We start from the raw sequence: 72,089 nt of genomic DNA, 5'->3' as shown, positions 1-72,089 counted from the left end.
GGGCACGTACTTCACGGCAACGCGCCTGTTGCCATTTGCTATGCGAACCGCTATGGAGTAGTCGATCAACCAATCTTCCGGCTTCACGGAGCCGTTGTACTTGGGCGTGTCTCTTGGGAGCGAGAACCCTTTGGGGAAAGGCTCGTCGCAGATGCGGGGACCGAAGCAAGGCGGGCCGACATCATCATCTTCTTCTAGCGCCAGGGATCGCGCTAGCCGGTCGATCCGATGGTGGGCGTCGTTCTCGCCGACTCCTTCGCGGCGACCTAGTCGGCCGCTGAGAGTCGGGTGCGCGACAGGCGGCGGGGTGGGATACCTCTCCCCACGAGGCGGAGGCGGAGGTGGGCTGCCCCGCCGCTCCACGGCTCGGGGACGGCCTTCTGCGTCTCGCTCGATGGAGACCCAGGTTTGGCTTCGGCTGGCGGCCTGCTCTTTCTCGTGTCGCGCGCGGGTTTTGCCCGCAGACGGCGTCCGGGACGTTGCGCCGTGCTCTCGGCGCGGGGGAGGGCTTTTCGCGCGGACGTCGACTTCATGCCACTGCGCGGCTGCATCGATTAGCTGCTGGATGCGTCTGGTCATGTGGGGGAGTTCTTTGGCCCCCAGTCCGTCTAGCTCGTCTACGGCCGCCTGGGCAGCGCGCAGGTTCTCGAGTGGAGTGGCGTAGACCGGGCGGTCGACTCCTAGCATGTCAGCGACGGCGGCGCCGCGCTGTCTGACAACACCGGCTTGGCTTGGTCCGCCTGGGGGCGGCGTGCCAAAGGCGGCACGGTCGACTTCGTGCTGGTGGGCCTCGGTGAGGCGTCTCATGGAGGCCAACTTCCGGCTCTCCGCGAGGAGGGCAAGGCAGCGAACCTCCAGCGCTTCGGCGTCGGCATCGGCCGGGTGGGGGATGGACAAGTCGTGGATCGCCGCATGCGGGGCGCTGGGGGCGTTTTCGCCAGAAGCGCCGCCGTGGCTGATGACCATCACCTCGATGGTGGCACCATCACAGCCATCGGCTCGGGGAAGCGGGTCGTCGTAGATCATGACGTCGATGGGGAAAGTGTCGAGCGAGGCCGTGTCGGAGTCGACATGCATCGGATCGGTGGAGCCGACAGACTCCAAGTCCACAGCAGGCTCGCTGGAGACGTGGAGCTAGCCGAGGAAGTTGACGAGGTGGTCGGTGCCCGCGTCAGAGGTGAGCTCGTCGGAGATGAAGGTCTTGCCAAGGAGATCGGCGAGGCCGCTTGCTGCGCAGATGTTGGCGACGCCTTGCAGCGCGTCGCGGCAAGCGCCATCGGGCGTGCCGGGCTGGCTACGTTCGCTGGGGAGAAAGAGGGTTCCCGTCCAGAACAGGTCTTCGGACGATGGTGCACCTGGCCCCACGGTGGGTGCCAAATGTCGGGTTGTAGGTGCGACATATGCCAACGGGTGGCTTATCATTGTGGGAGCCAGTAAGACGTCGCCGGTGCCTGGAAGCGGGATGAGGCGAAGACATGCACGCCGGCGAATCTTACCTAGCTTCGGGGCTCTCCGTGGAGATAACACCCCTACTGATGCTCTGCGGGGTCTCCGCATGATCACTAGATGAACGAGTGGCTACAAGATGCTCCTTGAGCTGTTTGGCGAGAGGAGGAAGAAGGGCACGGCCCACTCTCTTCTCCTCCCTATGTGGTGGCTAAAACTAGCACAGATCAACCCTTTGCATGGGTGCCCCGGGGGGATTATATAGGCCCACCCCCCGGGGGTACAATGGTAATCCGGCTGGGCGCGGGCCCTAGCCGTCTGTGACTACGCTCGCCGGCTTCTGCACCGACTGCTGGGGCCCGCCGGCTGTTGGGTCCCGCCGGCTGCCAACTCCTTGGTCAATAGGCAGGCCCCACTGCCAAGGGTCTTGTCGGTGGCTGGTTACTATTGCCTCAACCTGATGACGAGGGCTTCGTCGTGGTGGGCGTGGCTACAGTGCCGCCGTCCGGCGGACGATCGCTGTAGCCTTATCGCGTCTTGTCTCTTTAATGGGGCGTCTCCTTCGAGGGGGGAAGCGAGCTGGCTGTGGGGAGCCGGCCCAGTCTCGGGCCGACTGGGGGAGGCCTGGCCGCCTTCGAGCGTCTCTCTGCCCGAAGGGGCCCACCGCCCGTGGACCGCGCTGGCGGCCCGTCGTGGGTGACATTAGGGTCAACATGGCAACAGTGCCACGTCGGACGGGTCATGGCCACTCCGTACGGCGCACTGTGCCAGGCATGCTCGGGGATTTGGGGGTGGCAGGCTTTACTGTAGCCACGCCCCGTCACATCGTCGTTATGTGAATGCAGACTTCAAGGGTACGATCTTGACCGCTTGGTGGGAGCCGGCCTCTAGGAGTCGGCCTTCCCGCAGCTTTCTTCATGATGGCCAAAGTCGGACCGCCTTCCGATAGTCGGCCTGGGAGTCAGCCGGCCAAGGAAGGTGGCCCCTCGTCTTGGATTGTTGAGGGCCGAATCGACTCGTAATTTTTTCAGAAGGGCCAGGGGGAGCCGGCTAGGCTACCCGTGGTCATTTACTCCGACAAAGCCCATGATGGAATTTACTCACACACGGCGGTGAGCATCATGAAATTGGTGATGGAGGAAGGTTGATGATGACGATGGCGACAGATTCCCCTCTCCAGAGCCCTGAACGGACTCCAGATCAGCCCTCCCGAGAGAGTTTAGGGCTTGGCGGCGGCTCCATATCGTAAAACACGATGAACACTTCTCTTTGGTTTTTTCTCCCCAAAAGTTAATATATAGAGTCAGGGTTGAGGTCGGTGGATCGTCAGGGGGCCCACGAGGTAGGGGGCGTGCCCAGGGGGTAGGGCGCGCCCCTATCCTCGTGGATAGGTGGTGGGCCCCCTGACATGGATCTTTCTTCCAGTATTTTTTATATATTCCAAAATAATTCTCCGTTAATTTTCAGGTCATTTCGAGAACTTTTATTTCTGCACAAAAATAACACCATCGCAATTCTGCTGAAAATAGTGTCAGTCCGGGTTAGTTCCATTCAAATCATGCAAGTTACAGTCCAAAACAGGGGCAAAAGTGTTTGGAAAAGTAGATACGACGGAGACGTATCACTTCATCACACAAAATATTCAAATCATGCATAACCCTGATGACAAGTCAAGAAATTGTTTCATACTTCTGAAATTCTCAAACTTTTTCAATTTTCACGCAATACATGAGCGTGAGCCATGGGCATAACACTATAGGTGGAATGGAATATGGTGGTTGTGGAGAAGACAGAAAAGAAGAAGGAGATAGTCTCACATCAACTAGGCGTATCAGCGGACTATGGAGATGCCCATCAATAGATATCAATGTGAGTGAGTAGGGATTGCCATGCAACAGATGCACTAGAGCTATAAGTTTATGAAAACTCAAAAATAAACTAAGTGGGTGTGCATCCAACTCGCTTGCTCACGAAGTCCTAGGGCAATTTGAGGAAGCCCATCATTGGAATATACAAGCCAAGTTCTATAATGAAAAATTCCCACTAGTATATGAAAGTGACAACATAGGAGACTCTCTATCATGAAGATCGTGGTGCTACTTTAAAGCACAAGTGTGGAAAAAGGATAGTAACATTGCCCCTTCTCTCTTTTCTCCCATTTTTGGGCTTCTCTGGCCTCGTTTTTTTTCCTTTTTATTTATTTTTTGTCCGGAGTCTCATCCCGACTGGTGGGGGAATCATAGTCTCCATCATCCTTTCCTCACGTGGGACAATTCTCTAATAATGATGATCATCACACTTTTATTTACTTACAACTCAAAAATTACAACTTGATACTTAGAACAAAATAAGACTCTATATGAATGCCTCTGGCGGTGTACTGGGATGTGCAATGACTCAAGAGTGACATGTATGAAAGAATTATGAAAGGTGGCTTTGCTACAAATATGATGTCAACTACATGATCATGCAAAGCAATATGACAATGATGGTATGTGTCATAATAAACGGAACGATGGAAGTTGCATGACAATATATCTCGGAATGGCTATGGAAATGCCATAATAGGTAGGTATGGTGGTTGTTTCGAGGAAGGTAATAGGTGGGTGTATGGCACCGGCGAAAGTTGCGCGGTACTAGAGAGGCTAGCAATGGTGGAAGGGTGAGAGTGCGTATAATCCATGGACTCAACATTAGTCATAAAGAACTCACATACTTATTGCAAAAATCTATTAGTCATTGAAACAAAGTACTACACGCATGCTCCTAGGGGGATAGATTGGTAGGAAAAGACCATCGCTCGTCCCCGACCGCCACTCATAAGGAAGACATCAATAAATAAATCATGCTCCGACTTCATCACACAACGGTTCATCCTGCGTGCATGCTACGGGGATCACAGACCTTAACAGAAGTGTTTCTCCAATTCATAATTACTTACTAGCATGACTATAATATCACCATCTCTATATCTCAAAACAATCATAAAGAGTCAAACTTCTCACAGTATTCAATGCACTTTATATGAAAGTTTTTATTATATCCCTCTTGGATGCCTATCATATTAGGACTAAATTCATAACCAAAGCAAATTACCATGCTGGTTAGAGACTCTCAAAATAATATAAGTGAAGCATGAGAGTTCAATAATTTCGATAAAATAAAACCACCACCGTGCTCTAAAAATATATAAGTGAAGCACCAGAGCAAAATTGCTTTGCTCAACAGATATAAGTGAAGCACATAGAGTATTCTAATAAATCACGATTCATGCGTGTCTCTCTCAAAAGGTTTGTGATGTCTACTATGCAACTTTATCCTTATAGACGTTGTTGGGCCTCCAAGTGCAGAGTTTTATAGGATAGTAGCAAATTTCCCTCAAGTGGATGACCTAAGGTTTATCAATCTGTGGGAGGTGTAAGATGAAGATGGTCTCTCTCAGACAACCCTGCAACCAAATAACAAAGAGTCTCTTGTGTCCCCAACACACCCAATACAATGGTAAATTGTACAGGTGCACTAGTTCGGCGAAGAGATCGTAATACAAGTGCAATATGGATGGTAGATATAGGTTTTTGTAATCTGAAAATATAAAAACAGCAAGGTAACTAGTGATAAAAGTGAGCAAAAACGGTATTGCAATGCTTAGAAACAAGGCCTGGGGTTCATACTTTCACTAGTGCAAGTTCTCTAAACAATGATAACATAATTAGATCATATAACAATCCCTCAACGTGCAACAAAGAGTCACTCCAAAGTCACTAATAGCGGAGAACAAACAAAGAGATTATTGTAGGGTATAAACCACCTCAAAGTTATTCTTTCTGATCAATCTATTGGGCTATTCCCATAAGTGTCACAACCAGCCCTAGAGTTCGTACTAAAATAACACCTTAAGACACACATCAACCAAAACCCTAATGTCACCCTGATACTCCAATGTCACCACAAGTATCTGCGGGTTTGATTATACGATATGCATCACACAATCTCTGATTCATCTATTCAAACCAACACAAAGAACTTCAAAGAATGCTCCAAAGTTTCTATCAGAGAGTCAAGACGAAACCGTGTGCCAAACCCTATGCATAAGTTCGCAAGGTCACAAAACACGCAAGTTGATCACCAAAGCATACATCAAGTAGATCACGTGAATATCCCATTGTCACCACAGATAAGCACATGCAAGACATACATCAAGTGTTCTCAAATCCTTAAAGACTCAATCCGATAATATAACTTCAAAGGGAAAACTCAATCCATTACAAGAAGGTAGAGGGGGAGAAACATCATAAGATCCAACTATAATAGCAAAACTCGCGGTACATCAAGATCATGCCAAATCAAGAACACGAGAGAGAGAGAGAGAGAGAGAGAGAGAGAGATCAAACCATAGCTATTGGTACATACCCTCAGCCCTGAGGGTGAACTACTCCCTCCTCGTCATGGAGAGCACCGGGATGATGAAGATTGCTGATGACCCACAAGTATAGGTGCTCAATTGTATCTCTTTTCGATATGTAAGAGTGTCGAACCCATCGAGGAGCAGAAGGAAATGGCAAGTGGTTTTCAGCAAGGTAATGTATGCAAGTGCTGAAATTGTAAGTAGCAGAGTAGTTTGATAGCCAGATAATTTGTAACGAGCAAGTAATGATAGTAGTAGCAAAAGTGCAGCAAGGTAGCCCAATCCTTTTTAGGCAAAGGACAGGCCAAAATGGTCTCTTATGATCAGCAAAGTGTTCTTAAGGGTACACGGGAATTTCATCTAGTCATTTTCATCATGTTGGTTCGATTTATGTTCGCTACTTTGATAATTTGATATGTGGGTGGACCGGTGCTTAGGTGTTGTTCTTACTTGAACAAACCTCCTACTTATGATTAACCCTCCCGCAAGCATCCGCAACTATGAGAAAAGTATTAAGAATAAATTCTAACCATAGCATTAAACTTCTGGATCCAATCGGTCCCTTACGGAATAGCGCATAAACTGGGGTTTAACCTTCTATCACTCTCGCAACCCATAATCTAATTGCTACTCCACAATGCATTCCCTTAGACCCAAATATGGTGAAGTGTCATGTAGTCGATGTTCACATGACACCACTAAGGGAATCACAACATACATACTATCAAAATATCGAACACATATCAAGTTCACATGATTACTTGCAACATGATTTCTCCCATGACCTCAAGAACAAAAGTAGCTACTCACAAATGATAAACATGCTCATGATCAGAGGAGTATTAAATAGCATATTGGATCTGAACATATAATCTTCCATAAAATAAACCATATAGTAATCAACTACAAATGTAATCAACACTACTAGTCACCCACAAGCACCAATCTATTGTTCCGGTAACAAGAATGAACACAAGAGATGAACTAGGGTTTGAGATGAGATGGTGTTGTTGAAGATGTTGATGGAGATTGCCCTCCCAAAGATGGGAGAGTTGTTGGTGATGACGACGACGATGATTTCCCCCTACGGGAGGGAAGTTCCCCTGGCGGAATCGCTTCGCCAGAGGGCAAAAGTGCTCCTGCCGAAGTTCCGCCTCGAGGCGGCGGTGCTTTGTCCCGAAAGTCCTCTCCTTATTTTTTTTCTAGGTCAAAATGACCTATATACCAGAAGATGGGCACCGGAGGTGGGCCTGGGTGAGCACAACCCACAAGGGCGCGCCTGGGCTCCCTGGCACGCCCAGGTGGGTTATGCCCACCTGGTGAGCCCCCTCTGGTAGTTATTTTCTCCAATAATTCTTAAATATTCCATAAAAAATCCTCTGGAAGTTTCAGCTCATTTGGAGTTGTGTAGAATAGGTAGCCTGATGTAGCTTTTTCAGGTCCAGATTTCCAGCTGCCCGAATTCTCCCTCTTTGTGTATACCTTGCATATTATGAGAGAAAAGGCATTAGAATTACTCCAAAAAGCATTATTATGTATAAAACATTATAAATAACAGTAAAAAAACATGATGCAAAATGAACGTATCAATGGCCACCGGTGATGATTCCCCCCTCCGACGGGGTGCCGGAATAGGGTCCCGATTAGTTTTTGGTGGCTACAGAGGCTTGCGGCGGCGGAACTCCTGATCTAGGTTCTGTTCTGTGTTTTTTGGGATTTATAAGAGGCGTTGGCGTCAGGAACAAGTCAGGGTGGCCCACGAGGAGCTCACAAGGACGGAGGGCGCGCCCTAGGGGTGGGGGCGGCCTCCACCCTTGTGAATGCCTCGGGACTCTTCTCCGATATCTTTTCGTTCCAGTATTTTTTATATTTTCCAAAAATAATCTCCGTAAATTTTCAAGTCAATTGGACTCCCTTAGATATTCCTTTTCTGTGAAACTCAAAAACAAGGAAAAAACAAAAACCGGCACTGGGCTCTAGGTTAATAGGTTAGTCCCAAAAATCATATAAAATAGCATATAAATGCATATAAAACATCCAAGATATAATATAATAGCATGGAACAATAAAAAATTATAGATACGTTGGAGACATATCAAGCATCCCCAAGCTTAATTCCTGCTCGTCCTTCAGTAGGTAAATGATAAACATATTTTTTATGTGGAATGCTACCTAACATATTTATCCATGTAATTTTCTTTATTGTGGCAAGAATATTCAGATCCATAAGATTCAAAACAAAAGTTTAATATTGACATAAAACAATAATACTTCAAGCATACTAACAAGGCAATCATGTCTCCTCAAAATAACATGGCCAAAGAAAGCTTATCCCTACAAAATCATATAGTATGGCTATGCTCCATCTTCATCACACAAAATATTCAAATCATGCACAACCCCAATGACAAGCCAAGCAATTGTTTCATACTTTGATGTTCTCAAACTTTTTCAACTTTCACGCAATACATGAGCATGAGCCATGGACATAACACTATAGGTGGAACAGAATATGATGGTTGTGGAGAAGACAAAAAGAGGGAGATAGTCTCACATGAACTAGGCGTATCAACGGGCTATGGAGATGCCCACCAATAGATATCATTATGAGTGAGTAGGGATTGCCATGCAACGGATGCACTAGAGTTATAAGTGTATGAAAGCTCAAAAAGAAACTAAGTGGGTGTGCATCCAACTTGCTTGCTCATGAAGACCTAGGGCAATTTGAGGAAGCCCATCGTTGGAATATACAAGCCAAGTTCTATAATGAAAAATTCCCACTAGTATATGAAAGTGACAACATAGGAGACTATCTATCATGAAGATCATGGTGCTACTTTGAAGCACAAGTGTGGTAAAAGGATAGTAGCATTGCCCCTTCTCTCTTTTTCTCTCATTTTTTTGTTTTTCGTTGTTTTTTGGGCCTTCTTTTTTTTGGCTTCTCTCTTTTTTTCCTCACGTGGGACAATGTTCTAATAATGAAGATCATCACACTTTTATTTACTTTACAACTCAAGAATTATAACTCGATACTAGAAAAAATACGACTCTATATGAATGCTTCCGGCGGTGTATCGGGATGTGCAATAAATCAAGAGTGACATGTATGAAATAAATATGAACGGCGGCTTTGCCGCAAATACGATGTCAACTATATGATCATACAAAGCAATATGACAATGATTAAGCGTGTCATAATAAACGGAACAGTGGAAAGTTGCATGGCAATATATCTCGGAATGGCTATGGAAATGCCATAATAGGTAGGTATGGTGGCTGTTTTGCGGAAGATATAAGGATGCCTATGTGTGATAGAGTGTATCATATCACGGGGTTTGGATGCACCGGCGAAGTTTGCACCAACTCTCGAGGTGAGAAAGGGCAATGCATGGTACCGAAGAGGCTAGCAATGATCGAAGGGTGAGAGTGCGTATAATCCATGGAATCAACATTAGTCATAAAGAACTCACACACTTATTGCAAACATCTATTAGTCATCGAAACAAAGTACGACGTGCATTCTCCTAGGGGGATAGATTGGTAGGAAAAGACCATCGCTCGTCCCCGACCGCCACTCATAAGGAAGACAATCAAAAAATATTGCATGCTCCAACTTTGTTACATAACGGTTCACCATACGTGCATGCTATGGGACTCACAAACCTTAACACAAGTATTTCTCAAATTCACAATTACTCACTAGAATGACTCTACTATCACCATCTTCATATCTCAAAACAATCATAAAGAATCAAACTTCTCATAGTATTCAACGCACTTTATATGAAAGTTTTTATTATATCCCTCTTGGATGCCCATCATATTAGGACTAAATTTATAACCTAAGAAAATGACCGTGTTGTTAAGAGACTCTCAGAATAATAAAATTGAAGCATGAGAGTTCATCAATTTCTTCAAAATAAAACTACCGCCGTGCTCTAAAAAGATATAAGTGAAGCACTAGAGCAAATGACAAACTACTCCAAAAGATGTAGGTGAAGATCAATGACTAGGCGAATAATTATGTAACTATGTGAAGACTCCTTATCATAAATAAAATTTCAGATCTTAAATACTTTATTCAAATAGCAAGCAAAACAAAAAAATGACATTGCAAGGATAGCACATATCATGTGAAGAAGCAGAAACTTAGACTCAACCAAAACTGACTGATAGTTGTTGAAGAAAGGTGGGATGCCAACCGGGGCATCCCCAAGCTTAGATGCTTGAGACTTCTTGAAATATTGACTAGGGATGCCTTGGACATCTCCAAGCTTGAGCTTTTGTGTCTCCTTAATTCCTTTCATATCGCGGTTTCCCTAAATCTCAAAAACTTCATCCACACAAAACTCAACAAGAACTCGTGAGATAAGTTAGTATAAATCCGTGCCAAACCTAATCATTCTCTACTGTAGAAAATCACTAAGATTATTATTTAACATTGCATACTAAATGCCTCTGCATATTTAAGAGTCCTATCCTTAAATAGAATCATTAAACAAGCAAACATATGCAAACAATGCAAACATAACAACAATCTGCCTAAACATAACAGTCTGTAAATAATGCAAGAGGAATCATACTTCCCTAACTCCAAAATTTCTGAAAAATTACCACACTGTAGATAATTTGTTTTTACTCATCGTGTAAAAATTTCAAGATTTTATCATGCTTTTACTATTCACAAATATTCAAAACATAACAGCAAACTTTCTGTTTTTAAAACAGCAACATATGGGCTTGCAAAATAAGCATGGTAAAGGCTACACTTGACTTTTTATTGAAATAAAAGATGCAAAACATTACTATAAATAACAGCAAGAAAACCCAAATAAAATAAAATGTCGCTCCAAGCAAAACTCATATCATGTGGTGAATAAAAATATAGCTCCAAGTAAGGTTACCGATGAACGAATACGATAGAGGGGATGCCATCCGGGGCATCCACAAGCTTAGGCCCTTGGTTGTCCTTGAATATTACCTTGGGGTGCCTTGGGCATCCCAAGCTTAGGCTCTTGCCACTCCTTATTCCGTAGTCCATCAAAACTTTACCCAAAACTTGAAAACTTCACAACACAAAACTTAACAGAAAACAGCTCCGTTAGTATAAGAAAGCAAATCACCACTTAGGTACTGTCAAGACAAGATTCATAATTTTTCTCACATGATGCCTATTGTACCCTATCATTTCTACAATTTATATTAAACAATATAAGCCATAGAAACTAGAAAACAAGCAAACTATGCATCGAAAACACAATCTGTCAAAAACAGGACAGTCTGTAGTAATCTGTAACTCTCGAATATTCCTGTAACTCCAGAAATTCTGAAAAATTAGGAAAACCTGGGAAATTTGTTTATTAATATTCTGCAGAAAGAATCGGTATTTTATCATGCTTCTGTTAAAAATGATAATTGTTTTCTTGAGCGCAAAAGTTTCTATTTTTCAGCAAGATCAAATCAACTATCACCATAGATCATCCCAAAGGCTTTACTTGGCACTTTATTTAAACAAAAGCTATAAAACATGATTACTATAGTAGCCTAATCATGTTAACACACAAAAACAGTAGGTAAAAGTGTTGGGTGATGTCTACTATGCAACCTTATTCTTGTAGACTCGTGTTGGGCCTCCAAGCGCAGAGTTTTGTAGGACAATAGCAATTTTCCCTCAAGTGGATGACCTAAGGTTTATCAATCCGTGGAAGGCGTAGGATGAAGATGGTCTCTCTCAAACAACCCTGCAACCAAATACAAGAAATCTCTTGTGTCCCCAACACACCTAATACTATGGCAAATTGTATAGGTTCACTAATTCGACGAAGAGATGGTGATAAAAGTGTAATATGGATGGTAGAAATATATTTTTATAATCTGAATAAATAAAAACAGCAAGGTAGAAAATAGTAAACGGGCACAAAAACGGTATTGCAATGCTTGAAAATGAGGCCTAGGGTCCATACCTTCGCTAGTGCAATCTCTCAACAATGCTAATATAATTGGATCACATAACCATCCCTCAACGTGCAACGGAGAATCACTCCAAAGTTCTTATCTAGCAGAGAACATAAGAAGAAATCATTTGTAGGGTATGAAACCACCTTGAAGCCATTCTTTCCAATCGATCTATCCAAGAGTTCATACTAAAATAACACCAAATAATTTCAGATTCATAATACTCAATCCAACACAAAGAACCTCAAAGAGTGCCCCAAGATTTCTACCGGAGAAACAAAAGACAAGAACGTGTATCAACCCCTATGCATAGATTACCCTAATGTCACCGCGGGAATCTGCAAGTTGAGTGCCAAAACACATATCAAGTAAATCAATATGATACCCCATTGTCAGCATGAGTATTCATATGCAACACATATATCAAGTGCTCTCAAATCCGTAAAAGTATTCAATCTGATAACAATGAAAACTCAAAGGGAAAAACTCAATTCATCACAACAAGATAGAGAGGAGAAAACACCATATGATCCGAGTATATCAACAAGGCCTGCGATACATCAAGATCGTGACATCTCAAGAACATGAGAGAGAGAGAGAGAGAGATTAAACACATAGCTACTGGTACAAACCCTCAGCCTCGAGGGTGGAATACTGCCTCCTCATCGTGGTGGCCGCCGGGATGATGAAGATGGCCACCGAAGATGATTTCCCCCTCCGGCAGAGTGCTGGAACGGGGTCTAGATTGATTTTCGGTGGCTACAGAGCCTTGCGGCAGCGGAACTTATGATCTAGGTTTATTTCTGATGGTTTCTCTATTTACAGGATTTTTTGGCGTCGGTTTCACGCGAAGATGGGCCTCGAGGTGAGCACAACCCACTGGGGCAAGCCAGGCCCACCAGGCGCGCCCTGGTGGGTTGTGCGCTCCTCGTGGCTCTTCTGGACCTCCCACGAAGTTTCAGGGGTCTCTTTTGTTCCAAAAAAATCGTCACAAAGTTTCAACTCATTTGGAGAACTTTCATTTCTGCACAAAAAACAAGACCACGATAGTTCTGCTAAAAACAACGTCAGTCCGAGTTAGTTCTATGCAAATCATACCAAAACCATATAAAATTGTTGTAAACATGGCATGAATACTTCATAAATTATAGATACGTTGGAGACGTATCAGCATCCCCAAGCTTAATTCCTACTCGTTCTCGAGTAGGTAAATGATAAAAGAAATAATTTATGAAGTGTGAATGCTAGCAAAGTGCATAAGTTTGATCAATGATAATTTCAGTCACTTTTCCTAGCATCATAACAACAACTCTTTCTCATAAAACTTATCATGGTAAAGTAGCAATTTAAAACATAGTTTTTGTTGTGGAATGCTACCTATCTATTCATCATATACTCTTTTCTTTTGTAGCATGGAAATTTGGACTTGAATGATTCAAAGTAATAGTCTATAATTTGACATGAGGACGCCAATACTCAAGCATATCACCAATAAACCATGTCTTTCAAAATATCAACACTGAAATAAATTATCCCTAGCCCACCATGCTCAATCATTGATCCATTCATGAAACACACTCGCATATTAACTACACCCAATGCTCAAGTACGATCATAGTGCCCCCTGGTTAGTGCTTTGTAAGAGAAGATGGAGACTCAAATTAAAAATAAAAATTGCATAAAGTAAAAGAAAGGCCCTTCACGGAGGGAAGTAGGGATTTGTAGAGGTGCCAGAGGTCAAATCGAAAACTGAGAGATAAAAACATTTTGAGAGGCATACTTTTCCCACCAACGAAAACGACTTAGAGTTCCCAACACATTCCATGTTAGATATATCATAGGCGGCTACCAAACAAAAAATAAAGTTTATTCCTTTTTCCACCATACTTTCACTTTCCATGGCTAGCTGTATCCACGGGTGCCCTCCATACCAACACTTTCCAAGGAATTTATTATTTGACAACATAGAGTAAATTCATTTTTCATTTCAAGACTGGGCATCCCTAATACCTTTGCCTTACTCTTGTGCAATGACAAGTGAATAAATACTCATCGTGAGAATAACACATCTAGCATGGAGAATATTGGCCACCCCTCACTGCCTCGCAAGCGGTACGAGCACACAAAAGAGAAATTTATTTTGAAAATTAGAGATGGCACATACAAATTTGCTTAGAACGGCAAAAGAATACTGCATATAGGTAGGTATAGCGGACTCATCCGGCAAAACTGGTTCAAAGGATTTTGGATGCACAAGTAGTGATCATACTTAGTGCAAAAATGAAGGCTAGCAAAAGATTGAGAAGCGACCAACCAAGAAACGAATAACCTCATAAGCGAGCATTGAGCATAATTAACACCGAATAATGCACCACAAGTAGGATGTAATTTCATTGCACAACTATTAACTTTCGTGCTTGCATAGGGAATCACAAACCTTAACACCAATGTTCTTACTAAATCATAATTGCTCACCAACATGACTCACATATCACTATCATCATATCTCAAAACTATTACAAATAATCAAGTTTATTTTGTCCAATGATCTTCACGAAAGTTTTTATTATATCCTTCTTGGATATCTATCACATTGGAACTAATTTTCATGTGTTGCTTTTGATAAGATCAAACAAATATAAGTGAAGATCATGAGCATAATATTTCTTTCTCTCAAATTAATTTAAGTGAAGCAAGAGAGAATTTCTTCAAAAATACTAAAGAACACCATGCTCAAAAAGATATAAGTGAAGACCAAGCGAGTAGTTAAGTAAATAGGTAGCTATTTGAGGACTCTCTCTTATTCAAAAACTTTCAGGTATAAGCATTTTATTAAAACAGCAAGCAAAAATAAAAATAAAATGACATTCTAAGAATATCACACATCATGTGAAGAGGCAAAAACTCAGGCTCAACCGGTACTAACCGATAATTGTTGAAGAAGAAAGGTGGGATGCCTACCGGGGCATCCCCAAGCTTAGATGCTTGAGACTTATTGAAATATTATCTTGGTATGCCTTGGGCATCCCCAATCTTGAGCTTTTGTGTCTCCCTAATTCTTCTCATATCACGGTTTTCCTAAATCTCAAAAGCTTCATCCACACAAAACTCAACAAGAAATCGTGAGATAAGTTAGTATAAACCAATGCAAAAACCTTATCATTCTCTACTGTAGCAAATCACTAAAATTATTGTTCAACATTGCATATTAAATGCCTCTGCATATTTAATACTCCTATCCTCAAATAGAATAATTAAACAAGCAAACATATGCAAACATAACAGCAATCTGCCAAAATAGTACTGTATGTAAAGAATGCAAGAGTATCAGTACTTCTTAAACTCCAAAGATTATGAAAATTTTCCACACTGTATAAAATTTATCAGATCTTATTTTGCAAAAAGTTTCAACATTTTATCACATTCTGACTTTTCTAGGGAATTTTTGCAACAGCAGTAAACTTTCTGTTTTCAAACAGCAACATGTAGACTTGTAAAATAAGCATAGTGAAGGCTATCAATGGCACTTTTATTGAAATAAAAGATGCAAAACATTATTATAAATAACAGCAAGCAAATCCTAACAAAATAAATTGACGCACCAAGCAAAACACATATCATGTGACGAATGAAAACATAGCTCCAAGTGAGGTTACCGATAATGTTGGAGACGAAAGAGGGGATGCCTTCCGGGGCATCCCCAAGCTTAGTTGCTTGGATCTATACCTGGCCATACCTCGGGCCGGGCTGGGCTTCGGGATGGGCCTAGCGAAGCCTGACGCAAAAAACCCAGGCCCGAGCCCGGCCCGGTCGTCGGGCCTATTTTATGGGCCCGAGCCTGGCCCAAACACATAAAAGCCCGCCGGGCTTCGGGCCGGCCCGACCCGTCCTTCAGAAAAACACGAAAATTATGGGCCCGGGCCCGGACCAGCCCGACCTTCGGGCTCAAAATCTACGCCCGAGCCTAGCCCAGGAGTGGCGTCGGGCCGAGCTGAGTCGGGCTTTTTCGGGCCGGGTCGGGCCAGGCCGTTCGGGCCGGGCTGCCCATGGCCAGGACTACTTGGATCTTCCTTGAATATTTCCTTAGGGTGCCTTGGGCATCCCCTAGCTTAGGGTCTTGTCACTCCTTATTCTCCTCATATCGACATCTCACCCATAACGCGTAAACTTCAATCACACAAAACTTAACGGAACTTCGTGAGATAGGTTAGTATGATAAAGAGCAAACCGTTTCACTTTGGCACTGTCAAAGACAAGATTCATAATTGTTTCCACACAATGCCCACTGTATCATATCATTTCCACAATTTATATTGAGCAATATAAGCCATGGAAACTAGAAAACAAGCAAACTATGCATAGAAAACAGAATCTGTCAAATACAGAACAGTCTGTAGTAATTTGTACTCCAACCATACTTCTGCTACTCCAAAAATTCTGAAAAATTAGGAAAACCTCAGAAATTTTTATATTAATATTCTGCAAAAATAATCAGTATTTTATCATGCTTATTTTAAAAACAATAATTATTTTCCTGAGCGCAAAAGTTTCTGTTTTTCAGCAAGATCAAATCAACTATCACCATAGACCATCCCAAAGGTCTTACTTGGCACTTTATCGAAATGAAAGCTATAAAACATGATTACTATAGTAGCTTAATCTTGTGAGCACACAAAAACATTAGGTAAAAGTGTTGGGATGTCTCCCAACAAGCGCTTTTCTTTAATGCCTTTGAAGCTAGGCACGATGATTTCAATGATGCCCACATAAAAGTAGAGGATTGAAACATAACGAGAGCATCATGAAACACATGGCAATCACATTTAAGCCTAACACAATTCCTATGCATAGGGATTTTGTGATAAAACAATTTATGGGAACAAGAATCAACTAGCATAGGAAGGCAAAACAAGCACAACTTCAAGATTTTCAACACATAGAGAGGAAACTTGATATTATTGCAATTCCTACAAGCATAAATTCCTCCCTCATAATAATTTTCAGTAGAATCATGAATAAACTCAACGATATAACTATCACATAAAGCATTCTTTTCATGATCCACATGCATAAAAAATTTATTACTCTCCACATAAGCAAATTTCTTCTCATCAATAGTAGTGGGAGCAAACTCAACAAAATAGCTATCATGTGATTGAAAATTAAAATCATGATGACAAGTTTCATGGTTATCATTATTATTTATAGCATACATGTCATCACCATAATAATCATAGATAGCAACTTTGCTGTCATGGTCAATTGAAACCTCTTCCAAAATAGTGGATTCATCATTAAATAAAGTCACGTCCTCTCCAAATCCACTTTCATCAATATAATCATCATAAATAGGAGGCATTCAATCATTATAAAAATTTGCACATCAAATCTTGGGGGACTAAAAATATCATCTCCATCAAACATAGCATCCCAAGCTTGTGGCTTTGCATATCATTAGCATCATGGATATTCAAAGAATTCATACCAATAACATTGCAATCATGCTCATCATTCAAATATTTTATGGCAAACATTTTATAAAATTCTTTTTTTCTCGAATATGCACGAGTGTGCATATCATATATTATAGAAAAAAAGGCAAAGAGTGCCTCCACCGTTGGTTACATGAATTCTATTACATGCTAATCCTCAGCACTCACCCACCTTTTTACATGAATTTTATAAAATTCTTATTCTAACACTTGAGCACAATTTTCCTTTCCACCATTTTAACGAAATACATTATAAAGATGAATAATATGATGCAACCTCAATTCCATTTTTTATAGTTTTCTTTTTATAAACCAAACTAGTGATAAAACAAGAAACTAAAAGATCCGATTGCAAGATCTAAAGATATACCTTCAAGCACTCACCTCCCTGGCAAAGGCGCCAGAAAAGAGCTTCGTTGACGGGGTGTGAGTGCCGCTTACCTAGCCTCCCCGGCAATGGCGCCATAAAAGAGCTTGATGTCTACTACACAACTTTATTATTGTAGACTCGTGTTGGGCCTCCAAGCGCAGAGTTTTGTATGACAGTAGTAATTTTCCCTCAAGTGGATGACCTAAGGTTTATCAATCCGTGGGAGGCGTAGGATGAAGATGGTCTCTCTCAAACAACCCTGCAACCAAATAACAAAGAGTCTCTTGTGTCCCCAACACACCCAATACAATGGTAAATTGTATAGGTGCACTAGTTCGGCGAAGAGATGGTGATACAAGTGCAATATGGATGGTAGATATAGGTTTTTGTAATCTGAAAATATAAAAACAGCAAGGTAACTAGTGATAAAAGTGAGCGAAAACGGTATTTCAATATTTAGAAACAAGGCATAGGGTTCATACTTTGACTAGTGCAAGTTCTCTCAACAATGATAACATAATTAGATCATATAAAAATCCCTCAATGTGCAACAAAGAGTCACTCCAAAGTCACTAATAGTGGAGAACAAATGAAGAGATTATTGTAGGGTACGAAAACACCTCAAAGTTATTAGTTTGATCGATCTATTGGGCTATTCCCATAAGTGTCACAAACAACCCAAGAGTTCGTACTAAAATAACACCTTAAGACACACATCAACCAAAACCCTAATGTCGCCTAGATACTCCAATGTCACTGATGACCCACAAGTATATGGGATCAATTGTAGCTCTTTTCGGTAAGTAAGAGTGTCAAACCCAACGAGGAGCAGAAGGAGATGACAATTTGTTTTCGGTAAGGTATTGTCTCCAAGTGCTGAAATTGTAAGTAGCAAATAGTTTGATAGAAAGATAATTTGTAACGAGCAAGTAACGATAGTAGTAACAAAAGTGCAGCAAGGTAGCCCAATCCTTTTGAGGCAAAGGATAGGACAACCAGTCTTTTATGATGAGCAAAGCGTCCTTGAGGGTACACGGGAATTTCATCTAGTCACTTCCATCATGTTGGTTTAATTCGTGTTCGCTACTTTGATAATTTGATATGTGGGTGGACCGGGGCTTAGGTGATGTTCTTACTTGAACAAACCTCCTACTTATGATTAACCCTCCTGCAAGCATCCACAACTACGAGAAAAGTATTAAGAATAAATTATAACCATAGCATTAAACTCTAGGATCCAATCGGCCCCTTACGGAATAGCGCATAAACTGGGGTTTAAGTTTCTGTCACTCTCGCAACCCATCATCTATTTGCTACTCCACAATGCATCCCCTTAGGCCCAAATATGGTGAAGTGTCATGTAGTCGACGTTCACATAACACCACTAAGGGAATAACAACATACATACTATCAAAATATCGAACACATATCAAGTTCACATGATTATTTGCAACATGATTTTTCCCATGACCTCAAGAACAAAAGCAACTACTCACAAACAATGAACATGCTCATGATCAGAGGGGTATTAATATGCATAATGGATCTGAACATATAATCTTCCACCAAATAAACCATATAGTAATCAACTACAAGATGTAATCAACACTAGTAGTCACCCCCTAGCACAAATCTATAGTTTCGGTAACAAGATTGAATACAAGAGATGAACTAGGGTTTGAGATGAGATGGTGCTAGTGAAGATGTTGATGGAGATTTCCCTCCTCAAGATGGGAGAGTTGTTGGTGATGATGATGACGATGATTTCCCCCTCCGGGAGGGAAGTTCCCCCGGCAGAATCTCTCCGCCGGACGGCAAAAGTGCTCCTGACCAAGTCCCGCCTTGACGCGGCAGCGCATCGTCCCGAAAGCCCTCATCTTATTTTTTCTAGGTCAAAACCACTTATATACCAGAAGATGGGCATCGGAGGTGGGACAAGGAGGCCACAACCCACCAGGTCGCGCCTGGAGGGCCTGGCGTGCCCAGGTGGGTTGTGCCCACCTGGTGGCCCCCCTCTGGTGTTTATTGGCTCCAATATTTCTTATATATTCCATAAAAAATCCCCATGAAGTTTCAGCTTATTTGGAGTTGTGTAGAATAGGTAGCCTGACGTAGCTTTTTCGGGTCCAGATTTCCAGCTGCCAGAACTCTCCCTCTTGATGTGTTCCTTGCAAATTATGAGAGAAAATGCATTAGAATTACTCCAAAAAGCATTATTATGGATAAAAAACATTATAAATAACAGTAAGAAAACATGATGCAAAATGGACGTATCAACTCCCCCAAGCTTAGACCTCGCTTGTCCTCAAGCAAAAATCGAAATCGAAAAACATGTCCACATGCTATGAGAGAGAGGTGTCAATAAAAACAAAATACGGACATAGAAGCATCATGTTGATTATTATAACAACAAAAACATTAAACATAGGACTTTTATCATAGGACCTTTATCATATACTTCTCATGAATAAGTAATAGTTCATCACACAATCGAAGTATAAAGCAAAAACTCTATTAGAAACCAACAAACTATGATCTCAGTTGAAAGTGCGTTAAGTCGACTAGAGGGGGTGAATAGGCGATTTTTATGAATTCTTCACTGAGGAATTTCAGGGTGAGGAAATTCTTAAGAGAAGAACTACTTGCAGCGGAAAAGGTACTCAGATGTAAGCATAACAGAACATAAGCATGGTCTTCATGATGAAATGAAAATAAGCACAGAGTACAAAAAGCATAAACACAGGATAAAACAGGATGAAGACAAACATACTGAAGAAATTGAACCAAGGAAATTGAGAAAGTCTTCAGTCAAGGTCTTCAAACAGATATGAGGAATAAGAATACATCACGGTGATGAGGAAACAGAAGGGTTGAGGAAATAGAACCAATAGGCTTGGTGAAGACAATGATTTGGTAGACCTGTTTCAACTGTTGTGACAGTTGTACGCCTGCTTAGGGCGGCTAGGTATTCAAACCTGAGGACACATAGTCCCGGACACCTAGTCCTGAACACGCAGCTCAGGACACTTAGTCCTCACTGTATTCCCCTTGACCTAAGGTCACACAGACCTTGCCCAATCACTCGTGGTAAGTCTTTAGGTGACTTCCAAACCTTCACAAACTCGGTCACTCGGCGATCCACAATTTCCTCTTGGATGCTCTAGACCATGATGCCTAACCACCTGGAAGATGCACAGTCTTCAAAGGTAACAAGCGTTAGATCCATGCAGGATCAATCTCTTCAGTGATGCTCAATCACTTTGGGTTTGTAGGTGTTTGGGTTTGGGTTTTCCTCACTTGATGATTTTCTCTCGAAGTCCTCGGAGGATGGGATGCTCTCAAATGACAAGTGTCAATTTCTCTCGGAGCAGCCAACCAGCTAGTGATTGTAGGGGGCAGCTATTTATATCCTAGAGAGCAGCCCGACATGATAAGACATAAATGCCCTTAAATGATATGACCGTTAGGTGGGAAGATATTTTGGGACAGCTGGCATGTAGCACAGCAATGGTCGGAAATTTGACTATCAAATTCCTCAATCAGAACAAATTCCTCAAAGACCAGAAGAGCTTCGTCTCTGTTACTGAAGAAATTGACTGAACTGCATGAGATTTCCAATGGCTTCACTCGAAGGGATTGGTAGGTGTAGGATTTTGAGTTGAGCATTACTTGGAAACTTTTCCTTAGTATTTCCTCACCCCCCTTTAACAGTACGGTGTTTCCTATGACTCAAGAAAGAGAAAAAGAAACTACGAAAAAAGTCTTCACGCTTCATGTTCCTCGAATGAATACCAAGTCTTCATGGTCACACCAATTTCTTCACTTTCAAAGTCTTCAGAAAGTCTTCAAAAATCCAAAGTCTTCAGTCGAAGAACTTCATTTTTAGGGGTCGACTTTCTCTGTAAATATCAAACTCCTCATAGACTTATAGACCTGTGTACACTTGCAAACGCATTAGTCCCTTAACCTATAAGTCTTCAATACACCAAAATTACTAAGGGGCACTAGATGCACTTACAATCTCCCCATTTTTGGTGATTGATGACAATATAGGTTAAGTTTTTAACGGGGATAAACATATGAAGTGTAAATACTGATATTGAGGAATTTGATTGCAGATATAGAAGAACTCCACCTGAAGATGTGCATAGTGAGGAATTTGCTTTTGAAGCAATGCACACTTGAAGAGTATAATCATGGAGGTCTCCCCCTATATCTTGTAATTCATGCATGCATTTAACATATGATATGAAGAATTCGAAATGCATGAAGAAATATGGTGACTGATGTAATTCAACATGCATGCATTAACATATATGAGGAATAAGCATGCAGAAGAACACATCAAAAGTATCAGACCACCATCGGGTTTTAAGTTTACAAGTCGATCCAGCAAAGTCTTCAAAAGAACGAGTGTTGTAACTTAGAAAAAATGCCCATATAAGTAGATCCGCTTGAAGACTAACTCAAATTTCTCCCCCTTTGTCATCGAATGACCAAAAGGGGCGGAAAGTGAGGACTAACGCCCCTGAAGAACATCATCACGGAGTCGATGAAGGAGCACCAGCATTATTGGGGTCGGTTGTTGAGGTAGGGCCTGCCACAGTGTCGTCCAAGTCTTCATGTTCATCAGTCGCGCGTGATGAAGAATATGAGCTGGCTACCAAGGATGGAACTTTGGTCTTCTTGAATTTCTTCGCCGATGGCTGAGACCAGTCAAAGTCCTGCTTGAAACCCATCTACTTCAGATCATCTTCACCATACAGATGTGAGAAAACAGCCCAGGTGCGACCGAAAACTTCATGGAGGTAGTACTGGTTTTTCTTCACTGCATTGTGCGTAGCAGTCATGTTGTGAAGAATAGAACCAAACTGACGCTTAACCCATTTGTGGTTGCGATCGACCTTCTGGTGAAGACCAAGGAGAAGCTCACGATCAGTCATCACCCTTGGAGCTGTGCCTTGAGGATTTTGCTTTGAAGCATTTGAGGCAGAGTCATGAGTGGCAGAGTCATCATTGGTGGAGTAGGATGCAGCTTTGCAGAACAGACCATCCAATGGACGAATGCCTTCATCAATGATTGCAGTAGCCTTGCCCTTTTCATCAGATGAGGAAAATGTTCGCTTGAGGACTTCTATTGGGGGCAGGTAACTGACTTGATTCTGAAAATCAGCCTTGTAGTTGAGTGAAGACCTTGTTCTAAGGAGTCTCATAATCCAAGGAGCATAAGGCTTCAACTCAAATGGAGAGAGTGCAACATTCACCAGAGTCCTCATGAAGAAGTCATGGTAGTTGATAGGAATGCCATGTATGATATTGAATAGCATATTCTTCATGTTGCCAACAACTTCTTCGTCATTCGAATCATGGCCTTTTATTGGACTCAATGTCTTTGTCAGAATGCGATAGACAGTTCTAGGCACAAACAACAATTCCTTCATGAGGAATTTGGTCCTTGGGGCTTGACCGGGCTTCAGCGGCTTCATCAACACTTGCATGTAGTGAGCAGTAAGTTCAGGTTCATGGTATATGCAACGAGCGCCTTCAAGGGTAGGACTGACAGGCAGGGCATGAAGCAATTCAGAGTCCGGTGCTTTGAAATGTGTATTCTCTGTCATCTAGTCCAATACCCAAGAGTTCACATCTTCAGCTTCTCCTGTGATGTGCAGCATGGCATAGAACTGAAGAATTAGCTCTTCATTCCAATCAACAATGTCAGTGCAAAAGTTGAGCAGTCCAGCATCATGAAGAACACTAAGGACTGGCGCGAAGCAAGGCAGTGATTCCATGTCCACGTGAGGAATATGCTCGTGGTCGAAGACTTTGTCTTTGTTGAAAAGCAGCGAAGAATAGAAGTTTGCTTGGCTGGCAGTCCAGAAACGCTTCCTTCTAAGACGAGCAGAGTCATAGGGGTTGTAGTCCGTGAAGAATACATGCTCGTGGAAGAAGTTAGCAGCCTTGAATTTTTGCTTCTTTGAGAAAGGATCCTTTGGCTTGGGCTGAGGAGTGTCAGTCAATTGCATCACAACCTCAGGAATCGCAATCTCAGGATCCGCAGGCTGAGGAATTTCAGTTTCTTCTTTAGTGGCAGCCTGGGTCTTCAATTCTTGAGCAGCAATTTCATCAGCACTAGTGGTTGGAATCTCTTCATGTATAGATGGAGTGGGGTGTGGTTCTTCAGATCCCATTTGAACTTCAGTAATCACTGGGGACTGAGGAATTTTTTGCAGAGGAGTGAACAAAGGAGAATTGGGGTGCTGATTTTCCCAAAAGTCATCATTCATCACTGGCGTTGTGCACCCAATGTCCACATGCCCATCTTAATTTATTTATTCAACGTTGGCCTCTTCAGCAGTAAACTGAGGTATCGGCGATGAGACAACTAGTGTTGAAGGGATTGCATCCACCTCAATTTCTTCATCCAACTGCTCTGAAGAAGCAGCAGAAAGAATATCTTCATCGGATCCGCTTGGGATCGCGTATTCTTCATCAAAAGGAACGAGCTCCTTTGATGGCGTGTAGGAGACTGGAACAACATAAATCGGATTTTCAAACGAGTTTGTCAATTTCAAACGAGCTCCTTTCCGTTTCTTCACAGTTGCATACTCCGCAGCCTTGGTCTTCTTCGCTTCTGATGCAGAAGGAAGAATTGGACTTGGTGTAGGTGCAGGAGGAGCAGAGTAAATTGGTTCCGTTTCTTCAGGCACAACTGATGCAGTTGCCCTAGCATGATCAGTTTCTTCAGGCACAATGGTTGAAGCTTCAGTTGTCCTGACAGTTTCTTCAGGCGCAACACTAGTTGTTGCCCTGGAAGTTTCATCAGCGGCTGGAATGCAGCCATCAGCCCTGGTAGTAGCATTTTCTTCAGCAGCCTGATTGTCATCAGCGATGCTGGCATTTTCTTCAGTAGGCTGAGCAGATGCTTCAGCCTGAGGAATTTCTTGTTGCGTGGGAGCTGCAACATTGGTGGTGAAGTTTTCAGCTAACTTCACAAATTTGACCTTGGCTCCAAGCCAGTCTATGCGGTAGACGTTGAATTCATCACTGAGTCCTTTGATCTCAGTTTGAATAGAAAGAAGTTCATCAGATGTCATATTGACAACATTTTTCTTCAGGTAGTGCTCTTTCGTGTATTGCGCCTTCTTCAGCTGCCTGGCCTTCTCAAACTTCCATTTCTCTTCGTCAATGAAGGCAGTCAACACATGACTTTGACCAGGAGTGAGGTTCATCTCAGGCAGAGGTGTGTTGGGGGTCCTTGTGCCACAACTCGAGGAAGTCGAGGATCAACTTTGGATCCAGCATCAATGGCACGTCACTGTCTTTGGCTCTAGCGGCCCTGTGTTGTTTGTCTTTGATGATTTCTTCAAGTTCTTCATCATCAGCTTCGTCCCCAGAGGACGGGACTTGAAAGGCGACCTACTTCTTTTGAGGACTTGGTCTAGTGCCTCGTCCAGCAGTAGCCTTGGTCTCAGCAAAGTGGGGCCAGTTGAAGAATGCAGATGAGCTGATGAACTTGCAGAGGCTCCTGAGGCAATAGAGATGCCTGTTGTCCTTTGGCACGAGGCGAGATGCGCAGGTGCTGAGGACTTTGACGGAGGAGTTGAGGATTTTGCAACTTGAGGAACTGGAGCGGCTTGAGGAAATGGCCGTGAGGGCTTAGCAGAAGTTAGCCGTGAGGGCATTGTAGAGGAGCTTGGCCGTGAGGGCATTGAAGAATAAGGGGCACTGTGCTTGTGTGCAGGCTTCTTAGGCATGGCCTTCTTTGGCTTGCTAGTAGAGGCCTCAACAGTGGCAGCAGCAGCAACGTAGTCTTCATTGAATTTCCTCACTGCCTCTTTTGCTACTTTGGCCAACTTAGCTTGACGCTTTGCCCATTCATCAGGATAGTCCTCACCGCGCTTGAGGATAGTGGGATCAGCTTCTTGGCCAGGTGCCAATGGAGGTCTTGGGCAAGGAGGGTGAAGAGCAAATTTCTTCATATATTTTGGAGTGACATATCTGTATTCTCTCCATTCTCGTGCCCATCTCCTCTCTATCCTTTGTATGCACACCTTGCGCTGATTTTTGTCCTCCTTTCCATGTGTGGCCTCACCAGGAGTGAAATAATCCTTGTAAATGTCATCAGGGATCTCAAAAGCGGTGTTGACATCCAGTTTCTTTCCTCCCTTCCGAGGTTTCTTTCCGTCAGCCATTTTTCTTCAGCTGAGGATTTTGAACAGTTGAATTCTCTGAAGAGGTATGCAATTTTTCTTTGAGGAACGCTGCAAATGAGTTAAGTTGATGAGAACCTAGAGATTCAGCAGCAGACATTGTACCTGTGAACAGAGTATAGGTGCGAAGAATTTGGAGAGGTCATATACGTTCTCAGAAGTTTTTGCAAAAAGAACAAGTTTGAGGAATTTGACCAGATGAATCTTGAGGAATTTCACTAAGCATTCTTTGACTTAGGTTCTAGAGTTGTACAAATTTGAAAATCCACACAATTTAGGAATCTTGAAGAGAAATGTTGCTTAGAGAAACAGATCAAGAACAGATGATATGTGAGGTGTTTAGTGTGTGAAGATTTGAGGAATAAACACCTTTTGAAGATTTGAAGAAAACATCAGAATCAACAAGGGCAGTAAAAGTAACTTTTAATTACCCTTGACGAAGAACACGACAAACTGTGAAGAGTAGATTTAGAAGCTCGTCAGTTCGGATCTTCCATGCCCTAACTTGGCGAAGGAAGACAGCTACGGCGGCGGTAGAGTGAAGAAATCCGCAACCGGCGCGAGTAAGATGGCGACGAGGTCGAGGCAGTGAAGCTCTTCCTCACCGGCAACGATGGAAGTAGTGGTGGCGCTAGGGTTTGAGAGCTTGAGTGAGGGAGTGAGGTCGAGCGGAGTAAAAACGAAGTGAGGAAGGGATGGGGTTATTTATAGCCAAAGTGAAAAACTGCTCGCCCGAGGAAATTGGACGAACGTGCCCCTGGACCTTCTCATTCGCGTGACATGTGTCACCCACGTACAGAGAGGTGACGATCGTGTGCGATCATGGGTGCATAGGATAATATATATCGTGGAAAGTGGAGCGGTTTGAGCGGAAAAAGCTGAAAATTCAGATAAGATAAGTTTAAAGTTTCGTTTGCAAATTCTTCAGCTGACAAGGACATAGTGAAGATTTTGAACGACTTTCAAATAGAACTCACATGAAGAATTTGTTAATAGACTGGGTTGAGTTTAGCATAGAGGGGGAAGGGTCCGATCACATTCACTTAGCAGAACAAGCAACTTGAAGAAATAGCAATAAGTGAACGCTGTAGAGGACATAAACTCACATATATCTATATGACAATGAAGAAAACCAACGGAGAGAGTGAAGATATTGCAAAGTTTAAGAAAATGAACAACTGAGGAATTTCAAAAACTCAAATTGAAGATTTTCAACTTTTGGTGGTGGCGTGACCCACCGTATAAGCATGATGATTTTAGACATCGCGTACAATTGTCGTAGGGTTCTGAGAATCAAATTCTTCGTTAATTTTTTCACACTTAGAGGGTTAGTCTTCATTGATTGAAGAAAAATGTTACTTTGTGTGTTGCACATCTAAGTCATCAATTTTGCACAAGTGTTAGGATGTGTGTCCTTTTCAAAGGACATCCGAAGATTCTAAGATATTTAGCTCACACCTCAACTTGCTAAATCTCTTCTCACCCAAGGGCTTTGTGAAGATATCGGCTAGATGTTCTTCAGTCTTCACATGCTCAATAGCGATGTCGCTCTTCAACACATGATCACGAAGAAAATGATGACGAATTTGAATGTGCTTTGTCTTCGAGTGCTGAACTGGGTTATGAGCAATCTTGATGGCACTCTCATTGTCACAGTAGAGAGGCACATTCTTCATGTTGATGCCGCAGTCCTTGAGGGTTTGCTTCATCCACAACAATTGAGCACAGCAAGAACCAACAGCAATGTACTCAGCTTCAGCAGTAGACAGTGATACACAGTTTTGTTTCGTCGAGGACCAACAGACCAAGGATCGTCCGAGGAAATGGCATGTGCCTGATGTTGACTTGCGGTCCGCATGATCACCAACATAGTCAGAATCTGAATATCCAATGAGATTGAAAACCGAGCCCTTGGGATACCTGCTACCTCTTGAGCAATGTGTTGGTTTTCCCTTGAAGAGGAAAGGGTGATGCAGCAAAGTAGCATAAGTATTTCCCTCAGTTTTTGAGAACCAAGGTATCAATCCAGTAGGAGACTACACGCAAGTCCCTCGTACCTACACAAACAAATAAGAACCTCGCAACCAACGTGATAAAGGGGTTATCAAGCCCTTCACGGTCACTTACGAGAGTGAGATCTGATAGAGATAATAATAATAAGATAAATATTTCTGGTATTTTTATGATATAGATTGAAAGTAAAGATTGCAAAATAAAATTGATTGGAAACTTATATCATGGAAAATAGACCCGGGGGCCATAGGTTTCACTAGTGGATTCTCTCAAGATAGCATAGGTATTACGGTGGGTGAACAAATTATTGTCGAGCAATTGATAAAAAAGTGCATAATTATGAGAATATCTAGGCATGATCATGTATATAGGCATCACGTCTGAGACAAGTAGACCGAAACGATTCTGCATCTACTACTATTACTCCACACATCGACCGCTATCCAGCATGCATCTAGAGTATTAAGTTCATAAGAACAAAGTAACGCATTAGGCAAGATGACATGGTGTAGAGGGATAAACTCAAGCAATATGATATAAACCCCATCTTTTTATCCTCGATGGCAACAATAAAATACGTGCCTTGCTGCCCCTACTGTCACTGGGAAAGGACACTGCAAGATTGAACCCAAAGTTAAGCACTTCTCCCATTGCAAGAAAGATCAATCTAGTAGGCCAAACCAAACTGATAATTCGAAGAGACTTGCAAAGATAACCAATCATACATAAAAGATTTCAGAGAAGAATCAAATATTGTTCATAGATAAACTTGATCATAAACCCACAATTCATCGGATCTCGACAAACACACCCCAAAAAGAGTTACATCAAATAGATCTCCAAGAAGATCAAGGAGAACATTGTATTGAGATCCAAAGAGAGAGAAGAAGCCATCTAGCTAATAACTATGGACCCGAAGGTCTGAAGTAAACTACTCACACATCATCGGAGAGGCTATGGTGTTGATGTAGAGGCCCTCCGTGATTGATCCCCCCTCTGGCGGAGCTCCGGAAAAGGCCTCAAGATGGGATCTCTTGGGTACAGAAGGTTGCGGCGGTGGAAATAGGGTTTCGTGGTGCTCTTGGATGTTTTAGGGGTATATGGATATATATAGGGCTGGACTATTCTGTTACTAGTAACAAAATATTATTCTGTTACCCCTGGGCTATATAAGTACAAACATACATATATATCAGTACGACTACTCTGTTTTTCACATGAGAAAACAACAGTATCCGTCATGTCGTATTCAAAATTACTCTTAAATGGTTGCGAAGTAGAGAAAACGTTCAACATGACTAAGTTTCGCATTTTTGATAGCTATCCAAGGGTATATTATTTGCCATATTTCGACAAACTTTTAAAAAAATCGCGATCAAAATCAAATTTGACCGTATTCGAATTCGTTTTTAAACCGTAAGGAATTAGAAAAATATTTCTATATGAAAAAGTTGCGCATTTTACATAGCTTTCCAACGCCGTATCATTTGCGTCAATCCGACAAACCGTTTGCAAAAAATCGCGAAAATACATTTCGCACAGAATTTCACTGTTTTTCAAATTACTTTTAAATCATATAAAATTAGAAAAAATAATACATATATGGAAGATGCGGATTTTCACCAGCTTTCTAACGCCATCTTATTTGCTCAATTCCGACAAACTGTTTGAAAATTGAGTCCAAAATACGATTCACGTTTTCGATTTTGAAAAAAATGGTTTTTTCAAAACTGCTCTTAAACCATAATGATTTTGCAAAAACGTTCAATATACTTGAAATATGGTTGTCAAGAGCTTTCCAATGATATATTACACGCCACGTTCCGACAAAAAATTACAAAAAGTTTTTGAACTAAAGAAGACGATCTGTTAAACACAATTGAAAGCATCAGTTCAACCACTTCGAAAACATCAGTACAACCACCTGAAACCGTCAGTTCAAAAAAGGTAACAGAATAATATTCTGTTACGCGTAACAGAATAGCCCAGATGTATATATATATAGGAGGAAGAAGTAGGTCGGTGGAGCCACGAGCGGCCCACGAGGGTGGAGGGCGCGCAGGGAGTAGGCACGCCCCCTGCCTCGTGGCCTCCTCGTTGGTTTCTTGACGTCCACTCCAAGTCCCCTGGATCACGTTTGTTCCAAAAATAACTTTCCCGAAGGTTTTATTCCGCTTGGGTTCTGTTTGATATTCCTTTTCTACGAAACACTAAAATAGGCAAAAAACAGCAATTTGCACTAGGCCTTGGGTTAGTAGGTTAGTTCCAAAAATAAAATAAAAGTTTATAAATAAGCCCATTAACATCCAAAACAGATAATATAATAGCATGGAACAATAAAAAATTATAGATATGTTGGAGACGTATCAAGCATCCCCAAGCTTAATTCCTGCTCGTCCTCGAGTAGGTAAATGATAAAAACAGAATTCTTGATGTGGAATGCTACCTAGCATAATTCTCTATGTAATTTTCTTTATTGTGGCATGAATATTCAGATCCGAGAGATTCAAGACAAAAGTTTAATATTGACATAAAAATAATAATACTTCAAGCATACTTACTAAGCAACCATGTCTTCTCAAAATAACATGGCAAAAGAAAGTTCATCCCTACAAAATCATATAGTTTGGTCATGCTCCATTTTCGTCACACAAGAATGCTCTCATCTTGCACAACCTGGTTGACAAGCCAAGAAAATGTTTCATACTTTAGTAATCTCAAACTTTTTTCAACTTTCACGCAATACATGAGCATGAGTCATGGATATAGCACTATGGGTGGAATAGAATAATGATAGGGGGGTTATGTGGAGAAGACAAAAAAGGAGAAAGTCTCACATTGACGCGGCTAATCAACGGGCTAGGGAGATGCCCATCAATTGATGTCAATGCAAGGAGTAGGGATTGCCATGCAATGGATGCACTAGAGCTATAAATGTATGAAAGATCAACAAAATAAACTAAGTGGGTGTGCATCCAACTTGCTTGCTCACGAAGACCTAGGGTATTTGAGGAAGCCCATTTTTGGAATACACAAGCCAAGTTCTATAATGAAAAATTTCCACTAGTATATGAAAGTGAACAAACAAGAGACTCCCTGTCATAAAGATCATGGCGCTACTTCGAAGCACAAGTGTGGACAAAAAGGATATTAGCATTGCCCCTTTTTATTTCTTTTCTTTTGTTTGTTCTCTTTTTTCCTTTTTTGGGACTTTTTTTATTTGGCCTTTCTTTTTTCTTTTTAATTTGGGATTATGCTCTATTAATGATGATCATCACACTTCTATTTATTTACAACTCAATGATTACAACTCGATACTAGAACAAAGTATGACTCTATATGAATGCCTTCGGCGGTGTACCGGGAAGGGCAATGAATCAAGAGTGACATGTATGATAAATTATGCATGGCGGCTTTGCTAAAAATACGATGTCAACTACATGATCATGCAAGGCAATATGACAATGATGAAGTGTGTCATAAATGAAACAGTGGAAAGTTGCATGGCAATATATCTCGGAATGGCTATGGAAATGCCATAATAGGTAGGTATGGTGGCTGTTTTGAGGAAGATATAAGGAGGTTTATGTGTGATAAAGCGTATCATATCATGGGATTTGGATGCACCAACGAAGTTTGCACCAACTCTCAAGGTGAGAAAGGGCAATGCACGGTACTGAAGAGGCTAGCAATGATGGAAGGGTGAGAGTGCGTATAATCCATGGACTCAACATTAGTCATAAAGAACTCACATACTTATTGCAAAAATATACAAGTCATAAAAAACCAAGCACTACGTGCATGCTCCTAGGGGGATAGATTGGTAGGAAAAGACCATCGCTCGTCCCCGATCGCCACTCATAAGGAAGACAATCAAAGAACACCTCATGTTTCAAATTTGTTACACAACGGTTACCATACGTGCATGCTACGGGACTTGCAATCTTCAACACAAGTATTTCTCAAATTCACAATTACTCAACTAGTACACTCTAATATCACCACCTTTATATCTCAAAACAATTATTAAGTATCAAACTTCTCATAGTATTCAATGCACTTTCTATGATAGTTATTATTATACCCATATTGGATGCCTATCATATTGGGACTAGTTTCATAACCAAAGCAAATTACCATGCTATTCTAAGTAACTCTAAAAATGGTATAAGTGAAGCATGAGAGATCAATAATTTCTATAAAATAAAATCACCACCGTGCTCTAAAATATATAAGTGAAGCACTAGAGCAAAATTATCTAGCTCAAAAGATATAAGTGAAGCACATAGAGTATTCTAATAAATTTCAATTCATGTGTGTATCTCCCAAAAGGTGTGTACAACAAGGATGATTGTGGTAAACTAAGAAGCAAAGACTCAAATCATACAAGACGCTCCAAGCAAAACACATATCATGTGGTGAATAAAAATATAGCCTCAAGTAAAGTTACCGATAGAAGAAGACGAAAGAGGGGATGCCTTCCGGGGCATCCCCAAGCTTAGGCTTTTGGTTGTCCTTGAATTTTAACTTGGGGTGCCTTGGTCATCCCCAAGCTTAGGCTCTTTCCACTCCTTGTTCCATAATCCATCAAATCTTTACCCAAAACTTGAAAACTTCACAACACAAGCTTAGGCTCTTTCCACTCCTTGTTCCATAATCCATCAAATCTTTACCCAAAACTTGAAAACTTCACAACACAAAACTTAAACAGAAAATATCATGAGCTCCATTAGTATAAGAAAATAAACCACCACTTAAGGTACAGTAATGAACTCATTCTTTATCTATTTTGGTGTTAAAACTACTGTATTCCAACTTCTCTATGGTTCATAACCTCCGATACTAGCCATAGATTCATCAGAATAAGCAAACAACACGCGAAAAACAGAATCTGTCAAAAACAGAACAATCCGTAGTAATCTGTAGGTTTCGAATACTTCTGTAACCCCAAAAATTCTAAAATAAATTGCTGGACTTGAGTAATTTATCTATTAATCATCTGCAAAACGAATCAACCTAATCGCACTCTCCATTAAAAAATGGCAGCAAATCTTGTGAGTGCTAAAGTTTCTGTTCTTTACAGCAAGATCGCAAAGACTTTCCCCAAGTCTTCCCAAAGGTTCTACTTGGCACAAACACTAATTAAAAGCATAAAACCACATCTAAACAGAGGCTAGATGAATTATTTATTACTAAACAGAACCAAAAACCAAGAAACAAAAATAAAATTGGGTTGCCTCCCAACAAGCGCTATTGTTTAACGCCCCTAGCTAGGCATAAAAGCAAGAATAGATCTAGGTATTGCCATGATAATGATAAGGTAAATCGCGAAAACTCATATCATAATCCCTACGTTCAGCAGCAAGCTTTCTTTGCGGCAAGCAAAAGTAATCAAAAGGGCTAAATTTAATGGGAATAAGTCCCCAAGATCAAGCTCGGGAGGTGTTGGTTCCTCCTTTGGCCCCTCATATTGCACAACCAATTCATCATTATAAGCATTCTTTTGGAAAAAAGTATTGAGCCTTTGTTCAAGGGAAAAACATAACCCATTATTCTGGATAGCAAAATTATCATTAAGTTTAGAGATCCTGTTAACAAGAACATCAGTAGGAACCTTTTTTCTAAGGTTTTCATTAAAGACAACATGATCTAAAGATCGTAAATGCATAATGTATTCTTGATAAAAAATGATTGCTTCTATGGGAGGACGGCCGGCATCCACCCTATAATGCGCAAAAAATTCATTGGCCTCCTTTATTATACTAGGAAATATGCCCGTGCGTTGCAACGGGAGAAAAAACTTATGACATGCCCATCCACTACCTATCTTACATCGACCATAACTTACATGAAAACAAATGTTGCCCACTATGAACACCACAACATCCCTGTGGCCCATGCAAGTCCTTTGACACAACGTTGAGCATGTGATGCAACCTCCACTCTACGCCCACAACCCACAGCGTCATCCAATAGCAATGCACAATGCTGCTTTACAGGGATTCAAGACGCTAATAAGCTTTAATGAAACCAGGATATTAGTAGCTCTCACTTTCTCTCTTTAGCAAAGCCTATAAAGCAGATTTAATAATTGATTTCCGATTCACCTTGCTTTCTACTGGGTAACTGGAATTTGTTACTCCAATAGGTACCAAACCACCAACTCCATCTAAAATTTTCATAGCCACACTTAAGTTATACTGGTTCCAAGTTCTATTCGGCTACCCCAAGTAATCATCAACCAAACATGCATATTATATTTTGTAAATTGGCATTTCCATTCCTGTGTAGCACAAATTTCACATACCATGTTTACGTATGGATCCTTGTAGCCACCAGTTGCCTACATGACATAAGCCACTCTACTGCTTCAGCAACCTGCAAATTCCCAACAGAGATATGGACAGAGATGAGGCAGTCAGGCAATAAATTTTAGAACGTCTTAATCCAATAGTTCGATTGGATTTGGAGAAAGTTCTACTCACCAGTGCAGAGCCATGCTTGTTACAACGTTGTTATTGATGGTGGCACAAATGGATGGCTGTCTCTGTTGCTAGCGTCGCCTTTTGCAGCGATAGCCACTCCATGATCGAGTAGGCCTTCCTTGGCAAACTCTCACAACCACCGCTCATCCACGGAGGTTGTCGACATCTTCTCGACGTTGCCTTCTATTAACACAGCTCCCGTGATGGTGCTCCCCTCACTGGCCACTCTGCTACCCCTCTCGCACTCCCTGACAACAACTTCTATAGTATGAATATTGGAATGATATACCTGTAACCGACAAACTGAAACACCAATGACAAAATAATGCTTGATATTCTTATTACAACAGAAAAGTTCAATATTGTCAGCTATATGATTCTATAGTACGTACAAGGACATTTGTGTGTGAGCTTAATTATATATGAGAGGACCTTCAGAGCAGTTAAAAAAACTACATGGTCGGAAAAGAAAAAAATACAACTGAATTTCATCAGCTTGATTCATGTTGTTTTGAACTCTACCAAGAGAATAAGATGTCAGTATCCACTGTCAGTAGTTGCAGTGTGGCAACTAATTAGTGGTAAGGCAATTAGTCGGATATTCATATATGTAAGCTGAGCTCCTCCTACAGCTTTATAAATGATTTATGTAGAGAAGAAAGGCATGGTACTAAGGCAGTAATAAGTAATATTGAAATCTTCTCTGCATATCATCTATAGTATTTGCAGGTTGCAGGATGGTTACATCAGATTCCCGTGAAAGGTCAAGGAGACGTAGACAATACTAACAGAAATAGCTTCAGTTCAGTTCCACTTTTTTTTCTTATCACTTCTAATTTCTAAAGGATCGTGGATACCTCTAGTAAACAACTACTGGGAACCGCAAATGATATCTTGGGTTTTAACCAGCTGATTCAAAAACCAAGGGAGACAGATTAGAGATGCTTCAGTTATGTTCCACTGTATGTTTCCTGCATACAGTTCGTATGCAGCTCTACTACCCTGTATTTTTGAGAAACACCTTGTACTACACCCCTTCTTCATGAATGAAAAGCCAATCTGGCAGTTTCATCAAAAAAAGAACTCTTGGTTTCTAAGGAAACAATCTAAATCCAGTATGTAATTTGAAGTTCGAATTTCGTTTTTACTCAACAATAGTATCCACTAAATGTACACAGTATAATTATGTTTCAAGTAATACAGGCAAGCTATGTAACTGAATAAAAGATAAATAAGGTGTGCCATAATGAGAACAAATAGTCATACAACAAATAATAATATCAAACCTAACCCTCTAACTCTTGTCAGCAGCTTGTATCAAGTTGTGGAAGGCCCGTGTCTGAATTATTGGAAGATAAAACACATCAAGTCTTATTACATAAGAACATGGAATCATAAAGAGCATTTACTCGGGCATGTTCGCGTGGATCTGGAGCATTGCCCGTAAGCTAATGGTGGACAGAATTTTAGTAGTGAAAGAAACAAACCAGTGTCATCCATATCCTCAAATTCCATATGAATCAAAAAGTGATAACTATCCTCGAGAACAAGCCATATACTCGTATTTAGTATCAATCAGTGAGCAGCATCATAGAAGTGTTATTTGTTTGGTTTCTGGCAGAGAGCAGCAATATATATAATGGGGTCAACGCCTTCTTCGGAACTCCCAGATATGAATGCTCATGTTCCTGCCTGCAAGGCTGCAAGTAACAAAAGACTAAGCACTTAGCTTAGAATTCAATGTAAAAAATGTAAATAAAGAACATGTAAAGGGGATAAGTACACCATTGATTATTTCTCACTGGAGCGCTACACCGGATCCATGGCATAGGAGGAAACTCTTTCAGATGTATACTGCTACAGCACACAGTACTGTTGAAATGCTAGCGGAAGACAAAATTCATGGTAGAACGATTATCATTAAAATCATGAGGCCAAATGGCCAACAATTTAGTGGGGCCCTGTGATTTTGGGCCAACAGTGTTCATATATTTTCCAGTGCATATATCCCAAAGAACTTGCATCACTTTCTTGCTTTTATTGTAACACCAGTTGATTAATTGACCACAAAACTGATAAAATATTCCTAAGCAAAATTTCTTCTAGTTAGAACTGAAGCCTTTTGATGTTAGCAACTCATCTGGAGTGTCTTGCCCAACATCAAGAAATTAGGATGAGAATGAGGAATGAAGGATTCAACCTGGGCAGATAAAAGTTAATGCATTCCAAAATTGTTGTGGTGGACAGAGCAGCAGACGCAGCTTGATCTCATCCTTATTGAAGTCGTTGATGAAGAGGTCCAGATTTTAACACATAGATGAGCAAACAATTCCCCTATGCATCGCTGGCTGAGAACAATGATAACAACTTTTGAGATTGATCTTAGGCTTCCTCCTCTGTGTCCACGAGCTGCAAGTCAGCCTCTGCCTCTGAATCGGTGTGCTAACGACGGGGGACAGGAGCCTGAGAGTGTGGCATGCTGCTGTAAACTGAGAAGGGGAGAAGAGGCCTACTGCCATGTTACTGACGGTGACGGGCTAGGCTGTTGTCTGCGCTCCCCCTCGCCGACGAGCATGGACCTGCAAGGTCCCCAGCAGCATACATGGCTGGAGATCCGGAGAGGCAGGGCTCGGCAAGCAGGGGCGGGGCATAGAGCGCGGCGGCCGCGGCCAGAGCATCCGCGTCCGTGTCGCCGTAACCATCGGCCGGATCCAACGCGCGCGATTCTGACACTGCCCTGCCTCCTGCGTGTCCTCCTCCTCCTCCCGACCGTTTACCGTGGCGGCGCGGAGCGTGTTGAGCAGCCCGTCGTGGTTGGCGTCGCGTGCTCGAGCCCGCCGGTGCAGGCCCGGAGCGCGGCGGCCTGGGCCTCGGCATCGGCGAACCGCGCGAGGACTTGGACGGCGCGGGGAGGAGGGCGCGGCGGAGAGGAGGCAGGCCGGGGTGCGGGGAGGACGGCAGCACGGAGCGGGGAGGAGGGCGCGGCGGAGAGGAGGCAGGCCGGGGTGCGGGGAGGACGGCAGCACGGCGCGGCGGAGGATGCGGGCCGGCGGCGGCGAGGCAGCGGATTCAGATGGGGTGGGAGACGCAGTCGCTCGATTCGGGGGTGGGTTTTTCTTTTTCTTTTTCTTTTTCAAGCGCGTCCGTGGGGCAGACACACGAAACGTTTTCCCCACTTATTTACTGGACTGCGGGTTTATTTTCATAAAATTCAAGGGGTTTTCTGTAAAAATGCCGATGACGGACGACCAGAAGCATTAGCTGGTTTATTAGTAGGTAAAGAAATATGAACTCATGATCTAAAAAGATGGTCGCTACTCGCTTAACATAAGAATGCTCAATATTAGAAAATTCTAGGAAAATCTTTTGTATGGAAGGATGCATATGTAAAAATTATCTTTCAAGTTCAACTATGAGCAAAGATATAGCATCCGCGAGACTACTAGCTTTATGAAGAATAGACCCGCTCATGGTGGGCAAAGCACCGGCACAAGTAAAGAAATCTTGAATAACTCCCTTCCCAATAATATTACCGCTACCAATCCGAAACTTTTTAGTGTGTAAAATAGTAGGATTTTCAAGAGGATCATTGATAGCATCAAAGTTTTCCATATTATTATCCTTATCAATGATAACCTCCCCAATTTCAGACATGATGGCAGCAAGAGGCAAGCAAAAAGGGACGAACAGAAAAGAGAAGGGGAACGGAGAAAGAGGGCGAATAAAACGGCAAGGGTGAAGTGGGAGAGACGAAAACGAGTGGCAAATGGAAAATAATGTAATGCGAGGGATAAGAGTTTGTGATGGGTACTTGGTATGTCTTGACTTATGCGTAGATCTCCCCGGCAACGGCTGTCGGTGTCAAAACCGGCGGATCTCGGGTAGGGGGTCCCGAACTGTGCGTCTAGGATCGATGGTAACAGGAGACGAGGGACACAATGTTTACCTAGGTTCGGGCCCTCTCTATGGAGGTAAAACCCTATGTCCTGCTTGATTGATATTGATGAATATGAGTGTTACAAGAGTGGATCTACCACGAGATCGTAATGGCTAAACCCTAGAAGTCTAGCCTATGTGGGTATGGTAATGAGTATATGTGTTGTCCTTTTCGTACTATCCCCTTCGGTTTATATAGACACCGAGGGGATCTAGGGTTTACATGGAGTTGGTTACATAAGAAGGAATCTTCGATCGCCAAGCTTGCCTTCCACGCCAAGTAGAGTCCAATCCGGACACGGTGTAGTCTTCGGCCTTCATGTCTTCATAGCCCATCAGTCCGGACCAAAGGATAATAGACCGGACGCCCGAGGACCCCTTAGTCCAGGACTCCCTTAGTAGCCCCTGAACCTGGCTTTGAATGACGAGGAGTCCGGCGTGCAGATTGTCTTCGTAATTGCAAGGCAGGTTCCCCTTTTCTCCGAACTCCAAGATAGTCTTCAGATGCAATGATAGTATCCTGACCTGTTACGTACACCATACACAACCACAGAGAGAATATAATATTTGCACAATCTATTGACAACTTTTTTTCCAACACGACATCACATATGTCCAGTTATAATTTTGTACCATTTTTCTTCTGCCATCCCACGCTTCGAGATGTGGTTGCTATTGGCACGTCTTGTCGAAACAGAGATCGTGCCCCCTTATTGCGGGATTCTCATCAATGCGGGCATGGGTAACTCAACCATGCCGCTTATACATGCCTAGGGAACAGGCAAATCCTAAGGCGAGTGAGGAGGCGTTTAATATTTGCTGCCTTTATAAGGGGATAAGGATTCCCTCTTCCTTTCCTCACTCTCTCTCTCTCTGTCTCTGCCTTTCCGATCTCAAGCTCCAATGCCCAAGCTCTCATCTCCTTTCCACTCAAGCAACCATGTCCAGATCTGGTGGTCAGGGCAAGTGGATGGTCTCCTCCGTCAAGGAGGAGGACATTACTAAGCTCCAGGCGGCCGGATATTTGGCAAAGGAGATCGCCCATCGTCTGCCAGCCGAGGGACAAGTTGTCCCCACGCCGGAACCCATAGAGAGGGTGGTATTCATCCCCCATTTCTTCCGTAGGCTAGGGTTTCCACTCCACCCTTTCGTCCGTGGGCTGATGTACTACTACGGGATAGATTTCCATGATATGTCCCCTAATTCCTTCCTCAACATCTCGGCGTTCATCGTCGTGTGCGAGGCCTTCCTCCGCATCCATCCCCACTTCGGGTTGTGGCTCAAAGTCTTCAACGTGAAGCCGAAGGTGGTGGAGGGACAGCATGCGGAGTGCAGAGGGGCCATGGTGAGCAAGCTATCCAACGTCTCATGGCCCAAAGGCACCTTTGTTGAGACAGTAAAGGAATGGCAGAAGTAGTGGTTCTATATTACAGAACCTCGATGCACCACCTGGGCCGCCGCTGCTGAATTCCGCTCCAGCGCTCCCATGCGACTCACCTCCTAGGTCGAGAAGAGTCCGGACTGGTGTGCACCTGACGAGCTGATAACGCTGCAGACGCGCATTCAAAGCATGGTGACCAAGGACATCAAGCTCGTCGGCGTTATCCAGGTGATGCTAATCCACCGGATTCTTCTGTGCCAGCGCTGCAGCCGCCCTTTATGGGAACTCAATTTGAAGAAGCACCCGACCCTAAAAAGGCTCTTCAATACTTCTCACGAAGGGGCCTGGAAGTTTCTCTTTATGGGCAACGAGAGGCCACCAGCCACGGACTCAGACCGTGGTCACAATTGTAACCGCCCCGCCAGCAAGGTATGCTACTTTTGATGTACTCCCAACTTAAATGTTTCGAGGATGATGTCTGAGAATTTAGTATTGCTTCCTCAGGACCGGTTGGAGAGGGTGAAGCGGATCCAGTGTCTGGCTCCGTTGCCCGAAGAACCAGTCATCCCGCGCCTGGCGAACATGCTGGTGCCGGCGCCATATACGGCGCCGGAGACGAAGGCTAAGAAGAAATCCAAGGGGGCCAAGAGCGGCCCCCGTTGCAAGGGCACTTCGAACGCGGCATCCGAAGATGAAGAGGCCCATTCCTATGTCCCTGAGGACAACGACGAGGAAGAGGATGACGAGGAGGAAAACAACCCTCCTCCCGAGCAGAAGAAGAAGAAAAGGGTGGCCTCGACACATCTGGAGGCGCAAGCGCCCAAAAAGGGTAAGGGCGCCCCAGTGGTTGACACCTCATGGGGCGTCGATAGTAGTCCGGAGTGTCGCCCTGGTACCAGGCCCCAGGCCGCATCGTAAGTGACATGGCTTATTTATGTGCACATCCAACCCTTTCTTTTTATTATTCTAACATGGTTAATCCACACTATTGCAGTCCGGCCTGTGACCTTATCCAGCGATCCTCATCTGGAGGTTCATTGGCTCCGTCGGAGATGGCGAGCATGTCACCACTGCCCGCTTACTCCCCCGGGGCCAGGGATGACACCAAAGTGTTATCCCGGAGGACCGCTCCGAAGGGAGGAGCCCAGGACGTTGCCCGGGAGGTGCCACAAGGCGGGACCTCCACTGCCGGACACATGGAGGAGTCAATCCCCATGGAGACTGGCGAAGAGAGCCGTATCCAGGTCAGCCCTCAGCCAAATACGATTCCGGAGACCCATGTGGCTCCGGAATCGGGCGAGCAGCCCCCTTTGAAGGAGGGGGGGGGTGGTGCTTCGCTTCCATCGGTGGCTCCTGTCCATCCAGGAGCGCCAGATGACCTGATGGGGGCGCTACAAAGTGCCTCCATCATGGACGAGCACTGTGTCCTTATGGGTGCGGTGGTCGAGAAGGTTCGGTCCGCCAAGAACGGACTGAATGAAGCCTGCAGCAGCTTGTTAACAGGTTTCGAGGTAAGAAAAGAGAAAAACCCCGTATAGTTCATAGCCCCTGAGACGCTGTCCGGTGTTTGGCAAGAAGGACCGGACAGGGGATCAATCCTTAATTATAAGAGGCTGACTGAATATGTATTGATAAGCAAGCTTCCTTGTTGGCCGCGACCTCGCATGTTGCCGAGGTCTCCGAGTTGAAGCGGAGGCTGGAGTGGACCGAGAACGAGCTCGACGAGGTTAAGGTTCGGCTCCAGGAGAAGCAAGGTGAGGAACGACTTGCTATATGTTTGGGAAGGGATAAACGTTGTATATTGACAGTGGTATTGTGATATGTGCAGAAGCCGTGACCGAAGTCGAGGCCCTGAGGAAGGCCGAGGAGTAGGCTGTCCAGCAGCAAGCCGCCCGTAAGAAGCTAAATGCCCGGGTCAAAGAAGTCCACCAGGAGCTCCAAGATGCGGTGAAAAAATGCTAGGCCTTGGAGCATGATGCGTTGGTTCGAGGGACCGAACTCACCAAGGCTCGTCAGAGCACAGAGACCACACAGAAAGAGGCCCAGGCCGCCCTCTAGGAGATCCAGGAGGCCAAGAAGATCACAGCGGGTAAGGCATTTAAGATGCAAAGCAAGTATGCAGAGAAGTAGTACATTTTACTAACCCGGGTTCAGAGTTCCCCAGGGGCTTTTGCGGATTTGCCATGCAGTGTATCAGACGCCGTGGAGTTCTATCGAGCCGAAGGAGGGGGCTCTTTGGAGAGGCTCTTCTGGTCGCAGTATGCGGCACCAGAGCATCCCGTGTCCTTCACCGATCAGCTGAAACAGCTGGTGGAGTCCCTATTAAGCCTCTACTAGACTAGCTCGTTAATGAAAGATGGTTAAGTTTCCTGACCATAGACATGTGTTGTCATGAATGGGATCACATCATTAGGAGAATGATGTGATGGAAAAGACCCATCCGTTAGCTTAGCATAATGATCGTTAAGTTTTAGGGTGGCCGAACTAGCCATTAAGGATGTGATAATCCGGCTGTGGCCAGCCGAAGCTATGCCGAGTAGCTACTTCGAACTCGTGAGGCGGATGGTGAATGCCTGTCCTCGGCTGGACGTTATCAAGCGCTCCGTCTGTATTGAAGGTGCCCGTATGGCCTTCGCTCCCAGCAAGATGTGGTGGGCGAAGATGAACGATGTTGAAGTCGCCAGCGGGCCACCGGAGGGCAAGGAGCACCGCACACCCGAGCGATATTTCGAGGATGTTGTAGAAGGGTCTCAACTTGTAGCGGCGCAATGTTCGCAGGACATTGTATTTGAATAAATGTATTCATGTTGCCTTTGTCTTGTATTATGGGAACAAAACCAGTTTTTGTAAAGTAATTTTATTATGCTTTGAATTGTTTCCTCCTGTGCGGCCGTGTTGTGTGTAATCTGAGGGTTGGCCAGTTGCCGGCTTCTGCCCTCACGTAGATAGTACGGAGGTGTTCGGGATGGAATCTAAACAATCTTGATCCAATTACATGGTCCTTGAAGGAGTTGTTTAGCGCAATGAACAAGGCAACCAGACTTTATGGCTTTAACACCCTCACTTAGCCATAGGAGTTTTATAATAAAGCATGGGCGCAGCCCCTGGTTCAATCCAGAGTACTATCAGGATATGATCGGGAAGTGCCCATCTCTTGCGTAACGCGGGAAAAATCTCCAACAATTTGTAACACTCGAGTAGCTGACCGGCTCTCGCCATATCATGACAGTCAATTTTCGGCTTTATCTACTGAGGTGCTTGTCTGGTCAAAGCCAGGGCACAATCATAGTAGTTCTCCCTTTACTACCTGTCGTGGAATTGTCACGGCAGATGTCCTTAGTGTGAGGACTTAGTCACGAGGCCAATGCATCTATGTGGTAGCTTGAGAGGGGTTGAGTGGAATTGAGAGACGCAACACAACACAAGGGTTTAGACAGCTTTGGTCCCCGGGAAACATCATCCAGTAACAACCCTACATGCTGTTTGAGGCTAGATCTCATTATCATCACCAGGGAGTCGCTGTAAACCGGCTCTCCTCTAGTTGTGTCTAGCCCTAGAGATTGTTTCTTTCTTGTCCCCCTTTGAGGAGCCCTGCCCCTCCTTATATATGTTGAAGGGGCGGGTTACATGTGGAGTCCAACTCGGACTTTAACTTAAACTATTTTGACTTCCCTTCCCGGGCTTCTTAACATCTGCCGGTTTCACATTGTCTGCCGGTTTAACATTGTCTGCCGGTTTAACATTGTCTGCCGGTTTAACCTTGTCTGCCGGTTTAACCTTGTCTGGCGGTTTAACATTGTCTGCCGGTTTATGGTCTGTCTTAGCCATCTGTCTTGACTCTTTGTCTTAACTCTCCGCCGGTTTACCAAGTCCCAGCCGGTTTACAACTCCAGCCGGGTCATACCGCGGGGTATATCCCCGACATTAGCCCCCAGTTTAATTTGGATTTATCCATGTTAAACTGATCTTGATTATCCTTAAGTCCTTGTCACTTCCTTCTTCTATAAAATCCGAGTCAATAGACCAGCTTCATAATCAATTTGCTGACATCGGTTTGTCATAATGAAATATTGTGAAGAATAAGTCCTTTGACTTCAGCTCCCAATGCTTAACAAAAATATTGGCCTTTGAAATACTCATTTGATCTTCAGCCGGTTTAAGAATGTGGAACTTGCCGGTTTGAGAATGTAGAACTGTGCCGGTTTAAGACTTGAACTTGTCGGTTTATAATTGCCGGTTTACAAATATTGATGGCACCAGGTCATAATTGTAGTTAACACGAAGTTTGAAAATATACCTCTTATATGCCTATCACTTGTAGCCCCCAAGTCTTAAGAAGGTAGCATAGCAATAGCTTAAGACTTGCTTCAATATGCATATCACAATCTTGAAGAAATCCAGGTTGTTCATCAATCACTAGTCAGAATTGAGTATTCTACATAGGTAGCCCCCAAGTGCCGGGTTGTCATGCTTGCAGCAAACTAGGACTTGAAATTGCCTTATTCTCATAAAAACTTCAACCAGTGTAGCCCCCAAGGGCCGGGTCATTATGCAATAATGAGCAAGGACTTTGTAAATATAATCTTGTCAACTTTTATCATCAACGTGTAGCCCCCAAGGGTCGGCTCGGTAAGATAATATTGAGCTAGGACTTTGATATATTCTTCAATGAAAATAACATCATATGATGTAACCCCCATCATGGGGCTTGAATTCACGTCCACAAGGTTAAGAGCCTTGTGCTTTACCAACTAAGCAGTGGACCCTTCAATGTAATGGATAAAAAGCTTTGTACCTTAAATTGTTGACAGAGGCAATTGGTAGCCCCCAAGGGCCGGCTCATTACCATGTGATGAGTCGGGTCTTCAATAAGGTGAGCAAAAAATGACTTTGCATTAGCCCCAAAGTGTCATGGTGCATGCTTGCAGCGACATGATGCTTGTGTATTTAATGTAATTTCAACTGAAATAATGTAGCCCCCAAGTGCCGGGTCGTAAGCCTGCAGCAACTCGGGACTATTCCTTCAATTGTAGAATAAATCATATATATTGATAATATGATAGCCATTTGCGCTAAAGTGACTTTGAAAACCTTAATCATAATACTGGTTATTAATAATATACCCAATGATTTATAAGCGCATAATTCCAATGGCGCAATCCAAATATATACTGGCGACTTATAGTCCAAAGCCAGGCCGGGTCAATAAACACCGGATTATAAGTGATTATGTACTGACAACTTGTAGTTGAAAGTCGAGCCGGGTTATTAAACACCGGGTTAATTTGATGACTGATAGTCACGCCGGGTCAATAGACACCGGTTCAACATAAAATTTATCAAAAGAGAAAAATCTTGACAAAGGCAAATAAAACCGTGTAGTCGAGGCTTTTCAAGGGCTGCCAGGCCCAAATTCGAGGCTTTTCATGGGCTGCCAGGCCGCTGAGTTAAACCATTTGACAAAGCCTTTTAAGATGGGCCTCCAACTAACCAATCGTCGTTTTAACTTTGACAAGCTCAGGGTCTCAATGAGAGTAACTGTCAAATGTTCGGCGGGTCATGCCAGGATTACATGGATAGGAGTGGCTTACTTGATGAAGGTAGGTTAACCCGGGGTTTTAGGTGAATACACCAGGCTTCCAAGCCGTGGCTCGATACCCAATTACAAGGGTCCTTTCAAGCTCTTTGTTACTTTACACAAAGAGCCCCCAAGTAACTTTGTGAGCTGTGCTCAATGGGTGCCTATGTTTGAGCAGTGCATAGCAACAATACTCTCTTTGGCCCCTTGGGTGTGAAGCTCCCGAGCTTTTGTTGTGGCGTGATAGCCGGATTAATGGACAAAATTTCCGCTTTGTCAGCTAAAGCCCCCATGTAATCTATAATATGATAAGCCAATAAGGCGGGATACCCATGTTTGAACCGTACATCATGGCAACAGGTCCTCTTCGGCAACTTTTAACTTTTTGCAAGAGATAAATTCTTCTTGAACCGGGATTTTAAACCGGATATTGAGAGCTTCAAAGCTTTATGGGAGACATCTTTCCCTTGAACCGGATTTTAAACCGAAATCCTCATTTTCAGCCGGAAATTTTCTGACGGCCTTTAAACTCGAACTTGCGAGAAGTGAATTCCTTTTTGAACCGGAAATTCTTAAACCGGATTTGAGAGCTTCAAAGCTTTGTGGGAGACAGCTTTCCCTTGAACCGGAATCTTTCTTTTTAAGCTGGAAATTGTCTGACGGCCTTTAAATTCGCACCAACATGGCGGTTTTAGGGTCCTGCATTAAGTAACTTTTGCAACCCGGAGTAATCATTCTTGTAAAGAAAGCAATATATAATATAAAAATATACTGGATTTCACCTGATATGTTTAGGCCAGTTAATACACACCGCGGGGTTGATGATCACCATGGTGAAGCTGAAATTAATCATGGGTGAGTCGACCGCTGGAGTGGAAAAATGAGCCGGCCGTGGTATTTTAAGCGAGCGCGGACGGGCGAGTCCATCACCGGCACCGTAAGCCATGCAAACGGCGAGTCAATCGCGGGCGCGGTCCCGTCGAGTTGATGTAGATTGAGCTGTACGGGTGGCGGCTTGCACACACCCGTTCGACAACAAGTGGACACGGACACCGGTGCATGATGATGCCAACGCACTCTTCATAGATATAGCATGGCACCACTTTTATAGTGAATCCTTGTCCTGCACATAAAATTATACAAACCAACATAATTGTTCTTTGATAAAAACAATATAAACTAAAAGTAGAGAGAAACAATAGCACCTGATTATATTTTGTCAGATGAACCGGATGCTGCTGTAAGTAGATAAATATGTTTACTCTGATGTGATGCAGTACATCACCCACGTGACCTTCCTTTGTATTTCTCCTTTGCTTTTTTTTCAATCCGCCCTTGACTTTTCTCCCAACCGAACCTCATCTAATCTTTTCCTTCTTGCTGTTAGGGGAGCATATGACAGCAGAGGCAGGTGACGAAGAAAACCCACGATTGAGCGAAGCGGAACGGCAGCTCAACGGCAAGAGCCAGTTCAACAACGAGGGATTCCAGCAGCTGTGGCGAGCAGCAGAGGTAAACCGGCTACTTAGAGCGGCGTGGTCATGGGGGCGGCTCAACCCAGCGGCGGTTCGAAGTAGCGGCAGGCGATGACACTCGCGACCCATGGCGGGAATCGAGACGGTTTATCAACGGCCACGGGAATGGCCCGGTCCAAGGCAGCAGCCGAAACAGCCAGGATACTCGCGAAGCGGCGAAGATAACCCAGTGGCCGGTTCAATGATGTAGCAGAAACGGAAACAGGCAGCTTAATAGAGGCGCGACGAGACAACACGGGATTCCAGTGAGGGCTGACGATGAAAGTAGCTCGAAGGGCCGGCGCTCCCGCAGAGGGCCCGCAGCCAGTGCAGAAGCAGAAACCAGCGCAGAAGTGAGAGGCCAGTATGGCAAATTGTGGCATGGCCTCGCAATCAGCAATGATGGAGTCCGGCGAGTCACGGCAGCGGCGGTTCAACGCGTGTTGGCAGCGGAGGCATACAGCAAGGGATTAGAGGGCCGGTCTTGATGCAAAGCGGCGACTGGAAGGTCCAGCCAAAGCGGAGGCAGGAGCGGGCGGTTTACGGGTGAGGGACGGCGGCTCTCAGGTGGAGGCGGGCCGAGGCCTATCGGAGGCGCTTCATGAGAGGTCACAGATGCAGCAGCGGCTCGAGGCAGGGTTGCCGGTTCCAAAGCGCTCTGGTGGCAGGAAAAAGATCGGGTGGCTTCGGGGCTGGCGATGACGGCGGTTCAATGGAGCGGTAATCCGTCCTATTGTGTGGCGGTTCAACCCACGAGGCCGGCGACTTAACGCTAGCACGATTGTACGGCGAAGACAGTTTGAAGCGTGCCGGGACCGTAAGGGCGACTCAGTACAGTTTCACGCAGCTGGGTCGCGAGGTGACTTGAGCAGGTAGATGGCGGCGAGGTGCGGATGGATCAGCAGCGGTTTGGAGAGGTGCTAGTACGGCGGGGCAACGACCGCGTGACAGTTAGAGGCGGGCCTGGTGACGGCGGCTCAGAGACACACGCAGCGGTTTGGAAGGCGCGGACGGGTTGAAGGCGTCGGGCGGCTCGACAACTATGGATGCTAAAGCGGCCGAGATGGGCGGCTGATTCGCCAGCGGCGTTGACTCGGAGATGAAGGCGGGGTCCATGGTGTTCGTCGATGATGTTGGGCACACAGCTCAGCCCTGCTGTGGTTGTGACAGACCAGCTGACGGTAGTGGTGATGGAGAGAGTAGCTTGAAGTGAAGCACCAGGTCAGAGGTGAAGGGAGGCCACGGGACGGCTCAACAATGACTTGCGGTGCAGATGGCTTTGAAGAAGCAAGTACGGAAACAGCTCTAGAGCGGCGGAGCTCATGCTCGGGGCGGAACGACAAGCAGGCGAGGGTGATGACAGCTTGACCGGTTCACGTGGCGCGACAGTTCATCGCCAAAACAAGGTGCAACGGCCGACGGGCCAGCCACGGCGGATCGACCATGGTGGATCAACGACGGCGGGTCAAGGCTTTCAATGGCGGCTGACGACTTGCGGCCTGCAGTGCGGGGCGATTCAGTACTTGCAAAGCCGACTTGAGGCGACCCGGCCGAAGCAGGAGAAGGCAGGGCCGGCACTCGCAAGCGTGCGGATGCAGAGCCGGCGCGGGCGGGCAAGGCGTCGAGCAGGGGCGTCCGCACGAAGGAGCCGTCGATGTCAACCGAAAACGGAGGTAGACCGGATTCCTCTCCTCCGGGCAGGTTGACATACAGTGGTAGGGGCAGATCAGCCCACAGGTCGGGGGCAATGGAGGAAACGCAGGGGCACGGCCTCCGGAACCAGACGAGGCGCGGCCGGCTCACAGTGGAGGAGAAGCCGGCCCGGCGTGGTTGATGCTTGTCCGGGTCGTGGCTATTCTTGATGAATCCTAATCTGGGTCTCCGTCGAAGTCTGATTCCAGGTCATTTTGACTGTAATTTTAGATGCGATCGGGGACTGGCCGATTTGTACAGTCGGTATACTAAAACCTTGACCTTCAGGGACGTATGACTCTCCTAATATCTTCAAAATCCCACACAACGTTTTTGCTAATGGATATTCAAGATGGAGTAATCTGAACACAGAGCCAATCTGACCAGTCCTTGAACCGATTGGACGTGGCGGTGTTGGAGCACAACAGCTGGCGGGTCAATGGCAAAGGCGATCCGGGCGGTCGAAGCGCAGCCGCAGCTGTAGCAGAGATCGCGGAGGCTTCAAAGTCCTCTCCGAGTTGTAGTTATTTTGACAGAAGTCATCTGGATTAGGTGGCTAGCGATGGATCGAATCCTCCTCGGCGCTTTTGTTTCCTTTTCTTGACTTTTCCTTTGCTATTGACGGTTGAACGGTGATGATGACTCTGATCATATCGGTTTTGGCGAGCCAACGACGGAAACTTGACACATCGATGATACTGGCGACTTACATCAACCATCAAATTGCAACTTTAACTTCCCTTATTAAACCTTCCAAATTATGAATTTAGACCGATAAACCTTAAACTGATACATCCTTTCAAATTGATCTTTCTCATCCGGAAAATTGCGAGCTCCTCGATCCCTAGAAGAGATCCCTCCAAGAACTCCTCACCACCGTGCGCAGGCCCCACGATGGGCGCCAACTGTCGTGGAATTGTCACGGCATATGTCCTTAGTGTGAGGACTTAGTCGTGAGGCCAATGCATCTATGTGGTAGCTTGAGAGGGGTTGAGTGGAATCGAGAGATGCAACACAAGACAAGGGTTTAGATAGCTTCAGGCCCCGGGAAACATCATCCGGTAACAACCCTACATGCTGTTTGAGGCTAGATCTCATTATCATCACCAGGGAGTCGTCGTAAACCGGCTCTCCTCTAGTTGTGTCTAGCCCTAGAGATTGTTTCTTTCTTGTCCCCCTTTGAGGAGCCCTGCCCCTCCTTATATATGTTGAAGGGGGGGGGTTACATGTGGAGTCCAACTCGGACTTTAACTTAAACTATTTTGACTTCCCTTCCTGGGCTTCTTAAAGTCTGCCGGTTTAACATTGTGTGCCGGTTTAACATTGTCTGCCGGTTTAACATTGTCTGCCGGTTTAACCTTGTTTTCCGGTTTAACATTGCCGGTTTACTGTTTGTCTTAGCCATCTGTCTTGACTCTCTGTCTTAACTCTCCGCCGGTTTACCAAGTCCCAGCCGGTTTACAACTCCAGCCGGGTCATACCGCGGGGTATATCCCCGACATTAGCCCCCAGTTTAATTTGGATTTATCCAAGTTAAACTGATCTTGATTATCCTTAAGTCCTTGTCACTTCCTTCTTCTATAAAATCCGAGTCAATAGACCAACTTCATAATCAATTTGCTGACATCGGTTTGTCATAGTGAAATATTGTGAAGAATAACTCCTTTGACTTCAGCTCCCAATGCTTAACAAAAATATTGGCCTTTGAAATACTCATTTGATCTTCAGCCGGTTTAAGAATGTAGAACTTGCCAGTTTGAGAATGTAGAACTGTGCCAATTTAAGACTTGAACTTGTCGGTTTATCATTGCCGATTTACAAATATTGATGGCACCAGGTCATAATTGTAGTTAACACGAAGTTTGAAAATATACCTCTTATATGCCTATCACTTGTAGCCCCCAAGTCTTAAGAAGGTAACATAGCAACAGCTTAAGACTTGCTTCAATATGAATATCACAATCTTGAAGAAATCCATGTTGTTCATCAATCACTAGTCAGAATTGAGTATTCTACATATGTAGCCACCAAGTGCCGGGTTGTCATGCTTGCAGCAAACTGGGACTTGAAATTGCCTTATTCTCATAAAAACTTCAACCAGTGTAGCCCCCAAGGGCCGGGTCATTATGCAATAATGAGCAAGGACTTTGTAAATATAATCTTGTCAACTTTTATCATCAACGTGTAGCCCCCAAGGGTCGGCTCAGTAAGATAATATTGAGCTGGGACTTTGATATATTCTTCAATGAAAATAACATCATATGATGTAACCCCCATCATGGGGCTTGAATTCACGTCCACAAGGTTAAGAGCCTTGTGCTTTACCAACTGAGCAGTGGACCCTTCAATGTAATGGATAAAAAGTTTTGTACCTTAAATTGTTGACAGAGGCAATTGGTAGTCCCCAAGGGCCGGCTCATTACCATGTGATGAGTCGGGTCTTCAATAAGGTGAGCAAAAAATGACTTTGCATTAGCCCCAAAGTGTCATGGTGCATGCTTGCAGCGACATGAGACTTGTGTATTTAATGTAATTTCAACTGAAATAATGTAGCCCCCAAGTGCCGGGTCGTAAGCCTGCAGCAACTCGGGACTATTCCTTCAATTGTAGAATAAATCATATATATTGATAATATAATAGCCATTTGCGCTAAAGCGACTTTGAAAACCTTAATCATAATACTGGTTATTAATAACCATAATAAAAATCCAGCCATGATGGCTATTTGAATAATATACCCAATGATTTATAAGCGCATAATTCCAATGATGCAATCCAAATATATACTGGCGACTTATAGTCCATAGCCAGGACGGGTCAATAAACACCGGATTATAAGTGATTATGTACTGACAACTTGTAGTTGAAAGTCGAGCCGGGTTAACAAACACCGGGTTAATTTGATGACTGATAGTCACGCCGGGTCAATAGACACCGGTTCAACATAAAATTTATCAAAAGAGAAAAATCTTGACAAAGGCAAATAAAACCGTGTAGTCGAGGCTTTTCAAGGGCTGCCAGACCCAAATTCGAGGCTTTTCATGGGCTGCCAGGCCGCTGAGTTAAACCATTTGACAAAGCCTTTTAAGATGGGCCTCCAACTAACCAATCATCGTTTTAACTTTGACAAGCTCAGTGTCTCAATGAGAGTAACTGTCAAACGTTCGGTGGGTCATGCCAGGATTACATGGATAGGAGTGGCTTACTTGATGAAGGCAGGTTAACCCGGGGTTTTAGGTGAATACACCAAGCTTCCAAGCCGTGGCTCGATACCCAATTACAAGGGTCCTTTCAAGCTCTTTGTTACTTTACACAAAGAGCCCCCAAGTAACTTTGTGAGCTGTGCTCAATGGGTGCCTATGTTTGAGAAGTGCATAGCAACAATACTCTCTTTGGCCCCTTGGGTGTGAAGCTCTCGAGCTTTTGTTGTGGCGTGATAGCCGGATTAATGGACAAAATTTCTGCTTTGTCAGCTAAAGCCCCCATGTAATCAATAATATGATAAGCCAATAAGGCGGGATACCCATGTTTGAACCGTACATCATGGCAACAGGTCCTCTTCGGCAACTTTTAACTTTTTGCAAGAGATAAATTCTTCTTGAACCGGGATTTTAAACCGGATATTGAGAGCTTCAAAGCTTTATGGGAGACATCTTTCCCTTGAACCGGATTTTAAATCGAAATCCTCATTTTCAGCCGGAAATTTTCTGACGGCCTTTAAACTCGAACTTGCGAGAAGTGAATTCCTTTTTGAACCAGAAATTCTTAAACCGGATTTGAGAGCTTCAAAGCTTTGTGGGAGACAGCTTTCCCTTGAACCGGAATCTTTCTTTTTAAGCTGGAAATTGTCTGACGGCCTTTAAATTCGCACCAACATGGCGGTTTTAGGGTCCTGCATTAAGTAATTTTTGCAACCCGGAGTAATCGTTCTTGTAAAGAAAGCAATATATAATATAAAAATATACTGGATTTCACCTGATATGTTTAGGCCAGTTAATACACACCGCGGGGTTGATGATCACCATGGTGAAGCTGAAATTAATCATGGGTGAGTCGACCGCAGGAGTGGAAAAATGAGTCGGCCGTGGTATTTTAAGCGAGCGCGAACGGGCAAGTCCATCACCGGCACGGTAAGCCATGCGAACGGCGAGTCAATCGTGGGCACGGTCCCGTCGAGTTGATGTAGATTGAGCTGTACGGGTGGCGGCTTGCACACACCCGTTCGACAACAAGTGGACACAGACACCGGTGCATGATGATGCCAACACACTCTTCATAGATATAGCATGGCACCACTTTTATAGTGAATCCTTGTCCTACACATAAAAATATATAGACCAACATAATTGTTCTTTGATAAAAACAATATATACTAAAAGTAGAGAGAAACAATAGCACCTGATTATATTTTGTCAAATGAACCGGATGCTGCTGTAAGTAGATAAATATGTTTACTCTGATGTGATGCAGTACATCACCCACGTGACCTTCCTTTGTCTTTCTCCTTTGCTTTTTTTTCAATCTGCCCTTGACTTTTCTCCCAACCGAACCTCATCTTGTCTTTTCCTTCTTGCTGTTAGGGGAGCATATGACAACAGAGGCAGGTGAAGAAGAAAACCCACGACTGAGCGAAGCGGAACGGCAGCTTAACGGCAAGAGCCGGTTCAACAACAAGGGATTCCAGTAGCTGTGGCGAGCAGCAGAGGTAAACCGGCTGCTTAGAGCGGCGTGGTCGTGGGGGCGGCTCAACCCGGCGGCGGTTCGAAGTAGCGGCAAGCGATGACACTCGCGACCCGTGGCGGGAATCGAGACGGTTTAGCAACGGCCACGGCAATGGCCCAGTCCAAGGCAGCAGCCGAAACAGCCAGGATACTCGCGAAGCGGCAAAGACAACCCAGAGGCCGGTTCAATGATGTAGCAGAAACGGAAACAGGCAGCTTAATAGAGGCGCGATGAGACAACACGGGATTCCAGTGAGGGCTGACGATGAAAGTAGCTCGAAGGGCCGGCGCTCCCGCAGAGGGCCCGCAGCCAGTGCAGAAGCAGAAACCAGCGCAGAAGTGAGAGGCCAGTATGGCAAATTGTGGCATGGCCTCGCTATTAGCAATGATGGAGTCCGGCGAGTCATGGCAGCGGCGGTTCAGCGCGTGTTGGCGGCGGATGCGTACAACAAGGATTAGAGGGCCGGTCTTGATGCAAAGCGGCGACTGGAAGGTCCAGCCAAAGCAGAGGCAGGAGCGGGCGGTTTACGGGTGAGGGACGGCGGCTCTCCGGTGGAGGCGGGCCGAGGCCTATCGGAGGCGCTTCATGAGAGGTCACAGATGCAGCAGCGGCTCGAGGCAGGGTTGCCGGTTCCAAAGCGCTCTGGTGGCAGGAAAAAGATCGGGTGGCTTCGGGGCTGGCGATGACGGCGGTTCAACGGGGCGGTAATCCGTCCTGTTGTGTGGCGGTTCAACCCACAGGGCCGGCGACTTAACGCTGGCGCGATTGTACGGCGAAGACAGTTTGAAGCGTGCCGGGACCGTAAGGGAGGCTCAGTACAGTTTCACGCAGCTGGGTTGCGAGGTGACTTGAGCAGGCAGATGGCGGCGTGGTGCGGATGGATCAGCAGCGGGTTGGAGAGGCGCTAGTACGGCGGGGCCACGGTCGCGCGACAGTTACAGGCGGGCCTGGTGACGGCGGCTCAGAGACACACACAGCGGTTTGGAAGGCGCGGACGGGTTGAAGGCGTCGGGCGGCTCGACAACTCTGGATGCTAAAGCGGCCGAGATGGGCGGTTGATTCGCCAGCGGCGTTGACTCGGAGATGAAGGCGGGGTCCATGGTGTTCGTCGATGCTGTTGGGCACGCAGCTCAGCCCTGCTGTGGTTGTGACAGACCAGCTGACGGTAGTGGTGATGGAGAGAGTAGCTTGAAGTGAAGCACCGGGTCAGAGGTGAAGGGAGGCCACGGGACGGCTCAACAATGACTTGCGGTGCAAACGGCTTTGAAGAAGCAAGTACGGAAACAGCTCTAGAGCGGCGTAGCTCATGCTTGGGGCGGAACGACAAGCAGGCGAGGGTGATGACGGCTTGACCGGTTCACGGGGCACGACGGTTCATCGCCAAAACAAGGTGCAGTGGCCGACGGGCCAGCCACGGCGGATCGACCATGGTGGATCAACGACGGCGGGTCAAGGCTTTCAACGGCGGCTGACGACTTGCGGCCTGCAGCACGCGGGCGATTCAGTACTTGCAAAGCCGACTTGAGGCGGCCCGGCCGAAGCAGGAGAAGGCAGGGCCGGCACTCGCGAGCGTGCGGATGTAGAGCTGGCACGGGCGGGCAAGGCGTCGAGCGGGGGCGTCCGCGCGAAGGAGCCGTCGATGTCAACCGAAAATGGAGGTAGACCGGATTCCTCTCCTCCGGGCGGGTTGACATACAGTGGCAGGGGCAGATTAGCCCACAAGTCGGGGGCAATGGAGGAAACGCAGGGGCACGGCCTCCGGAACCATACGAGGCGCGGCCGGCTCACAGTGGAGGAGAAGCCGGCCCGGCGTGGTTGATGCTTGTCCGGGTCGTGGCTATTCTTGATGAATCCTAATCCGGGTCTCCGTCGAAGTCTGATTCCGGGTCATTTTGACTGTATTTTCAGATGAGATCGGGGACTGGCCGATTTGTACAGTCGGTATACTAAAACTTTGACCTTCAGGGACGTATGACTCTCCTAATGTCTTCAAAATCCCACACAACGTTTTTGCTAATGGATATTCAAGATGGAATAATCTGAACACAGAGCCAATCTGACCAGTCCTTGAACCGATTGGACGTGGCGGTGTTGGAGCACAACAGCTGGCGGATCAATGGCAAAGGCGATCCGGGCGGTCGAAGCGCAGCCGCAGCTGTAGCAGAGATCGTGGAGGCTTCAAAGTCCTCTCCGGGTTGTAGTTATTTTGACGGAAGTCATCTGGATTAGGTGGCTAGCGATGGATCGAATCCTCCTCGGTGCTTTTGTTTCCTTTTCTTGACTTTTCCTTTGCTATTGACGGTTGAACAGTGATGATGACTCTGATCATATCGGTTTTGACGAGCCAACGACGGAAACTTGACACGTCGATGATACTGGCGACTTACATCAACCATCAAATTGCAACTTTAACTTCCCTTATTAAACCTTCCAAATTATGAATCTAGACCGATAAACTTGAAACTGATACATCCTTTCAAATTGATCTTTCTCATCTGGAAAATTGTGAGCTCGTCGATCCCTAGAAGAGATCCCTCCAAGAACTCCTCAACACCGTGCGCAGGCCCCACGATGGGCGCCAAATGTCGTGGAATTGTCACGGCAGATGTCCTTAGTGTGAGGACTTAGTCGCGAGGCCAATGCATCTATGTGGTAGCTTGAGAGGGGTTGAGTGGAATCGAGAGACGCAACACAAGACAAGGGTTTAGACAGCTTCGGGCCCCGGGAAACATCATCCGGTAACAACCCTACATGCTGTTTGAGGCTAGATCTCATTATCATCACCAGGGAGTCTCCGTAAACCGGCTCTCCTCTAGTTGTGTCTAGCCCTAGAGATTGTTTCTTTCTTGTCCCCCTTTGAGGAGCCCTTCCCCTCCTTATATATGTTGAAGGGGCAGGTTACATGTGGAGTCCAACTCGGACTTTAACTTAAACTATTTTGACTTCCCTTCCTGGGCTTCTTAACGTCTGCCGGTTTAACATTGTCTGCCGGTTTAACATTGTCTGCCGGTTTAACATTGTCTGCCGGTTTAACCTTGTCTGCCGGTTTAACATTGTCTGCCGGTTTACCGTCTGTCTTAGCCATCTGTCTTGACTCTCTGTCTTAACTCTCCGCCGGTTTACCAAGTCCCAGCCGGTTTACAACTCCAGCCGGGTCATACCGCGGGGTATATCCCCGACACTACCCTAGCCGATGGAGCGGAACGTAGGGTAGCAAGCACAGGAGCCGGGCAACCCAACTATTGACCAAAGACATCATGTGGAGCCAATGCATATAATGCTAAATTCAGGGTGCCGAACATATACAAGAAGTGTTCGGACCGTGCTGCCGTATTGTCGGGCGATAGGTAGCCCTTCGCGAATATTAAACGTAAAAGAATGTCGATGCAGCACATAAGCAGATCAAAAATAAAAACGAAGTAAGAAGCGAAAACCACAGGAACTGGGCCACGAACCATTTTATTATAACTGGATGGATACGTCAAGGCGTATCTCGTACAGATGGTGCGAGAAGTATCCTACCATTTAACATGCCGGCATCAATACGGCGCAGCGTGCGTGTCCTGAAAAATAATAAGTATGAATACCATCAAGAAGAATGTATAAAGGTTACCCTACACACCTGTGTTGCTTGCCTCCGTTGTATTTCAGTCCTTCTAAAGGACTTGACATCAGGCCCGCGGAGAAAGGTGCCTGAAACAAGAAAGAGAAGTAAAAGTATGTGTGTCCGGGATCGGTCTGGCCGGATTGTAGACCCCGGGTTATCTCGTGCCTCCGTCGATGTCCATGGAATTTTGAGTGCGTAATTGTGTACGCGTGGTACGAATGGCACTACCTTATTGGGGCTGGGATGGAGGCCGAATTGCTAGTCGAGCTCTTGACGAGCCGCACTCTCCTGTTGCAGTGTAGTCCGAACCCGCTTGATGGTGTCCAGGGGCTCGACAACTAGGTTATAATGCTGCTTGAGAAGGCCGCTCTGTGCTTCAGCTGCTAGGGCAGCCGTCTGCTCCTCTGTTCGGAGGGAGCGTTCCGTATTGCCATTGACTGTCATGACGCTGCGTGGACCGGGCATCTTGAGCTTGAGATAAGCATAGTGTGGCACTGTGTTAAATCTAGCAAACGCAGTTCGTCCAAGGAGTGCGTGGTAGCCGCTGCGGAAGGGGACGATATCAAAGATTAACTCTTCGCTTCGGAAGTTGTCCGAAGAACCGAAGACCACCTCCAGCATGATTGAGCCCGTACACCGGGACTCTACACCTGGTATGACTCCTTTAAAGGTAGTCTTTGTTGGTTTGATTCGCGAGGGATTAATGCCCATCTTCCATACTGTATCCTGATACAGCAGGTTGAGGCTGCTTTCGCCATCCATAAGGACTCAGGTTAGGTGGAATCTGTAGATGATTGGGTCCAGGACTAGTGCGGCCGAACCACTGTGGCGGATACTAGTCGGATGATCTCGTCGATCGAAGGTGGTCGGAGATGATGACCACGGATTGAGCTTTGGGGAGACTGGCTCTACCGCGTAGACGTCCCTGTGCTCATTTGCGCTCCTTTCAGGGGATGTGCGTGGCGTATATCATGTTCACCGTTTTGACTTGGGGGGGGGGTGGATTTCTTCTGTCCCCCGGTGTTCGGCTGCCGGGGCTCTTCATCCTCGTCCTCGCTTTGTGATCCCTTTTCTTTGTTTTCGGCATTTAACTTGCCAGCCTGCTTGAAGACCCAACAATGCATGTTGGTATGATTGGCTTGCTTATCCAGGGTGCCGTGAATTTGGCACGGACGGTCGAGTATGCAGTCCAGGCTGGAAGGTCCTTCGTTGTTTCTTTTGTAGGGTTTCTTCCGTTGGCCGGACTTGGAGCCGCTGAATCCGGTGTTGACTGTGGTGTCTTCGGTGTTGTTGCCATTGCTTCTGCGTTTGTGTCTATTGCGCCGGAGCTTGCCGGTGCTGTTCTTGGCCTCTGTAGGGCCTGCCTCGCTGGCTGTGTTTTTGCTACGAGCCAGCCAGCTGTCCTTACCTGTGCAAAAGCGGATCATGAGTGTCGTAAGGGATGCCATTGACTTCGGCTTTTCTTGTCCGAGATGGCGTGCTAGTCATTCGTCCCGAATGCTGTGTTTGAAGGCTGCTAGGGCCTCGGCGTCCGGACAGTCGACGATCTGGTTCTTTTTGGTTAGGAACTTAGTCCAGAATTTTCTGGCCGATTCTTCGGGTTGTTGAACTATGTGGCTTAGGTCATCGGCATCTGGTGGACGGACATAAGTTCCTTGGAAGTTGTCGAGGAAAGCCTCTTCCAAGTTCTCCCAGCTGCCGATTGAGTTCTCAGGCAGGCTATTTAACCAGTGCCGAGATGGGCCTTTGAGTTTTAGTGGGAGGTATTTGATGGCGTGGAGGTCGTCTCCTCGGGCCATATGGATGTGGAGAATGAAATCCTCGATCCATACGGCAGGATCGGTTGTGCCGTCGTATGATTCGATATTGACGGGCTTGAACCCCTCAGGGAATTCATGATCCAGTAGTTCATCAGTGAAGCAGAGCGGGTGTGCGGCGCCTCTATATCGGGCCGCATCGTGGCAGAGCTCTGAAGGAGTCCGTCTGTGGCATTCGGCTAGAGCGTGGTTAGGTTTGTCACGTCCGAATAAGTAGCCGTCGTCGCACCTCGAGGCACGTCCTCGTGATCCGTAGATCGATCTTGTGTGTCCTGCTCTACTATCCAGGGTCTGTCGGAGGTCATACGTATGACTCCAGACTCTTTCGTCCCTATTTTGATGGGGTGGTGGGGCGGTCTGCTGTTCGGCCTGAGTTGCCGCTTTATCTCGACCGCGGGGTGGCCGTTCCACCGCCCTGTCCCGACCACGTGGTGGTCGATCCGCATTATGTGAGGGAGATATATGCTCCAGCGCCTCCTCATCGAATCGAGGTAGCGGTCTGCGTTTCGGGTAGCTCTTGGCTGGGCGGTTGAGGACGTATTCCTCGGCTGTCAGGACATCAGTCCATCTGTCAACGAGTAGGTCTTGTTCAGCTTGAAGCTGCTGTTGTTTCTTTTTCAGCCTCCTTGCAGTGGCTATGAGCTGAAGCTTGAAGCGCTCTTGCTTGAGAGGATCCTCAGGCATGATGAAGTCTTTGTTGTCGAGGCTTGTCTCCTCCTCGGAGGGCGGACGGTAACTATCATCCTCCGGGTCATCTTCTATGGCCTGTTCGTCAGGGTTGTTTTGCCTGCTGTCGTGTTCCTATTTCGATGTGGCCCCGGTGGGGCCTTCACTGTTTTAGGCGTCGCCTGGAGTACTATTTTCTCCGGTGCCAGTGTTGCCGTCCTTTGAGCGGCGGGGCTTGGGGCGGCGTTTGGACCACCAACGCTTGGACTGTGTCTCGGAGGTTTTGTTCGCATCTGGCTCTTCTTTGTCGTCGCCAGATCCTTTAGGTGTATCAACCATGTACACGTCATATGAAGAGGTGGCCGTTCAATGTCCAGTAAATGGCGGGTCTTGGCCTTGATCCTTGTGGGCATCGTTGTCCATACCATCGATGTCTTCGGAGCCATAATCGAGCACGTCGGTTAAGTCATCGACGGTGGCTATGAAAGTGGGTGGCGGGTGGGAAGCGGAATTCCTCATCATCCGTCTCTAGCTCGAACCAGACATAGTTCGGCTGTGAGTCCTTTTCCAAGGACAATTTCTTTAAAGATTTTAGCACGTCACCCAAAGGCAAGTGCTGGAAAACATCAGCGGCGCTGAACTCGAAGATCGATAACCGATCTAGCTCGGTGTCGGCGGGCATACACAGTCCGGAACTTATAGCCGGAAACGAGTCCGAAGTTCTGTTAAAGCGAATATTGCAGGGTGTTGAGTCCATGTGCGGCTCCAACGCCGTGGACTCTGAGGCCTCGGATGGCTCGATCCGCTTCGGCTCTAAGGTCATTGCAGTCACAGGAACCATCTCCTGGGTGTGATCCGATGACAGATTTAAGTCATGTTCATCGGGGTGAGGGGGAGCGATCACCGCAGGCTCAAATCCACGGACATCCGCGGTGTAGTTCAAGCTTCCGAATCCGACCTGATGGCCAGGGGCATAGCTGTCGATCTGCTCCAGATGGCCAAGCAAGTTGGCCTGCAGTACGAAGCCACCAAATATGAGGATCTGTCCAGGGAGGAAGGTTCCTCCTCGGGCAACGTCATTATTGACGATTGAGGGGGTCATCGAACCTTTTGTCGACGACATAGTGGAACTCTCAATGAAAGCACCAATGTCGGTGTCAAAATCGGCGGATCTTGGGTAGGGGGTCCCGAACTGTGCGTCTAGGATCGATGGTAATAGGAGATGGGGGACACAATGTTTACCCAGGTTCGGGCCCTCTCTATGGAGGTAAAACCCTACATCCTGCTTGATTGATATTGATGAATATGAGTGTTACAAGAGTGGATCTGCCACGAGATCGTAATGGCTAAACCCTAGAATTCTAGCCTATGTGGGTATGGTAATGAGTATATGTGTTGTCCTTTCCGGACTATCCCCTTCAGTTTATATAGACACCGAGGGGATCTGGGGTTTACATGGAGTTGGTTACATAAGAAGGAATCTTCGGTAGCCAAGCTTGCCTTCCACACCAAGTAGAGTCCAATCCGGACATGGTGCAGTCTTCGGCCTTCATGTCTTCATAGCCCATCAGTCCGGCCCAAAGGATAATAGGCCGGACGCCCGAGGACCCCTTAGTCCGGGACTCCCTCAACGGCACCACAAATCCTTCTTGCTACCTCTAGAGCACTATGTTGGTTTCCCCTTGAAGAGGAAAGGGTGATGCAGCAAAGTAGCGTAAGTATTTCCCTCAGTTTTTGAGAACCAAGGTATCAATCCAGTAGGAGACTACATGCAAGTTCCTCATACCTACACAAACAAATAAGAACCTCGCAACCAACGCGCTAAAGGGGTTGTCAAGCCCTTCACAGTCACTTACGGGAGTGAGATCTGAGAGAGATAATAACAATAAGATATTTTTTTGGTATTTTTATGATATAGATTGGAAGTAAAGATTGCAAAATAAAATAGATTAGAAACTTATATGATGGAAAATAGACCCGGGGCCATATGTTTCACTAGTGGCTTCTCTCAAGATAGCATAGGTATTAAGGTGGGTGAACAAATTACTGTCGAGCAATTGATAAAAAGTGCATAATTATGAGAATATCTAGGCATGATCATGTATATAGGCATCACGTCCGAGGCAAGTAGACCGAAACGATTCTGCATCTACTACTATTACTCCACACATCGACCGCTATCCAGTATGCATCTAGAGTATTAAGTTCATAAGAATAGAGTAACACATTAGGCACGATGACATGATGTAGAGGGATAAACTCAAGAAATATGATATAAACCCCATCTTTTTATCCTCGATGGCAACAATACAATATGTGCCTTGCCGCCCTTACTGTCACTGGGAAAGGACACTGCAAGATTAAACCCAAAGCTAAGCACTTCTCCCATTGCAAGAAAGATCAATCTAGTAGGCCAAACCAAACTGATAATTTGAAGAGACTTGCAAAGATAACCAATCATACATAAAAGATTTCAGAGAAGAATTAAGTATTGTTCATAGATAAACTTGATCATAAACCCACAATTCATCGGATCTCGATAAACACACCGCAAAAAGAGTTACATCAAATACATCTCCAAGAAGATCAAGGAGAACATTGTATTGAGATCCAAAGAGATAGAAGAAGCCATCTAGCTAATAACTATGGACCCGAAGGTCTGAAGTAAACTACTCACACATCATCGGAGAGGCTATGGTGTTGATGTAGAAACCCTCCATGATTGATTCCCCCTCTGGCGGAGCTCCGAAAAAGGCCCCAAGATGGGATCTCTTGGGTACAGAAGGTTGCGGCGGTGGAAATAGGGTTTCGTGGTGCTCCTGGATGTTTTCGGGGTATATGGATATATATATAGGAGGAAGAAGTAGGTCGGTGGAGCCATGAGGGGCCCACGAGGGTGGAGGGCGCGCCTAGGGGGGTAGGCGCGCCCCCTGCCTCGTGGCCTCCTCATTGGTTTCTTGACGTCCACTCCAAGTCCCCTGGATCACGTTTGTTTCAAAAATAACTCTCCCGAAGGTTTTATTCCGTTTGATATTCCTTTTCTGCAAAAAACACTGAAATAGGCAAAAAATAGCAATTTGCACTGGGCCTTGGGTTAGTAGGTTAGTCCCAAAAATAATGTAAAAGTGTATAAATAAGCCCATTAACATCCAAAACAGACAATATAATAGACTGGAACAATCAAAAATTATAGATACATTGGATACGTATCAATACCATAATCCAAGTGTTGGTGTGTGAGCTAGATATCAAAGAATATGCTTCACAACCTTATGGTGTGATTCCTTTGCAATCACTAAGCATAATATCTGGCCTAGATGCACATAAATACAATAAAGAACCAATCACGGAGCGGTATACCTTTTGATCGAAGTCAATACCATTTTCATCAGTGCATAGATGGCCATTTGTGGGCATAGGGATTTTGACTCCTTTGCAATCTTGCATGCCAAATTTCCTCAGTACATCCTTGAGGTATTTCTCCTGAGATATGAATATGCCATTGTGCTATTGACGAATCTGAAGACCTAAGAATAATTTCAATTCTCCCATCATAAACATTTGATTTTATTCACTCATCATATAGGCAAATTCATCACTGTAACGTTTGTCAGTACAGCCGAAAATGATATCATCAACATATATTTGGCACACAAACAATTCACCAGCATAAGATTTAGTGAAAAGAGTTGGGTCAAGTGAACCGAGTTTGAAGCCTTTCTTCATGTGGAATTCCTTCAAAGTATCATACCACGCCCGAGGGGCCTGCTTGAGGCCATAGAGGGCCTTATCGAGCCTGAAGACTTTGTTAGGATGCTTTGGATCTTCAAAACCTCGGGGTTGAGCAACATATACTTCTTCCTCAAGCTTACCATTGAGGAATGCACTTTTCACATCCATTTGATGTAAGATGATATCATGATGGTTAGCATAAGCAAGTAATATTCGAATAGCCTCAAGTCTAGCAACAGGTGCAAAAGTTTCATCGAAATCAATTCCTTCAACCGGTGTGTAGCCTTGAGCTATAAGTCATGCCTTATTCCTCACCACAAGGCCATTTTCATCTTGCTTGTTGCGGTAGATCCACTTTGTGCCAATGATATTATGCTTGCGAGGATCTGGACGTTTGACCAATTCCCAGACGTTGTTGATCTCAAATTGATGTAATTCCTCTTGCATAGCTTGAATCCACTCAGGCTCCAGAAATGCTTCATCTACCTTAGTGGGCTCTCTGATAGAGACGAAAGCAAAGTGCCCACAAAATTTAGATAAATGTGAAGCTCTTGAGCGTGTGAGAGGACCTGGAATGTTGATGTCGTTGATGATTTTCTCAATCTGCACTTCATTTGCAACGCGAGGATGAGCTGGTTGTCGTTGAGGAATTTTGATCAGCATTTTCCTCAGCATCATTTTCTTCAGGTGCATCAACATGTCGTTCTTCACGTTCTGGAAGAATTTCTTCAGCAGATTCTTCGGTAGGAATGACATCCTTTGTAGCTTTGAACTTAATAGATTCCTCGGGAGGTATTTCATCTGTCACAGGAGGTAGGTGCTCTCTTTGCGAGCCATTAGTTTCATGGAACCGCACATCTACAGTTTCAACAACCTTGTGGTGATAGGTGTTGAAGACTCTGTAGATGTGCGAGTCCTTACCATAACCGAGCATAAAACCTTCATGTGCTTTCGGTGCAAATTTAGAACTGTGATGAGGATCTCTAATCCAGCATTTAGCACCGAAGACTTTGAAATAACTCACATTGGGTTTCTTATCAGTAAGGAGTTCATATGAAGTCTTCTTGAAGAATTTCTAAAGATATACCCTGTTGATGATGTGGCACGTAGTGTCAATTGCCTCAGGCCAGAAGCGAGTAGGCATCTTGTCCTCATCAAGCATAGTGCGAGCCATCTCAACAAGAGTCATGTTCTTGCGCTCCACGACGCCATTCTGCTGAGGAGTATATGGAGCAGATAACTCATGAGTGATACCAAGCTCATCAAGATAGTCATCAATACCAGTGTTCTTGAACTCAGTTCCATTGTCACTTCTGATGTGCTTGATCTTCACACCAAAGTTAGTTGAAGCCCTCGAAGAAAATCGTTTGAAGACTTCCTGCACTTCAGTTTTGAAAGTGATGATATGCACCCATGTATATCGAGAATAATCATCAACAATGACAAAGCCATATAAGGATGCAACATTAGTAAATGTGGCATAGTGAGTAGGGTCAAAGAGATCCATGTGAAGCAATTCAAATGGACGAGTGGTAGTCATGATGGTCTTTGAGGGGTGCTTGGCGTTGGTCATCTTTCCAGCTTCACAAGCTCCACACAAATGGTCCTTGAGGAATTTGACACCCTCGATGCCAATGACATGCTTCTTCTTCGCGAGCGTGTGCAAGTTCCTCATCCCAGCATGACCAAGTCGTCGATGCCATAGCCAGCCTCCTGAAGCTTTTACAAGTAGACGTGTAGCAGCTTGTGGTCCTGTAGAGAAATCAACAATATACAAATCTCCTCTCCTAAAGACTTCGAAGACTTTGGAATTGTCAGCTTCCATGATCACAACACAACGATACTTGCCAAAGACAACAACCATATCAAGATCACAAAGCATTGAGACAGACATGAGGTTCAACCCTAAGGACTCGACAAGCATGACTTTGTCCATATGTCGATCCTTCGAGATTGCAACCTTACCTAGACCCAATACTGTCGGTGTTCTGGGAACGGGGGTCCCCAGACTTGCCTGCCTGCGGCCTGCCGCGTGGCTCAAAGGGGGCCCAGCATGGCCCATCTTCATCAACACAAGACCCAAGACCCTCGCGAGGGGCCAAGCCTCGCGGGGCGAACGACGCGGAGCTTCCTCAGGCGCGGTCTCATCAGGCTGGCTCACGAGGAGGCGGAGAGATCGAGGCGGGGTACCTCATGAGGTGCCCATGACGCAAGCCATGACGACCAAGGGCGCCAGGCGGGCGCCAGTCCGCACAGTGTCCTCCTTTCCTCTTTGGTGCAAAGGGGGCAAGCGCAGGCGAGAGGATCAAGCAAAGGCATCCATTTCAGTGCAACGAGACCAAGACCAGTCCAACGGTGGGAAGGAGGTCAGCGTGGAGCCCAGGACGGTGTCACCACAGAGCCTTTGGCAGGCGAGGACCAACTTTAGTCAGGATAAGTGTACCAGATGTTCCCCTTCAAAATGGCCAATTGTTGGTGCCCTTCCCGCTCAATATTTGGGAAGAGTCCCAGGGCCCTTGCCTATAAATAGGACTAGCCACCCCCAGGGCGAGATGATTATTATTGAGCATCTAGATCAAGAGAGGTCCAGAACTTGGGCAAGCAGAGAATCAGAGAGAGAGAGAGAGAAGGGCGACTGAACTCCTCCTAGCAGTTCATCGTCCCAGCCAAGAGCAGACCCTCGCGAGGCTGTTCTTCCTTGTATTTTTCATCATCATCATCCCAAGAGGCAATCCACCCGCCACAAACTAGAGTAGGGTATTACACCACAATGGTGGCCCGAACTAGTATAAACCTTGTGTCTCTTGTGCTATTCTTTCAGTAGTTTAGATCTTTGCGAGACGGAGAGGTAGAGGGCGTAATCTCCGCGCGCACCCCAGAGTTCGAACCTCAAGGGTCTGCTGGAACCCGAAATCTGACATTTGGCGCTCCAGGTAGGGGTGCGCCGGAATCCACCTTTCTACCACTTCGTGTCCCGTCGCATCGTCATCATCATGTCCGGCGACCAGGCGGGCAACCAAGATCCATGGGCGGCGTGGCCCGCCCATGCAGAGCCGCTCGCCTCGAGCGACCCCGCGCCCCAGGCAGCTCGTGGTCCGCAAGGCGCTGCGGGCCACGGGCGGCGCGGACAGGCTTCAACAACCCTCACACCGCGGCAAGCATGGTCGGCAGCAAGGGCCTCCAATCACGCCGCGACCACGACAGCGTACACCCGCCGGGAGCAGGCAAACTCGAAGGCCGCGCTCATGGTGGCCCGAGAGCTGCTGCAGTGTAGGCTGCTGGAAGGCAGCCGCGACGTGCTGCTAGAACGGGTTGCCGAACTCCTGGGCTTTGCCGCTTCGGGGGCTCACCCCTTCTGCATCCAGCTCCCGTCTGAAGCCCAAGGCGGCACGCGCGGGGGCCCCGCACGCGCCCGCGGGCCCCAAGGCTACTCCAACGCCAGTGAGGTTGTCGGCGCCGGACCGGCGGTGGCGCTACCCCCGCCCCCGGCACGTGAAGGAGAGGGACTCGGCGCGGCCCTCGGCCTCAGCGGGCAGCCGCGCTACCACCCCACGGTGGGCACGTCAAGCAGAGCTGCATGGCACACGGAGCACTACGGCGTAGCCTTCGGGATGACGTCACCAGAATAATACGTGCCCCAAATGATGGACCAAGGGCATGCTCACGAGGGCGAACAAGGCTCGCTCCTCAGCCCGAGCTGGGGAGACGAGACACCAGAAGCTGAGCTCTTCCAGGAGCCCCGGGACGGTTCCACCGGCCACGCTGGAGGCGACGATTATTGGGTACCACTAATTCCTTAGGAGCAGGCGTACGCTAATCATGGATCACAGGAGGTGCAGGTCGCCACAGCAAGCAGCTGCCCCCGCTCACACAGTCTCTTACCCCTCGGGAGGAGGGCGTAGGGGGCTGCAGGAGAGGGGCAGAGATCCGACATCACCACCGCGGCGTTCGGAGCAAGGCGTTCTCAGGAGGTAGGCCCTCCACTGGGGAGGTGCCTAAGGGCCTGCCCCTGGCGGAGGACCCGTGGTCGTTAGGGGAACCGCTGGCGACCGCTCTACCCCATCGGCGGTGTCCTGGTTTCCGGTCGTCGTTGGTGGCACTAGAGTGTGGTGCAAGGCGGGGCCCTCATCTGGCGATATGAAGCAAGGCCGGTACCTGTGAAGAAGGCCCAGTGCCTGTGAAGCTCGCCGCCCCGTGACACTCTCACGTAATAATGAGTGGGGCTGTACACGCCCCAGAGTCTCAGGGGTGCTGGCCTCAGGCCCTGGGGCTCCCTCCCACGCCCAGTGGACAGCACTTAGCTCCGCGCTGGTGAGAAGACGTCCAAGACTAGATTAGGTGCCGGACGCGGCCTTTTTTTGCTTTCATTGCCTTTCCCTTTGGCTGTAACTTTTCCCCCGCCGGATTTAAGTTGGATTCGAATTTGAGATTTGCGTGTGTTCGGGGAAGGGGTGCTTAGTCTCGTTCGTGCCATTTCTCGCGTTCTGGTTACTGCTTCGCCACAGCTGCCTCCCCTCGCGAGCCCCTCGCGAGTCGGGTCAGGCCTGGCTCGTGCGCAACCTAAACTGCCGTTGTTGCTCCCTCTCGGGAGGATTTTCCGGTGCCTGCGGAGGTTGTCTTGTTAGGAAAAGGCCCAGAGCCTGTGAAGAAGGCGAATGCCTGTGAAGCCGTCGTGTTCATGAAAAGGCCCAGAGCCTGTGAAGAAGGCGAATGCCTGTGAAGCTGTCGTGTTCATGAAAAGGCCCAGAGCCTGTGAAGAAGGCGAATGCCTGTGAAGCTGTCGTGTTCATGAAAAGGCCCAGAGCCTGTGAAGAAGGCGAATGCCTGTGAAGCTGTCGTGTTCATGAAAAGGCCTAGAGCCTGTGAAGAAGGCGAATGCCTGTGAAGCTGTCGTGTTCATGAAAAGGCCCAGAGCCTGTCAAGAAGGCGAATGCCTGTGAAGCTGTCGTGTTCATGAAAAGGCCTAGAGCCTGTGAAGAAGGCGAATGCCTATGAAGCTGTCGCATTTAGGAAAAGGCCCAGAGCCTGTGAAGAAGACGACTTCCTGTGAAGCCGCCGCGTTCATGAAAAGGCCCAGAGCCTGTGAAGAAGGCAAATGCCTGTGAAGCCGTCGCATTTGGGAAAAGGCCCGGAGCCTGTGAAGAAGGCCAATGCCTGTGAAGCTTCCCGCCAGCGACACTCTCATATCCTACGGATTCAACTAGAGAACACTCAAGACGTCACGCCCTCCCACAGGCTGCCTCGGGGCTCGCGCAAAACAAAGGTAAACCAGCCAACCACCAGGCGCGGGCGCTCGCGCATTGTGACAACTACTAATATGATGAACACAGGTTTTACATGAGGAGCTCCCCCTCCCAAAATGCTCTCACAGCCATCAGGCCAAAAACCCGAGTTCTATTCATGTAGGGTAAAAAAGACAGGAGTGATACACACTCAGTCGGACAAATCCCCCAATGCGTCCTCGGGAGCACCTCCTGAGCCGTCGTTGGCGTCGCTGAACTCGCCATCGCTGTCTGCGTCGCCACCAGCGGCGTCAGGGCCGTTCACCACACCGCCCTCGTCAGCAGCCACGATCACGTCGTCGTCGTCTGAAGCGAAGGCCCTGACAAGGGCATCCACGTTGTCTTCCACCCAGTGTGCCAGGTCGTCTCGGACGGCCTGGGGAACTGGGGCGATAGCGGCGTCAAAGTCGAAGTGGGGATCCATGTTCTGGAGATGGCTGAAGACACGGGAAAAGGCGCGCCCGAGCAGGGCGCGGCTCCTCTCCTCCACCAACCTGTCGGCCCTGACCGACCGCGCCTCCAGCTGCGTCACCACGGCGGTGAAGAACTGAAGGTTGCCACCATAGTTGATTGTGTGCGGCTCGCCAACAGCCGCCTCACAGATGTTACCCAAAGCTGTGCTAGCTCTCTCCCGGAGCGTGGCGAGCATGGGGCCGTGCACATGCTCCAGGACCTGCCGCTGACGTATCTCATCCGCGTTCTGGCGTGCGATGCCCTCAGCCTCCTCCACCCGCTGGTGAAGACGGAGCATCTCGGCCTAGGAGGCGGCTAACTCCCCTTGCGCTACCTCAAGGGCGGCCCGGGAGGCATCGGCCCACCGCGTCGCCTCCTCCCGCTTGGCCCTCAAGGCTGTGGTCCTCCCTTCAGCTTCGACCCGGATCAACTCCAGCCTCCCCTCAAACTCGTGCTCGAGGTCTTGGCGCGCCATCGCCACCCGACATCCGACCTCCTCCAGGACGCGGGCTTCCCGTGCAGCAACATCGTCCTCCACCTGCGTCACCAAGCGCTCCCTCGTCTCCAGCCGCTCGTACTCGCGGGTGCGTTCGGCGGCTTCCAGCGTCAATGCTCCACATGCTTCTGGAGCTTAGCTGGGTCGCCGGAGGCCACCTTCATCGATGCAAGGGCCGACTCACGCAGCTCCACTTGCTCCTCTAGTGAGTGGCACCGGGCCAGGAGCTCCCGAGCCCGCTCCTCCGCCGCCTCTCGCCGTCGATCAGCTCCCCGGGCCTCCTCGGCAGCCTGTGATCGGGCCACCCGAGAGGCCTCTAGCGACGCCTTCGCCTCTTCATCATCAAGATCACGCTGATGGCACGCGAGGGCGATAGCAACCTCCAGCTCGCGCCTCCCTGCAGCCAGGCACAGGCCCTCGGCCTCCAGGCGCGCATCTTCTTCAGCAAGCTCCTCCCCAAGCAGGTTCACCGCGTCAGTCGCCCTTCGAAGGAATCCTTGGCGGCGAGCGCGGCGCTCCCGGGCGCACTCGAGCATGTCTTCCACACCATCATCTACCCCAAGCAAGCGCCGAGGGCCACGAATCATCGTTCCCCCTCCGGGAAGGGGGCTGGGGGCTGGCACCCTCGCGACGGCCGGGCACGCCGCACCAGAAGCCCAGCCTAGAGCCAGCCCGTTTCCAGATGAAAGGCGCAGGGGGCGCCTCAACCAGTCGCAGTCCACGACCAGATGAGAAGCCCACGGCAGGCTGGCTATGCCCCGAGAGGGCCTGCGAAGGAAAATCGTGGGGAATGAAGGGTCGTGGTGCACCTCGGGATAGTCCACCTCTTCAATCGCCCTCACCACAAGGGCAGAGCTGCTCGGGGCACTTGAGGACGGTAGAGGGGGCGAAGCCAAAGGGGGCGGCACCTCAGCTACTTCTGCGAGCTCGGCCGGAAGGGGCCTGCGGAGCAAGGATCAGTAAAAGCAACAAGAGGATCAGAAGCCAGAAAAGGAGAAGACTAACTCGTCAGTGGAGAAGTACTTCCTGCGCTTCAGCAAGCGACAAGGGAAGTCATCACCCAGGGCCTCCCTTTTCCTCCGGAGGGCCTCAAAGTCCACGCGGAAGCGGCCCAAGAGAAGAGCGCAAGGATCAACCTGCGCCGAAGGCGGAGCATCGAAGCGATCCGCGTCAGGGGCGCCTGCCTGACGCGTGCTGCCAATCACCTCGCCAGAAGACGTGCCTGGGGCCTCAGGGGCCTCAGCCCCAGGCGCTGGGAGCGGCTGCTTGCCACCCTCAGCCTCAGCGGCATGAGTCCCAGGAGCTGCCCCCTCGGGAGCATCACCCGGCGCTGTCACCTCATCGGGAGAACCCTCGGCCTCCGACGCCTCATGCCTCCCTGCTCCGCCACTTGAGGAGGAGTCGCCTTGGCCAACCGGAAGGGCGGTCACCATCACAGGGTTCTCGCGAGGCCCTTGGAGGCCAACGGGGCGTAGCCCCCATTCATCAAAGATAGGCATCTGCTTCATGAAGTCGTCCCTGTTCTGGCAGAGGTACAGCAGGGCCCCTCCCTGCTGGATGCTACCCGGGTTGGGGTCATCAGTCAGGATCAAGAGCACTGTCCTCAGCACCTCAGGCGTCAGGTCCTCTTCCTGGAGCCTCATGCGATCACCACGCCCACTGAAGGCCCACATCCGGCGGGAGTGGCGTTGGATAGGGGCAATGCAACACAACAGGAACTCCTTCACCACCTTGGGCGCTGTCACACCGATCGATTTCAAGAATGCGAAGCGGCGCCAGACGAAGGCGAGCCGGGGGCTCTCGAGCGTCTCCTGGCCCCAGCCTGAATTAGGGACAGCAGGCGAGGTTGGCCTCAACAGCAGGGGGCTGGGCACCCCGACATCAACGTACAGCCACCGCTCGTGGAACCCAGCCGAAGGCAAAGGAAGCCCGAAGTCGATCCCTGAGGCCGCAGTCTCAGGCGTGGCGACGAAGCTCACACATGCCAAGCATTGGGTAGGTTCGGCAAGGCGCAGAGAGAAGAAGTGGCGCAGCAAGGCAACGGAAGGAGGGATGCCCATCATTGCCTCGCAAACAAAAGCAAAGACCGAAAGAAGGGTGATGGATTCAGGACCCAGATGCATCATATGGATCTGGTAATGGGAGAGGACGGCCTTGAAGAAATCGGAAAAGGGGGGAACCAGACCCGCCCACAGGGCATCAGCAAAATAATAGACCTCAGTGATTATCCTGTCAGTGGGGAAGTGAGACGTAGGCCAGGCCGTCGTCCTCCCGCACTCGTTGAAGATGGTAGCCAGAGCCGAGCCGACCTTGCCCAGGCACTCTCGATTGAGTATGATCGACCGGCCGATGGCGGGGGCCACCAATGGCAGCGGGCAAGACGGAGGCATGGGTTTCTTCCCTCTCTCCTTCTTCGTCAGAGCCATGGCGATGGGAAGGAGGGGGAAGATTTGAGATTGGATTGGAGGCAGGAGCTGGCGCTCGAAGGGAGGAAGAACAGAGGACGCTCGAGCAACAGGAAGGGGAGCGGCTGTGTACAACTACGAGTCCGCCTAGCAGGGCGCAGAATAAGGGGGCGTGGGGGAACAGTGCCGCCCACGTCCAATCAACCGCCACGCGGCGCCCAAGGCCGTAGGCTGTTAGGGCCCGCGGCGCTTCGCCCTTTCCCTTTCGCCTCTCAGCACGGCCAAGTCCGGGCACGCCTTGGGCCCGGGGGCTACTGTCGGCGTTCTAGGAACAGGGGTCCCCAGACTTGCCTGCCTGCGGCCTGCCGCGTGGCTCAAAGGGGCCCCAGCATGGCCCATCTTCATCAACACAAGACCCAAGACCCTCGCGAG

At 46.6% G+C, this 72,089-nt stretch overlaps 1 long non-coding RNA gene across 1 annotated transcript; it reads right to left on the bottom strand.

The window, feature by feature from the left end:
• Positions 1–34,055: 34,055 nt before the first annotated feature.
• Positions 34,056–37,146, bottom strand: LOC123087000 (uncharacterized). Its single transcript, XR_006441198.1, has 2 exons — positions 34,377–37,146; positions 34,056–34,269 (listed from the first exon to the last, which is right to left on the bottom strand). It is a non-coding gene; the product is annotated as an uncharacterized lncRNA (long non-coding RNA).
• Between the last annotated feature and the right edge of the window lie 34,943 nt (positions 37,147–72,089).

The sequence above is a fragment of the Triticum aestivum genome, chromosome 4A (genome assembly GCF_018294505.1).
Source record: "Triticum aestivum cultivar Chinese Spring chromosome 4A, IWGSC CS RefSeq v2.1, whole genome shotgun sequence".
In the NCBI taxonomy this organism is placed as follows: domain Eukaryota; kingdom Viridiplantae; phylum Streptophyta; class Magnoliopsida; order Poales; family Poaceae; genus Triticum; species Triticum aestivum.
Note: the sequence above shows the minus strand (reverse complement) of the source record. Positions and strands in the feature narration are given on the sequence as shown.